A 72,089-nucleotide genomic window follows, 5' to 3' on the forward strand; every position below is an offset into this window, starting at 1 on the left:
CTACCTGCCCCTGGACCAGACACTCTCTGTTCCTCAGTTTGCCCATCTGCACAATAGGAATTAAAGACCCTGTCTAGCCTGGCTCGTAGGATTGCTGTGGAATTTTAATGGAAATATTCATGAAAGGATTTGTAAACTACCCAGCACCTCACGTATGCCTGCCGAGTCACTCAACTAAAACAAGAACTTTTTAAAAATCCCATGAAAGCAACTCAGAAAAGAGGCAATGTGTGGGCCTCCATTTTCCTTTCCTTATTGGAAACTATCTTGGTCACTTCTGAAATCAAGTACTTTCTCTTCCCAAAAAACATTCTTAAAATATTCTACAGCATGCCTATGAAAGACAAGATACTGATGAAGGATTAAATTTTGTGCTTACAAACATACATTGTTTGGCAATTTAGATGTCACTTAAAAGTCAGTGATGGGCAGGAGAGAGAATACAGGGAACATGAATAGCGTCTCCAAGACTTTCTGTGAATAAGACCGGAGGGAAACTGGGGAGAGGTCAGGGAGTTTAAAAAGACAAAGAACAGGGGAAAATGATAGAAAGACTGAGATTGACTTAGACGTATCTATCGTTTCTTCCTTTAAAGTTCTGCTGAAAAATGAGATCAACTATTTTAAATCTGTACTTATGTTTTTCTTAGTATTGTATCCTCAAATAGAAAAGAGCAGCCATGTAAATGAACAATTTTAATAAAATGCGCTAAGTGCAATGACAGAAAAGCACAAAGGAGAGATACTTAACAGAGCTCTTAGGGATCAGGTAAGGCTTCTTCAAGAGGAAATTCCTAATTTAAGCCCTCAGGGAAATAACAATCCTCAAGAAACAATACGCTTTCCAGTTGGAACCAACTCTTATTTTCTCCAATAAGCTTTGTAAAACTATCTTCCACGCTTCATGTAGAACTTTGTCCACACCCAGCACCAAAGAAGAGGCTTAAGGGGCCTCCATCTTGCTTGCCATTGCAAAAAAGTTTATTTTAATAATCCACAGTATCTGGGACAAAAGTCATTTAAAATTCATAAGAGTGTACACCTAGTGCCTTGAGCAGGTCAGAGAAGTTCTGAAATACATATCTAAGCTTCTAGTCTTAAATTGGAGAATGACTAAAACCTTGGTGAAGTTTATTTAAACCTCCATGACTCCATTTATCCCAGAGCAGAATTATCTTAGTACAATAATATGGGATTGATCTGAGAATGAATTAGTGTATTAATGTGTTCTGAAATTCTAGAATAGAAAGTTTTTAAGTAGAATTCTTTTTTTTAATAATCCCTCCTGCCCTCAAAATCTTCTTCAGGTGGTTATTTTCAATTCTGTTCTGTTTACAATCCTTCTACAGGTAAGTAGACCAAAAAATACACATTTGGACATAGCAAGCTCAACTACATGCACACAGTGAATTCAGATTTATTTGCGTCAGTGGATGCTGGAAGAGGAATTGTGAAGAAACAAAAAAGAATTCAGGTCCCTATTCTATATGCAGCCCTGCTGCTTTGCAATGAACTGGGCTACCACTTTCAAATCAGCAATGTAGGTATCTTATTTAAGAAAGGAGTTCATCAGAAACTCATTAGTAAGGCAGTTGATTTGACCGTGGTGCCTGATTATAGTAATTTGTTCCTAGGTACTGTACCATATTCAGAATTTAATGTTTCAAGGACCACAAGAAAATCATCTAGAAAAAAACTGAAATTTGGTTCTGATTTTCCCACTAGTATTCAATTCTTTAGAACATACGTGAGCCTTCTCTGTGTGCTCAGCCTACTAACACATAACAGAGAGCCCAGGGATTGAAATCCTGGCAGCTACTATTAAGGTAAAAATGGGGTCACAGAATTCATTTTCAAAGTTTCTTTCCAGTTTATTTTTTTTAAATTAAATTGGCACTACCAAATTCAATGACATGGCTACCCTGCTGAGTTTTGAGCCCAGAAAGCTATTGTCTCCCTGGTCTATGTATCCTACTCTGCTCTAATGTTTCCTATAATGCGACTAATAACCAACCACCAGCAATAAATGCCTTGTCATCTCATCGTTGCACACAGCAATAGCTGAAGCAGTGATACTGACAAATGAACCTGCGTAATAACTTTGGATTTCTTTGTTACATCTCACAGTGTGAAGATGGCTTCTGCTCAGCACGTCCCCCAAAAAACAAACAAGTGCTATTGCTGTCTTCTCCATCAATCTCTCCTTACTGTGTCATTCAAACCCCTGTGCTGCCCTCACTACCACCCATCTTCTCAGAAAAGTAAAACGTCCCAGATCTTTGAGTTTAGATCTTTGATATCTTTCGCCCATTGTTCCTTTGCCAACTGTATCTCTAAGAAAGAAATGAAAATCCAGAGAGTGAGGGATAGAAAGAATGTGAACTTTCTATACTTTCCAGGCTGTTTTCCTTAGGAAAAAAAAAAGCTCATTAAAATCCAGTTGAGTCTGACACATTCCCTTTTACCTTTTCAATCTTTTTATAGTTTCAAATCATTAACTATCAGCATGAAGCTCAAAGGTAGCTCTCGCCAGCTATGAAATAGTGACACATCTGACAATAAATGCTTTTGAACAGCCTGTCACAGTCTCTCCCCAAACAAGTCTCATTAATGCTCAAACCGTCTTTCTTTTCTCTCTGCTTCTTTTCTCCTGATTTCTCTCTAATTAGCTTGTTTTTTTATGTTCCCTCGTTCCACAGTTTGAGCTTAAAAAAAAGGAGGTGGATGTCATTTCCATGAACCCCAAGGCCAAGTTAATCAGCAGAATTAATGACGCTATTACCCATTAGACTGGGGGCGGTGGCGCTTAACTCCAAGCACCCAGCGTTCACCCTCTACCGTGCATCTTCCTTTCACTCTGACAAATGTAAACTGTTGCTCTCTTGGAGCAAACTCTGAAGTTCAACCTGCTTGTAGAGCATTTCTTTTCCTCTTCAGGATGTGAACTGGGAGGAGAAACGTAGCCACCTGTGTCTACAGTGTCCGTGCTGAGAAAGTATCATGCCGTTACATGAGGATGGATAAAAGGAAGTCTCAGGGAAGACTGGAAAAGAGTCATAACCTAGCATTTCCTGTATGACTCGCCACAATCGATAATTCCACACTATAGAACATCTCATAGGTGCAGCGTCACAGAAAAACGCCTCAGTATTTTTAAAAGTCATACTGTGGAATTAAAAGATACATAGAAATTTAAACCAGCAGAGAGTTGATTTGATAAATTTTAACAAGCATGATTGGAGGGTGAATAATTTTTGAAATTCATTTTCAATGGATAGAGAAGCAAAGACTTCAAATTGTTGTCCCCCCTTTGAACAGGACTGAGGAATAGCATCCTTTTATGCTAAAAGTCAATACTAACACAGAACCAAGTACACATTTTGTATGTATTCAAAATGCTTTATTTTAGAAGCATCTACCTAGAACCTGTCAGAAGAATAGGAAAGTTTCTACCTTTCATAACTCAACAAAAACATCCTCTATTGTTTTGTTTAAATTTTTAATGATATTGTTATCAATATAAAGCTAAAGAAGGCTAACACAGATTTATCTGGGCACTCAAGTAGGCTTCCAAAGGATAAAAACACCAAGACTATTTTGGAGAAGAGACTTGCTTTTATTCTTCTTCAGTTATAACTCCACCCTCATCTAATATAAAAAGCTTTTTGGTGTCATTTGGTGGGTTATCTTCGCCTAAAGAGATCATTAGCGGAAAAACTTCTTTTTAAGTGAAAATCCTGCCCTAGCTGAGTTTGAAGTATCTTGAGCCAAAAAAGAATGCCTGTGCTTATGCCTTCCAGCCTTTCCTTGTCCTTCACCCTCAATTTAGTCTACAAAATATACCTGAAAGGATATTGGCAAGAATGATAATCCTAACATTGACTTTATTCTTTTGCCATATCTATTCATGGAGACAATACCATTCTTGTTAAGTGGTCTTTCTTTCTTTCTTTCTTTTTTTTATCATGAATGGAAATCCTCAGGGCATTAAAAAAAAAACTTTGTCAATAGCCGAACTCAAACTTTCAAGAAACAAAGGATAGGAAAAAAATGACATTTCAATGGTTATAAATGAGAGTTTTGTGTTACAAAAGGGCATTTGCAATACTTAGAAATGAAAAGAAAGATGTCTGCAATGCTTGGGAAATACCACATTTAGCATAGCCATCTTCAAATATCATTGAAAATATAAGCCATCCAACTTCCCTTTGATGTGTAGATAATGAGCAGGTGTAAAATAAAAGAAAGCATATCATAAAAATTAACAATAAAGTTTATTCACATAAAAAGGGGAACCTAAACACTTCATTCTAAGGGTCAATGTAGTGCAGCAAGCTTTGTCCCAAATCTGAAACTCAGGGAATAAGAATTATAGTCCCAAACTTCCAACCTCTCAGAATGATTATGGAAGAGCAGGAGGTGGGGATGGCAGTGCAGATTTTACCATCCTATTTGCCTTATCTCTATACAATGAATAATAATAATAATAGTATAATGTGAAACCATGTTATTGGTAAATGAAAAATAGAACATAAAAACCATTACAAAGATTTCTAGGACATCATTCAAAAATTTACATACACACATACAATGAGAGTTGTATTTGTGTGTGTTTATGTGTGGATCCTTTGTCACAGAGAAATACTCATTTTATCCCATATCTTCTTTCTCTTGCCTCTGTACAGGTAATGCAGGATAATGAACTTTGGGGGATTTCTGAAATGTTTTTATGTTAGGTTCTCCTCCTAAGTATTCTCATAGCATTCCCTAGTTATCTTGTAACATTTATCTCATTTGTCTCTCTCTCTGCCCCATTAGAAAGCAACAAGGCCAAGAACTGTGTTGTTTTCAGTTGTATCCTACGTATCCCATAGAGTGTCTGACCCACAGCTGACATGAACAATTTGTAGAATACACACGTGGGAGAAAACTGAGTTGATCAATTTAAGCCTAAAATAGCAGTTATAAACTTCATGTTTCTTATAGATTCATCTACAATTACCTCCAGATTACCTAAAAACCCAAGACACATCTTAGAATGCATAAAAGTATGGGGTGTTTTTGTGGTAGTTTCAGACGAGTAAAGTTGATGGGAAGAATACAAGCTCCAGTTAGACATATTACTTCATTAGTTACCTTTTTATCCCTGATTTCTTTTAATATTTAAAATGTCAATAATGCAAATAAAAAAAAGAAAATATTCAGGTATCTGTGCTTCCATGTTGATTGCAGCATTATTTACAATAGCTTTACAATAGCCAAGATATGAAAACAACCTAAATGCCCATTTATGGATGAATAAATGAAGAAAATATTATATATATATATTTATAAGAAAATATTTTTATATATATGTATACATATATGTGTACATGTAATACAATTCAGCCTTAAAAAGGAAGGAGATCCAGCATTTGAAACAACATGGATGAACCCGGAGGACATTATACTAAGTGAAATAAACCAGACACAGACAGTAAAAAAACTGCATGATCTCATTTATATGTGCAATCTAACAAAAAAGTCAAATACACGGAAGCAGAGAGAAGAAGAGTATGGGTGAGGAGGAGGGGGGAAATAGGGAGATGTTGGCCAAAGGGTAGAAGTTGCAGTTATATAGGATGAATAAGTATAGAATCTAATGTACAGCATGATGACTAACTTAATAATAGTGTACTGAACACTGGAAATTTGCTAAGACAATAGGTTTCAAGTGTTGTCATCAAAAAAAAAAGATAGTAACTATGTGAGAAAATATGTTAACTTGACTGCTATAATCATTTCCCTATATATGTGTATCAAATCAGCAAGTTGTACACCTTAAATATATACAATTTTGAAAAAGAAAATTAAAAAGGAAAATATTCAACATTTTTAATTAGGATTTTTCCCAATTTCCAAAAGAAAAAAAGAAGTCCATTACCCAAAATCACTTTACCCAACTTGAGAAAAATGTCCTCAACCCTGACTATGCATTAGGACCATTTGGAATATTTTAAGAAATATTGCTGTTTGGGCCTCACCCCAAAGATTCCAATTTTATTGGGGGCTGAGGCATTGCCATTCTAATGTGCAGCCAAGACTGAGAAGAACTGTCCTAGAAAAAGATGATGAACAGGAGTCACCATTAAGAAATAACATCTTTACATTGGGTTCACCCATAAAGACCTCAGATGCTGTGGGGAGCACTTTCTTTCACAGGGGACATTCACCTTTTCTATTTCAACTCTTATGACAAAGACTCCATAGATAATACTCAAGATCACAGTAAGAGGTACTAATGAGTTCACATCCACACATAATTTTTACCACTGGGGACAGTGGCATAAATTTTTCCTTTCCAAAGCTGGCGGGACATCAGAATCACCTGAGGAACTTCTTAGAGATGCAGATTCCAAGGCACCTCAAGTGATTAAATCAATAGTCTCGGGTAAACCCCTGTTATGCATTTTTATCAAATTACCAAGGGATTCTTACATGTTCAGCTTGTTAATAGTTGTTAGACTTGCATAGATAAAGGCATAAGTATATCATAAATATATAAAAACATCTATTTCATTCTGAAACCAAATTCTTTCCATGGTATGGTAGAAAGGCTGTAGTCTTTGGACTCCAACACATCTGCATTAGAATTCTAGCTTCACAGCCGCATAGCACAGGGAGATCAGCTCGGTGCTTTGTGACCACCTCCAGGGGTGGGATAGGGAGGGTGGGAGGGAGATGCAAGAGGGAGGAGATATGGGGATATATGTATATGTATGGCTGATTCACTTTGTTATAAAGCAGAAACTAACACACCATTGTAAAGCAATTATACTCCAATAAAGATGTTTAAATAAAAATTAAAAAAAAGAATTCTAGCTCACCATAACTAAGTCATGTACCCGTGAGTAAATTGCAGCTGAGAAAATGAAGAAAACAAGAATATTCCCCCAAGGGTTGCTGTGAACTGTCAGGCAGCATAGATCACAGTATAGATGACCAATATGTTTGTTCCTTTCTCCCCCTTCCTATCCTATATAATGTGACCAGTAGAAGAAGAATAAAGGAAATAGGTAAAATAGATATGAAGGCTGACATATAAGAAAAATAAACATAGGATATGAAGAACATGTGAATTGTTTCCTTTAAATCTAAATAATTTCCAATAATTAAAGGGTAAGAATCACAACTAAATTTCTCTGGAATTCAAACCACTTACAGATTAAACTATTTTCTGAACTCAGGGCGTAGCCATGTTTAGTTGATTTTGATAAAGGATTTGGAAACACTTCAGAAACTAACTATGACTCATAACAAATTCACGAAGGCAAAAAAAATTTTCCATTTGAAATTGCAGGTGCTGATTATAAAAAAGAAAGATACAGTAAAATCAGGTCTCTCTACCTTCTAGTGCTTTTCATAGTTTGTTCTTCTCAGGGGAAAGGAACTTTATCAATAATATCAAAAGTCAACTTTCCTGTGAAGCCTCTACTAAAAATTCTCTTCTAAACAAGGTGAGTTCAATTCAACCAGTGTTTACTGACCAACCATATGTTCTGGCCACATAAATGCAATAAACATTCACTCTGTACTCCCAGATTACCAGGAAGATGCCTCTACTATTGCACTTTCACATCATTTTGTAAATGTCTGTTTCCTTGTTTCACTCCCTTACTAGATGGCGTGTTTCCCCAAGACAGAAACCAAAGCATATTTGTCTTTAAATTACTCTTGCTCAACACAGTGCCTGACACAAAGTGGTTTTAGAAAAAAAAAAAATTGGAAGAGTGTTAATATTATTGATATCTAACAACAAAGTATTGTGTACTCAAATTATATGTAGGTATGTATCAAGCATTGGACAAAGACCAATCCTATTCATAAAGCAAAAAAAAAAAAATCTAAATAAAACATTAGCAAGTTGAATCTAACAGTACACTGAAAGAATAACTAATGAATCACCACTAAGTGGTGATCATGTCAGGAATACAACAATGGTTCATTATTAGAAAATGTATCATGAAAATTCACCATATTAAAAGACCAATGGAGAAATATAATATTATCTCACCAGATGCTAAGAAGGCATTTGATAGAAAGATACTCCCATAACATGATAAAAATTTAAACTCAAAGTACATGCCAGCTTCAAGGTTAATAGTGAATCAACAGAATCATTCCTATGAAAGTCAGGGACAATAATAAATAGTAATTTCTGTTACTAACTCCATTATTTAGCATTTTAATATACATATACAATTAAACACTTTTTGAGAATATAATTATGGGAAAGGAGGAAGGTAAAATTACCATTGTTTTAAAAAATGATATATTTGTATGCCTGAAAGAAGCAAAAGATTCAACTGAAAAAGATGGGAGAAAAAAGTGTTGACAATATGAAGGAACTGTGAGACAACCTCAATCATTCAAATATACATTTAAATGGAGTTCCAGAAAGATAGGAAAGAGGGAGAAAACAAAAATATTTTTTAAAAATAATGGCCAAATATTCTCCAAATTTGATTAAAACTATAAATTTACAGTTTCAACAGACCCAAGGACAAGGAAGATAAAGAAAATGACACTTAATAAAAAAGAAAAAGACACATTATAATCAAATTATTTCAAAACAGTGAAGAAGAGAAAATCTTAAAAGCATCCAGAGAAAAAATGGTGCATTAATTATGGAGAAAAAAAGTAAGAATGACAGCATACTTATCACAAACAATGCAAGCCAGAACACAGTGGGGCAACAATTGTAAGGTACACAGCTGTCAACCTGGAACCACAGACCCAGAGAAAATGTCCTTCAAAATCAAAGGCAAAATAGAAACACTTGCATATATAAAAAAACATAAAGAATGTATGGCTAGCAGATCAGCATGATACAAAATGATAAAGGAAGTCCTTCAAGCAAGAGGAAAATGATATCCAAAGGAAATTTGGATTTAAGCAGAGGAATGGAGAACACTAGAAATATATAGGTGGATATAAAAGGTATTTTTCTTATTTTTTAAATCAGCTTAAAGGATAATTGCTTAAAGCAAAAATAATAAAATGTACTGAGTTCATTCTATAGGCAGAAGTAAAATGTATGACAAAAATAGCACAAAGTGCCCGGGGAAGTGAGTAACAATACATGGTTAGAAGATTCTTACATAACATGTGAATTGATATAATTCTAGCAGACTTTTGTGTGGAAACTGACATGCTGATTCTAAAATTTATAAGGAAAGGTAAAGGTTTTGGAATAATTTTTAAAAGGAAGAACAAAGAGGACTTATGTTACCTGATTTCAAGACTTATTATAAAGCTACAGTAATCAAGATAGTGTGGTTGCCATAAAGATAGACATATAGATTAATGGAAGAGAATAGAGTTCAAAAACAAAAAAAACTGACACATATATGGTCAATTGATCTTTGACAAAGTTGCAAAGCCATTTAATGGAAAAAAGATTATCTTTTCAACAAATGATACTGAAACAATTAATTAGATAGCTTTGTACAAAAAAGAAATGAAATTTGACAACTCACAACATATATAAAATTAACTCAGATAAGAACATAGAACTAAATGTAAGAGCTAATACTATAAAACTTGTAGAATAAAACATAGACAACATTAGAGACCTTGTGCTTGACAAAGATATTTAAAGTAGGACACCAAAAATCATAATCCATAAAAGGAAAAAATTGATAAACTGGACTTAAAATTAAAGTCTTTTGCTCTTCAAGGAACCATGTAATGAAAATGAAAAGGTAGGGCATGGACCAGGAGAAAATATTTGCAAAATATATACCCCCCAAAAAACTTGTACCTAGAATATATTCTGATGTTGTACAACTCAATAATAAGACAAAAGAATCCAATAAAAACTAGGCAAAATATTTGAACAAACTCTTCACCAAAGAAGATATACAGATGGCAAATAAATACATAAAAAGATGCTTAACATCATTATTCATTAGAGACGAATTAAAGCCACAATGAGATACCCCTATACGCCCATTAGAATGATTGAAATTTAAAGGTCTCACCACACCAGAATAAACTTAATACATTTTTCATCATAAAAACCAAGAAACATTAAACGAAAAGACTGATAAACTGACTACATAAAATAAAACACTTCCTTACAACGGAAAAATAAAAGCACTACAAACATATTTGGAAAACAAAGTCAACCTGAGAAATATTTACAAAACATGACAATGGGTTACTAGACTCAGTATGCAAAGAATCCTTACAGATTATGTTTTTTAAACTCAAGAGGACATAAACTGGCAAGGACTCAAAGAAGAAAGAAAGTGATCAACAGTAATATAAAAAGATGTTCTTTCTCAGTTATTATCAAAGAAATAAAAAAGCAACTAGATACCATATTAGTAAACTGGCATAACGATTAGCAAGCTTGCAACACTCTACTAAAGGACATAAGAGAAAAAAGATGTGAATAAATAAATGAATAAATGTTCTCTTGAATAGAATTGCATTATAAAAACACAAACTTCTCTTAATTGTCATGCATTGAATTCAATTAAAACATTATAGAAATTTATTCAAATGCCCATTCAAAATCCCAATTAAATAACTTGAAAACTTGGCAAAATAGAGTTCAAAAATATTCCCAATTATTCTTCAGTAAAGTCACTGGGCCAGTAAACTGGTCATATGGTAGAAAAATATTGCCAATTGTTTAGGACAAAAAAATATTAATTTGGAGGAGAAAACAATAATGCTGGAACATTACCTCATTTATTTAAAGAGTAAAATTAAGCCATAAAATTGCTAACTGAAATTTAGGAGGGTTTTTTTGTTTGTTTTAAATAATCACACAGTGGGGAAAATCTTTTAGCATATCATAAAAACTCAGAAGCATAGAACAAAAACACTGACAAATTTACCACATAAAACTAAGAACTTCATTATAAGAGGAAAATGAAGCATATTGAACATATTTTTTAAATAAAAATACAAACTGGAAAGTAATATTCATAAAGCATATGACAAAAAAATTATCTTTAATATGCAAAGAGCTCAAAGAAATTCTTTAGAATAAAAAATGTAATATGACAAGAATAGGCAATTGCTCAAAGGAAAAAGTTAAAAAATGGTCAGCAATCATGAAAAGATGTTCTTTTTTATAACCAAAAGAGATGCAAATTAAAGCAACTATATACCATACTAGTAGATTGGCAAAGGTAAAAAAATATCAAAATCTGAATTGAAAAGGGAATAGAATAAGAGGCACTTAGGATTTGTTGATGAAAATTTCAATTAATATGCCCATTCTAGAGACCATTTTGGCTGGCACCTAAGCAGGAAGAAAGGAAAAAAGGAAGAAGGGAGTGAGGGAAAAAAGAAAGAGAAAGGAAAGGGAATGTGTTCTTTCTCTCTTAAACTTTAATTAATTATAGGATAAATAAGGCAATATCCTGCAACCATTAAAAGTAATATAGAATCCTTCTTGTCATGAAAAAAATGCTCAAAATCAGTACAAATATACATTATAGGTAAATATATATATAAAGTACAGTACCTATAGTGTGATCCCAATTATATAAAATGGTGTTCAGGCACATATGTGTGTATGTAGGCATTCGTAAGAGATATCAAAAAGAGTTTTCATCAGTAGATTAACAGTGGTTATCCCTTAGTGAAGTAATCCATGTGGTTATTTTCACATTAATCTTTATACTTTTCTAATAGTTTGAGTTTTTAAAATAACCAGCATGTTTCAGATTTAAAGTAATAAAACTATTTTTTAGATGTGACTCATCCAGTACAATGAGAGGAATTGTTTAAGAGTAATGTGGCAACTGATTCAACTCATCACATATATAAAGTTACCTAAAAACATGTTTTCTCTGAACAATCCTTCTATTAAGTTCAGTTTCTTTAATCCTCTCCCTCTTCAGAGAAGACAGAGGGAAAACAAAAAGCAGGAAGCATTTGATAATACTCCAAATATGAAAGAATATTTCATTTTATTTTTAGTGGTTTTAGTAACTGAATTGTATTTTGGGTCGACATCCCTTTTGATATTTAGGGAGAGACAAAATAGAAGGAAACTTTAGTATGGCATCAACATGTTTCAGGTATCATTTGTGTCCAAGCAAAACAAAGCATTTGTCATAGCATGCAAAGGAAAGGAAAGATGTATCAGAAGGCAAGACAATAAACATTTATCCCCAGTAGGTGGAATGGAAAACCATGAAAGATTCTAAAGGTAGAGGTAAAAACAGAAAACAGTTGAAAAACCAAAGTCACAAACCACAGCACAGGATAGATTTGGAGGAGTAGTCTGAAAGAATAGTTTAAATAAAGTAAAACATTTATGAATCAGTGTTCACAGCCAGCATTCATTCATTCATCCCTTGGTCCAGATCCAATCAGATATTATCTCCAGGTGCAATATTTGGCACTGATACGAATATTAAAATTAAATATTTATTGGTGTCTTAATATTATCACAGCCTGATTCCAACTATGACTCAGGTTTGTGTCTATCAGGAAGTGCTGTATGATACTTAACCCTGATCTCCCTAAAATACAAGAAATGTCATCATAGAGATCTTGTTTTCATTTTTAGGGTCAACTCTAGGAGGCTGGCTGTCTTTTATATATTAGTGTCTAGCGATACCATACTCTTTTTTTTTTTTCTAATAAGCAGTGTTACTAGACACAGCTTTATTACAAGTATGCTTTTACATTTCTTTACACACATTGCCAAACGGGTACCCCTACCGTTCACTTTTTTTTTTTTTTTAATATTTAGGTTAATCTGGATTATTTTCACTTTAAGGTAAATTTAACCAGTATCGCAGATAATGACCCTCCTAAACATCAGACACTTCAAAAATAGATATTCTATATGACCATTCATTTAAAATGCCTAATACTTTCACCCAGCCATTCTAATTCTAGAAATTTCCACTAAGAAAATCATGGTGTAGGTATATAAAGACTTACTTACAATTTCCAGTACAAGATTGCTTTCAACAGGGAGAAAATAAGATATGAAAGCGTGTTAAATGTCCAAACAATAAGAGCCCAGATAAAGAAATTTGGATACAAATATTCTATGCTGCCATTAAACTCCATTGAAGTTATCCTTCTTTAACATGTCAATTTTCAGAACCAACTTGTGTGGTAATAGCTGGAATCACTAGGGTAAAGGAGTTCCACAGCTCCCTTTATGGCTTTGCCTTTGAAATGTTTGATAATCAAAAGCTGACATCCATTCTATGTTACACATAGAGCTGAGTGGTGTGGCTGGTATTTATAACTATAACTTGAGTGCTATCCTCAAATCTACTACGCATGATGGCTTAAGTAATCTTTACCATGGAAGTCCTATTGCCTTGTGCCTCCTTCATTTTGAGTTTTGATCCAAGAATACCTTCCTGGCTCATCTTTCCCAGTTGGTCAAATTGTATAATCAACCATAAAACATCTCAGATTGGCCCATGTTTTAAAGTGAGTTTGGGGGATGTTTGGGCACATATTAATACAGAAAAAACTGTGTGTGTAATTCAAGCTGTCATATTGAGATGCCTGCTTATAAAGGGCACATATATGGAGTGGTCTTGATGTTCTTCCAAAGGCTGTCATCACATTATCTAGGTCACACTATAAGCAATGTACCTAGAAATTGTTCACTCCTAAATTTTGGATACAGAAGATATTTTAATCTGAAATTGATCATAATTGTAAAAAAAGTAAAGTAGAATTACACATGCCACATTATTGGTCATGATCCAAAAGAGATATAATTTTCTCCATCATGGAAAGTAACAAAGAAGCCTTAGCTAAAATTTAATAATTACTTTGTAAGGTCACAGGATGAGCATGTTGATTATGACTGGCTTCTTAAAGAACTAATTCCATCGTAAACCTCTGATGCAAATTTTTGAGCCAATTATTTGGAACACAAATTTCCAGACAATCTAGATTCTGGCAGCAGTTCTGTGTTGACTTAGTTTTGTTCAAGAATTCCATTTTACCCTTGCCACTTCTTCACATCAAACAACTGGTCAAATTACAACAATAGCACAGACTACGTGACATACTTTAGTGAAGTATTGAAAGAAACTTGCCTAGTTCCTCTGTCACTCCATATTCAACAACTGTTAGATTGCTAATGGGAAGCTATTCTAAGTCTTGCCTTGACTGATTCCAGACTTACTTGGGAAAGAACAACATAGAAGCAGAATACGTGGATTTGAATACAACTTACTCCTATGTGGCCCTTGAGACTCAGTTTCCCATCTGAAAATAAGATAAGGCTCCTCTCAGAGAATAGTCATAAGGATTAAATGAGAATGTGCTGAATAAACCATAAAAACTACATTAGTATTCATTATTACTTCCACTTTGTCACATATCTTTGGGTAGGCATGGCATCGATGGTCAAACCTCAGCAGAACTATTAAAAGCATCTCTTCTAGAACCATGTGGTCTAGTTCTGTTGCCTCCATATATCATCATTTCAGCTATCTATTATTGCATAAAAACGACACCAAATTTAGTAACTTAAACAACAACCATTTTATTTGTTCACAATTCTCTGGGTCATTATTTAAAACTAGGCTTAGCTGGGTGATTCTTCTGCTCCATGTAATGTCAGCTGAAATCATTCACTTTGCAGCATTCAGCTGGTGAGTAGCTAGGCTAAAAGTCCAAGAAGTCTTCACTCACATGTCTGGTGCTCCAGTGAACCTCCCTCCGTCTCTCTCTCTCTATATATATATATATAGATAGATATAGATATAGATATAGATATATGAGACTTTGGGAACAGAAACTGTTTTCTCTGTTTTCCCTGAGAATTATGGTCTCAGGGAAATCAGACTTTCTTACATGGCAACTGGCTCTCAAGAGGAAATATTCTAACAGGGAACCGCCAATCTCTAAAGACCCAGGCTCAAATGTTTCACAGAAATCCTTCCTTCATGTTCTGTTAACTAAAATCAATTAAAGGGCTAGCCTAGACTCAAGGAGAGGAGAAATAGACATCACCCCTTGACGAGATGCGCAGCAAATTATTTTCAGCCATCTTTAATCCAACATAGTCAGGTCTGCTAAAGACATTGTAGTGCAATCTTGGTGTTCCTTTTGATTCCACCTCATCATTAGAAGTTATGTGTTAAAGTGATTTGGGGTGGAATTATCCCACAGTGGGTTTTGATCCCCCTACAAAAAAACTTCTAATAGCCTGCTCATTCCTGCTTACAGATACTCGGAACAAAAGTATCTACTTCGCCTGGAGAATATCACTTTCTGAGTTCCAGGCTCCAAAAATAAATGGTAATTCAGAGAGAATAGCCAAGCTCAATAAGAAGACTAGATATGGAGGATGAGGGAAGGTGGCGGAGGTGGGGTGGGGGGTGTGCGTGGTTGTCAAGGTCAAATCCTATGTGTTTTGCCTTATCCAGCAGACATAGCTGATAACTCAGATGATACCTGGGGTCCCAGTTATCTTGAAGATCTGAGTGTGATTGCCTTGGAACTCCAATTCCACAGTCTGTACAAGTCCATTGTCCTCAAAAGACTGCTACAAATCCTAGGAACAATCCATCCTCTGAACTTGTTTTTATTCCCTCTCTTCTCCTGCTGTCTCTGATGTGCTCCTTGTCAACTTGGACATGAAATGCAATTCCTCCACCGGTTTGTACACACACACACACACACACACACACACATATTTATTTACATCCTGTACAAGATTTCACAATGAAGATGAAGAAGAGTTTATATTTTAGGACAAACAGCTTTTATTGAGAACTTCAAACATTTCTTTTCTTAAAATATCCATTGGCCTCTACTCACTGTCCCTTCATCTCAATTTCTCTCATCTTCCTCTCTTCCTTCCTATCTTCCTCTTTTCCTTCCTTCTTTCTTACTTTTGCCTCAATTTCCTCCTCTTCTTTCTCCCCTCCTTTCCCAGGAGAGAAGTAACACAGTAGCTTTCTGTACTGAGAACAAATCAAATTTCTTCCCCTCTGAGGTCTTGGTGCCAGCTGATGCCCAGGTTCCTTGCAGGGACTGGGAAGGTGGAAAGGAGGATAGTCGAGGCTTGCAGCCAAACTAAAACATTGCTGTTCCACAAAGAATCACGGTAAAGAACGCTGTTGTTACTCTGAAACACTGAAACAAAGACCCCAGAGGGAGGATTTAAGGGAAGCAGGAGGTATCATTCGTTCAGTGTCGCCACATTGAGTTTCAGGTGCCCTTAAAACATCCAAGGGGAGAGGCAAATATGGGGGTCTGGAGTTCTAGGTCTGAACACTAGAAATATTTAAAAGTTTATAATATCAAACCCCAAGCAAAGACCACCATCCTATTCTGTGGCTCTTTCTTTTAACTTGGAGGGCACTGTGGGTCCAAAATACAAATACAGTTAACTCTGCTGCAGAAGTAGGTGGGTTCACAAAGGTTACCACGGCATCTACTGTTTGCAGTTTCATGAAAGAACAAAGACTTAGAGGAGAAATGAGGTAGCAGGACATTCTCTCTCTCACCAAGCTCAGAGATGTGAGTCAGTTTCTGTTCCCAAAGTCAGGGGGTCTCTTCTCTCCCATTTACCCACACTCTCACCAAAGGTCTCACTAACGCTCTTAGGTCTCCATGTAGCTCCATGGAACGTGGCGCAGACAATGGCAGACTTGGTGAATTGCCCTTTACTCAGCATCATATTGCAGGAAGAAATTCCATCATTCTCTTGGTGGTGTGCTGTTTAAAGGGTGATTTTAATTAAACTGTAAAATGTCAAACATTAGTATGGAGGAGGGTCAGCCTACAGGGAGAGGAGGTGAGTCAGATTTATTATTCACTGAGCGACAAGCTGGCAGCCCTTCTCGTAGATTATAAAAGAAAGCCAAAAGTTCATATTATATATAAAGCCACTCTCATTTCTCCATTTACCAATCAAAGTAGATCCATCTATACCTCCCTTCAAAGCACACCATAAAATTCCTGGGATCTCACACAGCATTTGTGAAGGGGAAAGCCTGGAGAGGATTTTTCAAGCTCCTGTTTAGAGTCTAACAGTTAATGGTGGTATTCTCTTAAATATCATTTTTCAAGCCTTTAAAACCATTTGTTTTAGAAATGAGGTAGGGTATATATATAAACCATTAAAAGAATAGTTAAATAAGACCATTCCTTGCCCATCAAGATGCTAGTTTCTAGTGGGCTCCTACTTTTAAGACCAGTAGTGAAGGAAAACCAAACCATAATGATTTCTGAATCTTGGTTCAAGAAGATTTTTGTCATATTATTATTGTTTGTCCCTCCCTCTTCTACCTATATTTGCCATAGCTTAGAATCCACTTCCTCCCAGAAACCTTCTGTGCCCCTAGCTGGGTGAGCTGCCCCTTCTATATACTTTTATACCACCCTGTACTTGTGCCCATCAAAGCCCCTGTTATACTCTACTGTAATTACCCATTTATTTATCTGTCTCTCCAACTAAACCACCTCTTCCAAAACAAAGACCATACTTTATGTATCACCGAACCCCCAGCACTTGGCACAGTTTCTAGTGCAGGGCAGTTACGCAATGTTTATTGAATTAATTAATCATCTTTCAGTAGCATAGTCCTATTAGACCTTCACTACTACTTCCTTGTGAAGGAGGTCAGGAAGCTGACACAGTCTAATTCAGTGACCTGTGTCATGACTGAACCATGGCCAGATCTTCTGACCTGTGACCCATTTGTCATTTCTCCACACTATACTACATCAATATCAGTAGCACATAGAGTAATCTAGATTCCATTCTATTCACTTTGTCTTCTGTGCCACGAAAGCACAAAGCTCAGGACTTTCAGAATCACAGACAGTTGGAGTAGAAAGGGCCCTAGAGACTTTCATCGTAGTCCAACCGCAGCCTTTTACACAAATGAAAACAATCCAGAGACTAGTGACTGGCAGCAGATCCTGGGCTAGAACTCAGGTCTACCAGTGCCTCTCCATTTTCTTACCTTTGGCAGAAAGGTACAACAGTACAATACTGGATTGATAAATGCACCTTTTTGCCAAATTTGGGCCTTCATCCCAAGCCTATTAATGATATGCAAACAAGTGAATTTGAAAAAGTACACAATTTTCCATTCATCTTTCTGTTCTGGTCCCACATGCTGCAAATGGAAACCATTTGGTGGGGGCTGCAGAGGTGAGAAGAGATCCACGACGTGCAGTTCTGCATCACTGTGCAGCAGGGTTGTCAATAATATCTTACTTAACACACTGTCATGGAATTTTCCTTCAGTGTCACCTCGGTTGCTACTGTAACACTCCGTAAGAAATAATGCCATCTGTTAAAATACACAAGGCAGGGAAACGCAGCTGCTGTCATCACACAAAGATGGAATTAACCAACACTAAGCAATTACTTTCCTTTTAAATTTCACAATTAGAATTTTAGTCTTGCTTTATTTGTATCACAAAAGTCACCACAACACTGTGCCTGTTGAAGTAACAACACAGCTCTCTTGATGAAAACATGGCGGAGGAGGAGTTTCGTTGGGGATAATGGTAATTGTTACTCTGTTGCCTCTTTGATAAATATTTTTTGAATTCCATTGGGCAGTGTTAATTATAGGTAGCAGTTCTAAGAATAATGGATTTGCACATAGCATTCACATTGAGGCTCTCCTAGTACTCAATTAAAGACAAAAAAATTTGCCAAGTGAGGTTTATAGCTGATGGTATGATCATTATGCTACACATTCAAGATCTTTTTTTCTCTCCTTGGTAGTAGATGATTTTAATGGAGAAGAAAGGGACCCAGCTTATAGGAGACAGGTTTCTAAGCTGAACAAAGATGAAATTCTGCCTCTCAGCTTTTATTCCATTCATCGGAAGGGAGCAGATTGCTGGCTGAGTAACAGAAGGGTGGACCTATCCAGAGCTTAACTGCTGAGCTAACTCTTCAAAAAGCTGTAAGAGATCAACAATTGCCTTGGCCATACTCCATTATGAGGGTGTCAGCAAGCTGGTGTTTCTCTCTTTGATGCATTTTTTTGCCTGGAAATTACATACTATATTTTCTGGGGGCAGAGCAATAGGCAAAACCTGTCTTAACTGGTTTTCTGATGGGCAGGGTTCTCTTATAGGGTAGAGCAAAATCAGTGGATGTAACAAAGGGTTAAATTGTCAGCTTTTCTCCAACTTCTATGACCTGTTTATGAATCGCCCAATGAGACCACATAAAAATGATGTCACCAATGTGGAAATATCTAAATACTTGTTACTTGGTCCTCAAGAGTAAGCCTCAAATATCCACACTTCTCATAATACCTTTAATAACTCTAACTTCCAGTACAGGTTCCATCTACTTGCTTTCAATGATCTTTCACAGTTATCTGGTTCAGAAACAGAATGATCCATATACCAGTTCATAGACAGAAGGGCTCTCAAACCTCCTGGTAGAAACACTTAGTTCCATTTTATATGAAGTTCATTCTAAACTCTACAGTCAAGGTATATGCCTTTTATAGCAAAGCTACTTATTAAATAGCATATACTTGGTACTAAATATCTTATAAAATTAGTTGTTTTTTTAAATCCATATTTGAGCTTGACTTCCCCAAGCCTGCAGCTTCCTTCAGCTAAGACCATGCCTTATCTTTTTGGATGCCCCATCAGACATAACACAGTGTCATCAGTAAGAAATGCTCAATGTTTATGGACTAGCAGCTTCAGACTTTAAAAGCCAAGATATTTCCACTTTGAAATTATATATGTTAGCCAGTAGGTTTCTCAGTTGGGGTAGGATAGGGGAAGAGTACATAACAAAATCATTCTCACAAACAAAATGTGTCTAAATTCATTACTCAAACACATGGATTTTGCTTGGCTCTATTGACCAAAATCTTGACAGATACAGTGGTGTCTGTCATATAATTATATGAAGAAAACAATTTTATCACAGACTGCAAGCCTCCACAGGTCCTTGAATACAAAGGACGCTATTTAGAAATAAATTGCAATCTGTAAATATACTTCACAATCAAGGGTCTCAAAGTCACAAAGCAGCAATGACTACAAGCCCCTAGACCAAGCTTATCTACAGCACAGCCACATGTCCAGACAGTCTTCAGTTCTGAAAGATGCTGTTTCTGTTTGTAGCATGATTTATAAAAAGAGAAAAGATGATGTGCTAGGCATTATACTAATCTTTTCAACTGTAGTACTGTGTATATTTTAGCATTAATAGTATGCATCAATAATGATCTGCTTTGTGTCTTTCCTGGCCAGTACCAGATCCAAAACCAGTGTTCAGTCACTATGTTGAGTTCCTGTATTATATTACCCTTTCTTTTCTGAGCCAAGCTTAAAAGAACATACAGCAATGATGAAAGTGCATAAGCTGAAAAGAAAGCAAAGGTTATTTTTCCCCATGCAATGTATAAGAAGAGATCTTAGGGGTCTCAGAGAGGAAAATATATACACAATCTGTTCAAACCACCCAATTTCTCATTTAATTCCCTACTTGCCCATCTCATACTAGCTCTTCATTTTCAAAATTCCCTTGCCTTTCCTATCTTCTTACTGTTGTTCTCTTTTGGGTCCCATAGACTCATTATATATCCACGCCAAGACTCAAGTTCTCACAGACATTTAGCATAATCATTTCAAATAACATATGAACATTGCTCAAAGTTGCACATGGGGGAGAAGCATATGCAAACCTTTTTCCCCTCGATCCAAAGCAATAATTGGGGAAAACCTCCAAGTGTGAATGAAATAAAATCTTTCCCATGTTAGAGTTTAGACTTCTTCAAATATAACTGCTTTTTTTTTCCATTCCAACTATTTCCCTAAAAATGGACACCTTTATGTAAGTGAAAAAGCAGAAAAGAATACGCTGAAATACAGGTGGAAGAGACGTGGACTTCAGTTGTAATTCTGTCTCTGTACCCAGGTGTGATATGAAGTGGTAAATAAGAAACTACTTAGACTAGCTTAAGACTTTAGTGTTAGCGGGACTCTCACCTACTCCTACACATGAGCACACACCAGACGGTTCCATGGCAGTCAGGAGGCTTGAAATGAAGCTATCATTTAGTCTGCAGCTGGAATACACAGTATTGGCCACTTAAAAAAATGCTCATTTATTCAGATGGATCCCATATAAAAGGATTAGATCTCACAGGACATGCAGCTTGACTTTCTTCAAGTTTCTAAAACATTTTAAACCGAGTGAAAAACACTCTCACCCCATCCCAGCCAATTCACTTTCAAATTTAGATATATTCCATTTGACTATGTGTATGACAATTTCTTTATACTCCATAATATTTATATGGGTTCTTCAGTTAGACTTGGCAATCAATGTGTCATCATGTTTTCGTCTTTCTCCCACATTGTCATAATTACAAGTACAGCAGCCAGTTTGTCAAAGTCTATGTGAAGGTTTTCAAAAATTCCAATCTACCATCAATTGCTCCAGCAGCTTCTCAGTGCTTAAGCAATCTCCTCGCTAACGTTATATCAATTTGGCTTATCCTAAATATTTATTGGGTTTTATCCTGTGTATATGTAATCATAGCCATATCTATGTAATATTTTTTATTAAATTATTCAGCCACTGAAAACTGTTACCCATGTAGTACCATTTATTCCTCTTCAGATTCCTGACAAGGCACAAAGCAAGACAGTAACTTAATTCATACGTGATTCTGCCCAGCTAATTTTCCTATTTGTTTAACATAAAGGAAGCCTTGGAACATAAGTAAAGAAACACCTAAAAATGGAGTATAAAAACGGAGTGTAGGTGGTGGAGAGTTTCCAAATCTTCTAGTCCCACCAATATGTTACTTATTAAACAGTATGCAAATGAATTAATAAGAATACATGCAGGGTTCCTGGAGTAAATAATTTCCTTCTCTGTTACTACCTAGAAACCATCCTAAGTACCCCCTAAATATCCATACCGACCGAAACAGGCAATAAATGGAATTAAAGGGAATCACCTCTCACCCAAAATTCTCTCCTAAAGAATAAAGGGTGAGAAACTCCAGAACTCCACACTCCAGAGGCCCTCCTTTGGATATGCTGCCTCTCCCCTTCCATGCAGGTCCTGAGCCTACGCCCCATCCCACCCTCAACCCCACCCATGCCTAAACTCCACCCCCACCTAAACTCTGCCCCCATAGCCAAGGCTTCCTTTTTTTTTTTCTTTTTTCCTCTTTTAGATTGGGGTTATGTATTACCTTGCTGATTCATTGTTCTGATCCTTTTATATTTTTACTTTCCCTAAAAAATCATTTATTTTTCTAATTTTATTTTATTCTTTATACGTTGTTATGTTCACTCCTTTTGGCTTGTTCCCCCCCCCACCTGCCATTTTTTTTTCTGTTGTGGTTTTATTTTACCTTGTTGCAGTTGTTTCAATTATAGTTTTATTTTTTGTAATATATTTATCTTTCTAATCTTATTTTGTTTTTTATTCTTTGATATTGAACTACTTGTTTTTTTCTTCCTTCCTTCCTTTCTTTCTTTCTTTTTTTTTCTATGCCATGAAGCTCGCAGGATCTTGGTTCCCAGGCCAGAGGTCGGTCTCGAGCTCCAATGGTGGGAGCTCCAAGTCGAAACCACTGGACTAACAGAGAACCTCAGACACCAAGGAATATTAATTGGAGTGAGGCCTCCCAGAGGTCCCCATCTAAGCACCAAGACCTGGCTCTATCCAACTATCTGCAAACTCCAGTGCTGGACGTCTCAGGCCAAACACCCAGTAAGATAGGAATACAGTACCACCCATAAAAAAAATTGAAACGACAAAAACAAATCTTACGACAAGGAGCAAGGTAAAAACATACAAGACCAAATAAACAAAGAGGAAATAGTCAACCTACCTGAAAAAGAATTCAGAGTAATGATAGTAAAGATGATCCAAAAATCTCAGAAACAGAAAAGAGAAAATACAAGAAACATTTAACAAGGCTGTAACAACGGAAACTAGGAACCTGCAGCCTATGAACAGGAGACCCCAAACACAGTAAATTAAGCAAAATGAGAAGACAGAGAAACACACAGCAGATGAAGAAGCAAGGCAAAAACCCACCAGACTTAACAAATGAAGAGGAAATAGGCAATCTACCTGAAAAAGAATTCAGAATAATGATAGTAAAGATGATCCAAAATTTTGGAAATAGAATGGAGAAAATACAAGAAACGTTTCACAAGGATCTAGAAGAACTAAAGAGCAAACAAACAGTGATGAACAACACAATAAATGTAATTAAAAATTCTCTAGAACGGATCAACAGGAGAATAACTGAGGCAGAAGAACGGATAAGTAACCTGGAAGAGCAGAATAAAGAAAAAAGAATGAAAAGAATTGAGGACAGTCTCAGAGACCTCTGGGACAACATTAAATGCACCAACATTCGAATTATAGGAGTCCCAGAAGAAGAATAGAAAAAGAAAAGGACTGAGAAAATATTTGAAGAGATTATAGTTGAAAACTTCCCTAATATGGGAAAAGAAATAGTTAATCAACTCCAGGAAGCACAGAGAGTCCCATACAGGGTAAATCCAAGAGGAAACACTCCAAGACACATATTAATCAAACTATCAAAAATTAAATATAAAGAAAAAATATTAAAAGCAGCAAGGGAAAAACAACAAATAACACATAAGGGAATCCCCATAAGGTTAACAGCTGACCTTTCAGCAGAAACTCTGTAAGCCAGAAGGGAGTGGTAGGACATATTTAAAGTGATGAAGGAGAAAAACTTACAACCAAGATTACTCTACCCAGCAAGGATCTCATTCAGATTTGACAGAGAAATTCAAGGCTTTACAGACAAGCAAAAGCTAAGAGAATTCAGCACCACCAGACCAGCTTTACAACAAATGTTAAAGGAACTTCTCTACACAGGAAACACAAGAGAAGGAAAAGACCTACAATAATAAACCAAAAAAAATTAAGAAAATAGTAATAGGAACATACATATTGATAATTACCTTAAATGTAAATGGATTAAATGCTCCAACCGAAAGACAAAGACTGGCTGAATGGATACACAAACAAGGCCCGTATATATGCTGTGTACAAGAAGCCCACTTCAGACCTAGGAACACATACAGATTGAAAGTGAGGGGATGGAAAAAGATATTCCACGCAAATGGAATTCAAAAGAAAGCTGGAGTAGCAATTCTCATATCAGACAAAATAGACTTTAAAACAAAGACTATTACATGAGACAAAGAAGGACACTACATAATGATCAAGGGATCAATCCAAGAAGAAGATATAACAATTATAAATATTTATGCACCCAACATAGGAGCACCTCAATACATAAGGAAAATACTAACAGTCATAAAAGGGGAAATCGACAGTAACACAATCATAGTAGGGGACTTTAACACCTCACTTTCACCAATGGACAGATCATCCAAAATGAAAATATAAAGGAAACACAAGCTTTAAATGATACATTATACAAGATGGACTTAATTGATACTTATAGGACATTACATCTAAAAACAACAGAATACACATTCTTCTCATGTGCTCATGAAACATTCTCCAGGATAGATCATATCTTGGGTTGCAAATCAAGCCTTGGTAAATTTAAGAAAATTGAAATTGTATCAAGTATCTTTTCCGACCACAATGCTATGAGACTAGATACCAATTACAGGAAAAAATCTATAAGAAATACAAACACATGGAGGCTAAACAACACACTACTTAATAACCAAGAGATCACTGAAGAAATCAAAGAGGAAATCAAAAAATACCTAGAAACAAATGACAATGAAAACACAATGACGCAAAACCTATCAGATGCCGGAAAAGTAGTTCTAAGAGGGAAGTTTATAGGAATACAATCCTACCTTAAGAAACAAGAAACACCTCAAATAAACAACCTAACCTTACACCTAAAGCAATTAGAGAAAGAAGAACAAAAAAACCCCAAAGTTAGCAGAAGGAAAGAAATCATAAAATCAGATCAGAGATAAATGAAAAAGAAATGAAGGAAATGATAGCAATGATCAATAAAACTAAAAGCTGGTTCTTTGAGAAGATAAACAAAATTGATAAACCATTAGCCAGACTCATCAAGAAAAAAAAGGGAGAAGACTCAAATCAATAGAATTAGAAATGAAAAAGGAGAAGTAACAACTGACACTGCAGAAATACAAAAGATCATGAGAGATTACTACAAGCAACTATATGCCAATAAAATGGACAGCCTGGAAGAAATGGACAAATTCTTAGAAATGCACAACCTTCCAAGACTGAACCAGGAAGATATAGAACATATGAACAGACCAATCACAAGCACTGAAGTTGAAACTGTGATTAAAAATCTTCCAACAAACAAAGGCCCAGGACCAGATGGCTTCACAGGTGAATTCTATCAAACATTTAGAGAAGAGCTAACACCTATCCTTCTCAAACTCTTCCAAAATATAGCAGAGGGAGGAACACTCCCAAACTCATTCTACAAGGCCACCATCACCCTGATACCAAAACCAGACAAAGATGTCACAAAGAAAGAAAACTAAAGGCCAATATCACTGATGAACCTAGATGCAAACATCCTCAACAAAATACTAGCAAACAGAGTCCAACAGCACATTAAAAGGATCATACACTATGATCAAGTGGGGTTTATCCAGGAATGCAAGGATTCTTCAATATACGCAAATCAATCGATGTGATACACCATATTAACAAATTGAAGGAGAAAAACCATATGATCATCTCAATAGATGCAGAGAAAGCTTTTGACAAAATTCAGCACCCATTTATGATAAAAACCCTCCAGAAAGTAGGCATGGAGTGAACTTTCCTCAACACAATAAAGGCCATATATGACAAACCCACAGACAACATCATCCTCATTGGTGAAAAACTGAAACCATTTCCACTAAATCACAAACAAGACAAGGTTGCCCACTCTCACCACTATTATTCAATATAGTTTTGGAAGTTTTAGCAACAGCGATTAGAGAAGAAAAAGAAATAAAAGGAATCCATCTAGGATACAAAATTAATGCACAGAAATCTCTTGCATTCCTATACACTAATGATGAAAAATCTGAAAGAGAAATTAAGGAAACACTACCGTTTCCCACCACTGCAGCAACAAGAATAAAATACCTAGGAATAAACCTACCTAAGGAGACAAAAGACCTCTATGTAGAAAACTATAAGACACTGATGAAAGAAATTAAAGACGATACAAACAGATGGAGATATATAGCATATTCTTGGATTGGAAGAATCAACGTTGTGAAAATGACTCTACTACCCAAAGCAATCTACAGATTCAATGCAATCCTTATCAAACTATCAATGGCATATTTCACAGAACTAGAACAAAAATTTTCACAATTTGTATGGAAACACAAAAGACCTCGAAAAGCCAAAGCAATCTTGAGAAAGAAAAATGGAGCTGGAGGAATCAGGCTCCCTGACTTCAGAATATACTACAAAGCTACAGTAATCAAGACATTATGGTATTGGCACAAAAAGAGAAATATAGATCCAAGGAACAGGATAGAAAGGTTAGACATAAACCCACGCACATATGGTCACCTTATCTTTGATAAAGGAGGCAAGAATAGACAGTGGAGAAAAGACAGCCTCTTCAATAAGTGGTGCTGGGAAAACTGGACAGCCACATGTAGAAGAATCAAATTAGAACACTACCTAACACCATACACAAATATAAACTCAAAATGGATTAAAGACCTAAATGTAAGGCCAAGCACTATAAAACTCTTAGAGGAAAACATAAGCAGAACACTCTATAACATAAATCACAGCAAGATCCTTTTTGATCCACCTCCTAGAGAAATGGATATAAAAACATAAAAAAAAAATGGGACCTAATGAAACTTAGAAGCTTTTGCACAGCAAAGGAAACCATAAACAAGATGAAAAGACAACCCTCAGAATGGGGGAAAGTATTTGCAAGTGAAGCAACTGACAAAGGATTAATCTCCAAATTTTACAAGCAGCTCATGCAGCTCAATATCAAAAAACTAAACATCCCAATCCAAAAATGGGCAGAAGACCTAAATAGACATTTCTCCAAAGAAGATATACAGATTTCCAACAAACACATGAAAGGATGCTCCACATCACTAATCATTAGAGAAATGCAAATCAAAACTACAATGAGGTATCACCTCACACCGGTCAGAATGGCCATCATCAAAAAATCTACAAACAATAAATGCTGGAGAGGGTGTGGAGAAAATGGAACCCTCTTGCACTGTTGGTGGGAATGTAAACTGATACAGCCACTATGGAAAACAGTATGGAGGTTCCTTAAAAAACTAAAAATAGAACTACCTTATGACTCAGCATATGGCATATAGGCATATATGGCATATGGGCATATACCCTGAGAAAACCATAATTCAAAAAGAGACATGTCCCAAAATGTTCATTGCAGCTCTATTTACTATAGCCAGGACATGGAAGCAACCTAAGTGTCCATCGACAAAGGAATGGATAAAGAAGATGTGGCACATATATACAGTGGAATATTACTCAGCCATAAAAAGAAACGAAATTGAACTATTTGCAGTGAAGTGGATGGACCTAGAATCTGTCATACAGAGTGAAGTAAGTCAGAAAGAGAAAAACAAATACCGTATGCTAACACATATATACGGAATCAAAAAAAAAAAAAAAAGGGCCTCCCTGGTGGCGCAGTGGTTGAGAGTCCGCCTGCTGATGCAGGGGATACGGGTTCGTGCCCCGGTCTGGGAGGATCCCATATGCCGCGGAGCGGCTGGGCCCGTGAGCCATGGCCGCTGAGCCTGCGCATCCAGAGCCTGTGCTCCGCAACGGGAGAGGCCACAACAGTGAGAGGCCCGCGTACCGCAAAAAAAAAAAAAAAAAGGTTCTGAAGAACCTAGGGGCAGGACAAGAATAAAGACGCAGATGTACAGAATGGACTTGAAGACACGCGGAAGGGGAAGGGTAAGCTGGGACGAAGTGAGAGAGTGGCATGGACATATATACACCACCAAATGTAAATTAGATATCTAGTGGGAAACAGCCACATAGCACAGGGAGATCAGCTCGGTGCTTTGTGACCTCCTAAAGGGGTGGGATAGGGAGGGTGGGAGAGAGACACAAGAGGGAGGGCATATGGGGATATATGTATACATATAGCAGATTAACTTTGGTATAAGGCAGAAACTAACACACCATTGTAAAGCAATTATACTCCAATAAAGATGTTAAAAAAAAATTTGTTCCTGGGCAGAATTGCACAAATCCATTATAGTTTAAGCAACTAAATGAAAGTGCTTTTCTCCTCACCCTTTTCTATGGACTGAAGTGTCTCCCCAAAATTCATTATGTTGAAGCCCCAATGTGACTATATTTGGAGATAGGGCCCCTAGGGAGGTAACTAAGATTAATTAAGGTCATAAGGGTGGGAACCTATTCCAATTCAATAGGACTAGTCCATAGAAGAAGAGGAAGAGAGACCAGAGAGCTCTCTCCATGTGTGCACTGTAAGGACACAGTGACAAAGTGGCCATCTACAAGCCAGGAGGACAGCTTTCACCAGAAACCAATGTTGATGGCACACTTAATTTTTAATTTTTTTGACATACAAAAAGCTGTACATAATTAATGTCTACAACTTGAGGAGTTTGGAGATAAGTATATAGCCATGAAACCATCACCACAACCTGTACCATAAACCTACCCATTACCTCCAAAAGTATCCTTCCACCCTCCTATTTATTTTTTGTGTGTGTGATAGAACATTTAACAGAAGATCTACCATCTTAGCAACTTTTAAAGTATGCGATACAGTAATATTAAATATAGGTATTGTGCCATACAGCAGATCCCTATGGCTTATTTATCCTGAATAACTGAAAGTCTGAGCCCTTTAACTAATATCCTCCCATTTCCTCCTCCCCACTCAGCCCCTGGCAATCACCACTCTACTCTCTACTTCAGTGAATTTATTATTTTAGATACATCATATAAGTGGTATCATGTAGTATTTGTCCCTCTGTGTTTGGCACATTTCTCTTATGCCCTCAAGTTTCACCCAAGTTGTCACAAACAGCAGGATTTCCTTCTTTCTCATGGCTAAATAATATTCCATTGTGTATATATATGACACATGTTTTTTATTGAACATTTAGGTCATTTCCATATCTTGGCTATTGTGAATAATGTTGCAATGAACATGTGAATGCAGATACTTCTTTGAGATCCTGATTTCGATTTCTTTGGATATATATGCACAGAAGTGGAATTGCTGAACCATATGATAGTTCTATTTTTAGTTTTTCAGGAGCCTCCATACTGTTTCTATTAGTAGCTGCAAAAATTTACATTCCCACCAACACTGTACAAAGATTCCCTCTTCTCCACATCCTCACCAACAGTTACAATTTTTGGCTTTTTTTAATAAAGGCCATCCTAACAGATGTGAGGTGATATCTCACTGTGGTTCTGATTTATATTTCTCTGATAATTAGTTATGTTGAGCACCTTTTCATACAGATAGGAAACATCTGTTGGTCTTTTGTTATGTCTTATTTGGGAAAATGTCTATTCAATTCCATTGCCCATTTTTTAACCAAGTTATTTGTTTTGTGTGTTTGTTTGTTACTGTGTCATAAGAGTTCCTTATATATTTTGGATATTAACCCATCATCATACATATGGTTTGGAGATAGTTTCTCCCATTCCATAAGTTTCCTTTTCATTTTGTTGACTGTTTGCTGTGCACAAACTTTTTAGTTTGATTTAGTTTAGTCCCACTTGTCTATTTTTTCTTTAGTTGCCTGTGCTTTTGGTGTCATATCCAGGAAATCACTGCCAAGGCCAATACTGACAGAATCTTAATCTTGGACTTCTAGCCTCCAAAACTGTGAGAAAAAAGTTTCGTGTTTTAATCCACCCAGTCTGTGGTATTTGTTATGGCAACCCATACAGACTAATATGTCTTTGTTAAATTACACTTGAATTTTGTAAAATTATTGAAACAAGTTTCTTAGATAGAAGCCACCAGGCTTTATCAGGTTTACAAAAGGAAACGGGAAACTAGCCACTAAAGTGAAAGATCCACATGGGCACAGACCTTATTTATACAAAAAAAATTTATTGAGTGCTTTGAATATGTTAAACGCTGTTCTTGGCATTAAGGATACAATAATGAACAGAATAGAGAAAGTACCTGCTCTCATAGAGATTGCATTCTAGTTGAAGAGAAAAATAATAAGTGTTTAAACAAATAAATGAATTAAATAATTTTGATTAACAATAGTGCCATGAGAAAAATAAAACAATGCAACGTGATAGAGATGGAGACTAAGCAGGGAGGGGGACAAGTGATGGAAGGCCTCTCTAGGTAGTTGGCCTCTGAGCTAAGACAAGATGAAGTGATAAAGCCAGCCATAAAGATGAGAGACAAGATCATTCTGGGTAGAAGAAAAATCAAAGGCAAAGACCCTGAGGCAGGCACAAGCTTGAAACAGCATGAATGTCCCCTGGGAAATGGTGTATTAGAAGGTGGGCGGGGGGCACAGTGTGTAAGGCCAATGGAAGGAATTAGGAGTGATACAAAACAATGGAGGGTTAAAAAATGGGGGAAATTATATGATCTGATTTATATTTTTAAAGATCACTTTAGCTATTAGAAGATGAAGGATAAGGAAGGCCATAGGTGATACTGGGAGACAAGTTAGGTGGAAATTGTACTAGATGAGGTGAAAGGTGGTGATGCCTTGGGTTAGAGCAGCTGAGTATAATAGTTGATTTGGTATAACAGATCCAGGTTACATATTTTGGAGGTAGAGTCAACAAGCTTTCTGATGGCGATATGAGTTGAGGAAAAAAAGAATTAAGAATGACTTTTTTGGTTCTAGGTTTAAGAGACTAAGTAGATGGTGACTGACTTGTATGTCTTATTCAGTCCTGTATCTCCATAGCACCGTACTTGGCTCAGAGAAGGCACTCAAAAGATATTTGTGAACCGAGGAGGCAGGGGAAGGGAGAGGAGAGGAGAGGAGAAAGGAGGAGAGGAGAGGGGACGGGAGGAAAGGACTGCCTTCACTATACCTTCATCCAAAGGAAAACATCACCATCTTTTGCAAATACCCAACTATTTAAATATAATGACACCCAAGTTTTTAAATATATACTCCATATACACTCAGTATACCTTCCATAAAAGTCAATATAATAAGTATTGTACCTAATAATAACTGTAAAGTATTTCAAAATTCAAAAGCTTTCTAAATAAAAGAAAGATTACATTCTCTTCAATATCGATTTAGTCAAGTATATATTATTTCCTCCTATGCAAAATAATACTATCCATGCTACATGGTCCTTTCTAGGGTCAATTTTGTTTAACCCAAATATCCTTTCTCTGACCATGTCTTAGAATAGTTAGTTTATTGTATCACTAAATTTGGAGACAGATTATTTTGAAGACTCAGTCTTCAAATTTATCACTTTAGAACTCAGGTAATAGCCAGAAATTTTTACTTTAATATAAACTTTTTTTTCAGCCTATATTTGGAATAACCACATTCAATATTTCCTTACTAGAAACTGCTGGAATAACCACTAACTCAAACTTTTGTCTTTTTCTTTTAATTATGCATAAAAGTATAAATGCAAAAATTTGCAGGAGTTGCCATAGCCAAAAGATATCCTACACAGGGAAGTTTAAATTAACATCAGGACTTAAATATGACATATTTATATGCCTACATTTTAAATGGCAAAATGAATAATGGGTTCACATTGTACATAATAAAGAGGATTAAACAACAGGTAGAGTGAATCTGGAAAGTCAAGCCAGTCTTGATCATCAAGTCAACAGGCAAAACATTGTCTGGAAGGTAAAGGGTGGAAGAGGAGGGAGCCGAGGTAGCTGCCCTGGAGTTTCAAAACCCTGGGAGAGCAGGACAGGGGTATTATAGCCTGGCCCACATTAAATGTAATCGTGCTGAATAATGCTAGTCAGAGATATAAAGACTTATCTAATACAGAAGTCCATGAAAGTTTGCCATATCTGGTAGTAGATATTTAATTTCTTGGTTCCTTGGCAGCAAATTTATTTTTAATTTTGCCAAGCCTTAAGAAGACACTTAAATATTAGTATCTAATTCAGGGTGATTATAGAAGAGTAAAATTTGGAAGAGTCACGGCAGAGAGAAATGATCAAGGTGTCCTCTGTCCACAAGCACATTGTGCCTGGACACACCGTGTTTGCCAATCTATCTCCCACTGTCTCTACCAGCCAGAGAACAATTCAGCCTAGAGAAATGGGCATGAGTGCACTTCTCAGGAGACCTCTGGGAAAAAAAACACAGCATCTTTTTTTCCTTTGTCACCATTTTCCTCATAAAATGATCTTTAAAAATCAAACCTTTTAAACATCCAGATGATCAGGGGAGTTAAGCTATAACCTCAGACATATGGCTTACTTCCAAGAGCTCAAGAGAACCACCTCTCATTCGCTCCCTATATTTCTTCAGACTCTAAAACCAGACATGACGCAAGATGTTCCAATGGCGAGCTCCAGTGTGACATGGGACAAACTCATGCTAGGCCCTGAGGCTCCTAGTCTTCCAGGTCCTTTTTTACAGTAGACAGAACTGACAGCTTTGAAAGAATTTTCAGGTTCTCTCCTCCTATGAAAAATTGAGGGAAGCTCTCTTTCCAGAAGTTCCAGTAGGAAAATGCAAGGTAAATCAAACCAGCAAGAACACTGCACAGCCTGTGTATAAACAAAGCCTCACAAAACAGCTTTAGAAACCTTCTCAACAACGAAAAGAAAAAATCAATTTCTTGAGCATCTTTGTATACTTACTGTCTTAATTTGCCTCTACTTTTCACCAACATGTTAAAGTACCTACATCACCTTATCAGCAATTGATTTTATAACTTATTCTATACAAGTCCACTTTCTGGACTTCTCTGGATAGAATGAAGCAGGTGTTTCATGAAATAGTGTGCAATATAGTAGGTACCTTGAAGTACATTTTTTTAAACGCAGCAAAATAAATACACTATACAATTACTTTCCTTCATACCATGAAGACTGAGTTTATTTTCAGTTGACTGATATATGTCCATTTTAGGTACCTATTTTTTTCCAATTGGCATAAGAAGAAATGTTGGAAAATCTATGACTTTGGTTAATGCATATTTTGTTCATGGTTATCGATTACCAGGATGGGGAAACGTCTGTTGAGATTGGTGGATACATTTAGTCCTCCAAAGTATAGGAGTGGAGACAGCAAAAAACCACAGCAAAGAATCTCAAGGAATATGACTTTCTTTTGCAGCATAGCAAGATTAACCTGTCTCACACAATAGCCCTGGCTAGGGAGAGGAACACAATTGTTGCCTGCCTTTAGGAAAATACATGAAAAATATAGGCTTATAAAAGCGAGCAGTCTGGACATTTGGAGCTGATTGTTATAAGAAATATTTCATATATTTAATTCAGCAGCAAAAGTAACATGAGTGGCGATTAGAATTTTAGACCGCAAGAATGCCAAAAAGAAAGAGAAATAGTAGAAGGAGGTGTAAGAAAAGCAGTTTTAATAAAGTAAAAAATAGGGAGAGGGAATTGAGAAGGGGTAGCTTCCTCTCAACCTCACCTTCTATCACTTTCCAGAGACAGAGTAAGTCAATTATGTACCACAGCATCACCTAATGCAACTCTATTCCCTGGCCGACCTTCTCTGAACACAATTCCCTGCAAGATGTCTTGACGAGTTGCCCTACACATCAGCAGAAAAAACTTTTGCTACCTGTAGATCCAGAGAAGCTCATTAAAAACACACCAAGTGTGGCACAGGGCTGTAAATTACTTTAAAATTCTCAGATCTTTCTCTTCTCTCTCAACGTGTACAGATCAATTATTAACATTTGCCACAGGAAAGTAGATCATAATATCTGTTACTATATCACAGCTTTATCAAGTTGCCAGTCATTATACACCACAAAGAAAACAAGTTTACAACCACGCTAAATCAACTGTCATCTTGGAAGGAAGGAGGAGGGTGGGGGGAAGGGAAGGAGACAGGAAAGGAAAAAAAGAGATAAAAACTATTTACTGGGTAAATAAAAAAAAGTTTAACAATAATTAAGAAGCCAACATTTATTACACTAATTAGTATCTACTAGAGGGATATAAATGTGCTTATACCAATTAAAGACTGTCTGATATGACAAGAAAATAGCCACATATCGAACATCAAAAGTATGTCTTTCTTCTTTCTCTTCTTCCCTTACTGTAGTGAGCACATGATGAGCACATGACGGAAGGTAGAATAATTCATTATTTTGTCTCCCACAGCTTTGTATCTTCAACTTTCTTTTTGAATAAATACAAAGTCATAAATTAGCTTGTGGCAAAACAGAATTAATTGAATGTCTTAAGTAAGACCATCAAACCAAGGTTTGAGTCAATTTATCTGCCTAAGATTTTGCTAATGTAGTTTCAGCTCATTAGGGTGAGAGTTGATGCTAAGGATGGGATATTATTAGACATAGAAAGGGAAAACATAAGATCAGGAAAATCTGACTTGCTATGTTTTCACAAGATAATTCCTTGAAGGTTATCTGACGTGTGCTACAAATCATAAAACAGCTCCCCTTCAAACAGTAATCCATGATTGAAAACATGAAGATGCTTTCATAGAATCTGAAGATATTTACACATATACTGACACTGAGAAGGCTCTGCTCTTCATTCTCTCAAAAGCCCTTGCCAGAAAATGTCTTAGAAATACTGCGTGGAACAATTGTGTGTGTATGTGTGTGTGTGGTGTGTGTGTGTATAACAGCAACACACACATATATATAACAAAATATATTTAAGGAAAAGCAAAATACACTCTATGTATGTGTATTATACATAGAGAGGGAGACCTTATTCTGATTGTTTCCTTAAAAAATAAATTTTTCAGGCATCCAAGTGAAACAAGAGTAATCGTACACAGTAAGAAAGCCACAACAGCAAAGTTGTGGGGGAGGGAGATTTTCCCTGCATTTCTAGTAACAGAATAAATACTAGTCCGTGATTCTTCCAGCAAAAAGGCTTCCCCACAGGAGAACTTAAGACAGTCACTGAACATCCTGCCTGACCCAGGTCGGGCAACAGTTGCACAAATGCCTGGTTCCGCTCCATCCCCACATTTCATCAATGTAAGCCCTCTCCTCACAGACAAGATAACACGATCTTGCCACTCCTAGAACAACTACTTGTAATAAGTCACAATAAATTGAGGAAAATCAAAATGTTAGACTAAGGCTTAAGTAATATTAGTTGGGCCCAAAGACACCAGGCTTATGAGTAGATTTTTCATTTGGTTGATCCAAATATTAAAGAATCCAGATAAATGGAGCAAAATATCATCAAGGCTGCATAGATGGAATAAAATGTCCAGAAGTAGTAAAAAGTCTGGCTTGGTAGACAAATGAAGTTACTTACCAGATCTGACCATGGTCCAGTTATGCAATCTCTCAGCTTCATCCTCATCACAGTGTCCCCATCATCCAGAGAACAGCATCCATAATACATGTAAGTTCGTGTGAGGATTAGAATAGGTGATGTAATCAAAGCACGTAGCACAATGCACATAATAAGCACTTGATACATGTCAGCTACACTATTTTTATTATTTACTAGATAAATTCTCATTTCTCATTTCACTTAGCCTTTTCGTATACCCTATGATGGTGTAATAGAGCACTTGTTAAATACTCCCTGTAACTTTGAACACAACAACGACAATACCTAGCCTTCATCATGATTTATAAAACTTAATTGGTTTTAAAAGTCAGGTTTAAAAAACCTAACTTGATAGACTTTTTATTTCTTTTCTGCTGGTGCTGAAAAACCAATGGCCGAAGCAGCTCCATATACCAGCAAGATCTGTGACATGTCCAACTTCATGATACATATACTCTGCACAGCCTCAGATTTTCATAGGTTAAGCATGTTGAATTTTGCAATAACAAAAATAAAATATCCAAAATAAAAATATACATTTATATATGTATAATCATATATGCATATGTATGTAAAAATTCCTGTCATTTGAAAGGCTTTATATAATCTCTAAGTATGGAATGTTTTATACAACTACCACTTTGTATTTCACACCCCTTTAAAACTTTCATATTTCCAGTTGAGTTGAAATTGTAATTAGTGCGAATTTCTAAAATTTATACTCCGGTAGGGAAAGAGTGTCACAATTTGTCAGAATTAGAGATGACCTTGCCCAAACTGGGGAAACAAAAGATTGTTTATTTGGGGTGAATTTATATTTATGGCCAGCAAAATATTTCTCTGGTGCTTCAGACTCTCCTCTCTGGTACTGTGAGAAGGCAACTTTGGTTAGTTGCTCCCACTCACATCTGAGCAGAGCTGCAATAACAGCAAATGGTCCTTGGAAATCACAATCACATTAGGCTGCTGTTCAAATAGCTTTTAGGGTTGCGATAATAGGAGACATTCCTAATAACTGGTGACTCTGTGAGACCCTGCCCAGAAGGCCTCCAAATGGCAGCACACAATTTAAATTTTAATCTGGAAACAGTGGAAATGATGAGATTCCAGCTGGGGACCTTCTGGTCTGAGGGCCAGTGTTCAGCCTCCCCGTTAGATGCCCCAAAGGTTCATTGAGTTGATGAGTGAATGCCCTTACGCTTTTTACTCTTTCCCGCTTCATGCCCATCTCCCACCTGACTCCCCAGACAGAAGCAAGCTGCATTTCGTTGCTTCCACAGAAGCTTTATTGGAGCTGATGAAGCATTCCCACATTGCTGTGACCCAACAAATGCATTTGCTTGAGATAAGTGGCATATTTTCATCTTTCTGACAAGTGATAACTTTCTGAACTTTTTTCCTTCCATGTGCTTCCATGGGCTTTGGGACATATGTATCCACTTAAAGCTTCAAATGAAAGCTGGCAGATTCATGCCATGGGCAGGAGGAAAGCACTTTACTTTTTCCTACAATAAGCAATAACCTTTAGTATAATAACTCAACACAAGTTAAATAGCTAAAGGGAACATCAGTGGGACCCTGTCAGCATAGCAAAGAACAGCTGGCCATGTTAGTGCATGCATCACTGCATGTCATTACTTGGGAAGTCCACTCCTAATTCTACTACCAACTTGTATTTCCTGAGTGTTTAGGCAGTATCACACGACAGATGAGAAAGTATCATAATAGGACATTGGAGGCAAAAGTCTAGATGTTGGTAATTGGCAATGTCAGATTTGGTTTCCAATGAACAGAAAGGCAAAGTATCTTACTAACTGAAATAAAGTTGGGAAGAAAATTTTGAAGACTCCTGAAATAATATCTCTCTCATATCTCTGTCTAAATCATTTTTAATAGGAAATTTTTTATCCCTGATGTATAACAATGACTCCCAAGAATGGTGATTTGTCTCTCAGACTAGGAGTGTGAATCTAACGAAAGGATGAACATTAATATCTGGATGCCTGGAATACTCAAGAGTGAAACTCAGCTGCTTCCACTGGGCTCCATTAGGAAATCTATTCCAGTACCCCACTACCCTCGGCAGCAGAACTAGAAAGTTGTTTTGATTTTTTTAAACCACACACAGGAGCAAATTTCTACAAGGTGGAAATGGGAATAAAAACCAGTGTTTTGGAATTTTTTCTTTGCAGATAGTCATCAAATGAGGTACAATATTTGCTAACAGAGAGTAATTTGAATTATCCACGGATAGCTCAAAAACACAAAGAGTTCATTACCCAGATATCTGTCTTTAAAATAGAGTTGCTTTTGTTCATCAGTGCAGTGGCTGGGAAATGGCAAAGTGCCAGAATGAAACTGCTCCTAATTTTCAGAGGAGGCCACCAGCTAATTACACAGACTGCAGGTGTGAAGAGAGAAGCTCAAAGTAATCAATAGCAGTAATTAATCTGCTAGACTGGAGCTAAAGAGCTAACAGCTGGACATCAGAAACGGACACATGCAACAAGATCAGCAATAATTACCTCTTTAAATATTGAATTTCCATAGCAACAATTAGGCTTATAAATAAAGGCTGGAAACCAAGGCTTTGAGGCACGACACTGCATGGCAAACGCAACATTCCCCAAATCAACCCTTTTAATAAAACACCAACAATACGCTTGGGTCAGGTTGACCAGTTTCCAGGGTGGGAAGAAGCTGAATGTAGCTCCTCCAGCCTTACCTTTCTTGGCAGCTGGCCACTGGCTATCAGACCTGAGTCACAAAGATGGCCCTAGAAGTTTGCTTTGGGCAAGAAAGAGAGCAATGCCCTTCCATGTCACCTAGCACCACAGAGCTACCAACTACAAGACAGGTTTCTCATTTGTGAAATGTGTTCTTTTTAAAAATCACAAAACCTGTAAGCAAGCTGTTTAACTAAGGTGCTGGACCCATCACTCTTGAAGAAAGCAGGGTTTTTTCAAGACCAATATGACAAACAAGAGACCCAGATACTGAGGCCTCTGTGACAATCTTTTGTTTTGTGGAAAGAATAAAGAAAACTTTTTCTTAGTGGGTTTTGTATTATTTGTGAGTCAATGGAAAAGAGGAGGCTAGTTGTTATTACTGTGAACTAAATGCCTGACACTAAGATCTTCATTAATTTGAGCCTATTATCATTTTGTTTGATGAAGCAAAAGAGGCATAGAGAGGCAAAGACTTGCCAGGACCCCACAGCCAATAGATAGGAGGTGGGAGGGCCATAGTTTGAACTCAGCCCTGGGAGTGTTTAAGATATTTCAGCAAAGCACTCAGACATCTTCGGGACGGAGATATGTTCTCTAAAACACTGCAAATTATTGTTATGATTTGAAATGCAATTTAAAGCACGTTGTTTATGTTCCTATCACCGCCACAAAAAAAAATCAGTGATAGTTTGATTACTCAATAAATATCTGTTCAATTTTCTTTCATGCTGTTTCGTTTTGATGTTAGTTCACAACTTCCATAGCCCTTCTGCAAGCAAAGAAGCATTCTGCAGAAAAACAGGATGAACAATAATCACCAATCATTTATTTAACCAGAATCAAATAACAGAATAACTCTGCAGTATGGAGTTAGCCAGCACATTTCATCTTAATCATTATCAAAATACAGCAGTCTTTATTGAGATCCTATCCTGTGCAAAGCACTTTTCATGCATTATCTCATTTAATTCTCATGATAATACTATAAACTATATAATATAATTAACACCCATTCACACTTGAGAAAAATGAGGCTCAGAGAGATTAAGCAATACTCCCACGGATACATCTATCAGTACAAGCTTCCTTGAGTTAGAAATTATAGTCCATCTATACTTGATCCACTTCTATGCTACGCCCCCCTGTATTGTCCCTTTTTTACTGATTATGATGACCTTGTACTTTGGATCTGGATTTGCTACACCTTTCTTTACAGTTAGATGCCAACTGCTTAAGAAATAATACATGAAACAGATACGAAGACGAGCATTTTAAGAGGTGCAATAGATTGGTCATATGGTTAAGAGCTTAGAACTTGAAATTAAACTCGGAGTTTGAATTCCAGCTCCAACAGTTGGTAGCTCTGTAATTATGGTTACTCAACCTCCCTGTAAAATGGGCATAATAACAGAACCTTCACAGTGTTGTTAAGGACTGAGAGAGTTTAGGCAATTAGCACAGACCTGGCATACCAAAGAAGCTCCTTTACCAGTAAAGTGTTACCATTGCTGTTTTTCTAATCTCTGCGATCTCATCCCCCAACTCTTTATTCCAATCACTCCTTTTTATTTCCACCATCATTAATCCAGGTCAAGGCCCTTACTCCTCTAATCATGCCTTCTTCATCTCCTTGTCCCTGGCACCTCTAGCACATTGCCTACACGGACAAGGAAAGTGCTGATTCTTACTATTGCATAAGTGTGGGAATGAAGGAAGCACATCAGTACCTGTACTTAAGCACACGAATTTGTGAAGGCTAAGACTCACTCAGATGGCCTCAATATTACCACAGATATGTCCCTCAGTGACACAAGTTCTAAAACAACAGCCAACTCTTGGAAGACTATCCAAGATTGTATAACAGTGTCCCACTCCAGAATCTGTCAGTGGAACTGAAGTGAAACTTAGGAACATGATAAGGCTAGGTACACAAACTTAACTTGTACAACACATGGAGATGTATGTAAACTTTGACTGCTCTCAAGCTAAACTGCTTTGCAACTGCATGTTCAGTATACAACACACACACATACATACACACACACACACACACACTCCTTCTTACATTAATTCCTTACTCCCACCATTAATTGTGGGAATCTGAGGTGTGTAAGCAATAGCAACAAATATAGGAAAAGGGACTACACTCTAACAGAGCAAAAAAATAAAAATAAGAACTTACCAATTCAATCAGTATACTTCTTTCAGTATTAATCTGTTCCCTAAATAATAAATGTATTATTTTACCAAGCTAATTGAAACATGCTATTTTTTTATTAGTTATCTATTTTATACATATTAGTATATATATATGTCAATCCCAATCTCCCAATTCATCCCATCACCACCACCACCACCCCGCTTTCCCCCCTTGGTGTCCATACTTTTGTTCTCTACATCTGTCTCTCTATTTCTGCCTTGCAAACCAGTTCATCTGTACCATTTTTCTAGATTCCATATATATGCGTTAATATACAATATTTGTTTTTCTCTTTCTGACTTACTTCACTCTGTATGACAGTCTCTAGAAAAATGACCCAATTTCATTCCTTTTTATGGCTGAGTAATATCTCATTGTATATATGTACCACATCTTCTTTATCGATTCATCTGTCAATGGGCATTTAGGTTGCTTCTATGACCTGGCTATTGTAAATAGTGCTGCAATGAACATTGGTGTGCATGTGTCTTTTTGAATTATGGTTTTCTCTAGGTATATGCCCAGTAGTGGGATTGCTGGGTCACAAGATAATTCTATTTTTAGTTTTTTAAGGACCCTCCATACTGTTCTCCATAGTGGTTGTATCAATTTACATTCCCACCAACAGTGCAAGAGGGTTCCCATTTCTCCACACCCTCTCCAGCATTTGTTCTTTGTAGATTTTCTGATGATGCCCATTCTAACTGGTGTGAGGTGATATCTCATTGTAGTTTGGATTTGCATTTCTCTAATAATTAGTGATGGTGAGCAGCTTTTCATGTGCTTCTTGGCCATCTATATATCTTCTTGGGAGAAATGTCTATTTAGGTCTTCTGCCCATTTTCGGATTGGGTTGTTTGTTTTTTTAACATTGAGCTGCATGAGCTGTTTATATATTTTGGAGATTAATCCCTTGTCCGTTGATTCATTTGCAAATATTTTCTCCCATTCTGAGGGTTGTCTTTTTGTTCTGTTTATAGTTTCCTTTGCTGTGCAAAAGCTTTTAGGGAACATGTAATTTTTTGACTTCTCTCAGATGTTGGGTCAGAAAACTGAGGGAACAAAGGATGCTGTTCTGAATAAGGGAACGAGTTTTACATCTTTTCACTCTTATGTCAGTCTTTAAAGTATAAAATTTTGCTGTATTGAAGAAATTTCTATGGATTAAAACAGCCATGATCGCCTCATGTTAAATATCATTCCAGTTTTATATATAAAAACAGTGGGTGATTCCTTTATAAGTAATAAAACCATATTAATTTGTACAAGTTCACTCATTCCAAATTCGTTAATTGAATAGGCACTTTGTTAAAGTTTGATATTTAGACTATCATTGGGGAAAGATAAGTAAATCAATAGCATTTGGAGAAGAATACTTACCGCCAAACTCCTCATGTCTCCATAGAAGGCAGAGATAGACTTCCATGCTACTGTTCAACAAGGAATAGTTTGGGAGGAACACTTCCAGCCTCTCTGTCTGTATGAGAAGAGAAGCAATTTAACTGACAGAAAAATCAAGGGCAAAGGACACATAGACAAAGAGAGAAATAAACAGTGAAGGCATGCAATGCATTTGGAACGTTTCCTCCTGGAAAACTTTATCTAGTATTTAGTGGCAGATGGATTTTGGAAGATGAAAGTAGATCATAACAATACAGTATGTAATTTTATCTGATATGACACTAAGAGAAACTTGTTTTCCATAGAAGTTGGCAAAGATTGTGTAACAATGTTAAACACCAGAGATTCTCATTTTTGAAAAAAAAAAATTCAAATCAAAGAAAAGTGAAGGTTTGGTTGCCATACTAAATCCAAAAGGAAATAAACTATTACTGGTGATTCCCTACGCTGGCTAACCATTAGACCAAGGGCTGGTAAACTATAACCATGAGTCAAATCCGTGTCTTCTGCCATTTGTTCTTTATTTTTTGTTTTTGTTTTTCTGCTCCTTAATTATGTTTTTAATCTACTTTTATTATAGTAAAATATACATAACAAATATCCACCATTTAAGCTTCCTCAGTACAATTCAATGGCATTAAGCACATTCACATTGTTATGCAATCATCACAACCATCTATCTCCAGAATTTTTCATCATCCCAAACCAAAATTTTGTACCTGTTAGACAATAACTCCCCATTTCTCCCCTCCCCAGCCCCTGGTAACCATGATTCTACTTTCTTTCTCTATGAATTTGACTACTCTAGGTATTTCATATAAGTGGAATCATACAATGTTTGTCCTTTTGTGTCAGGCTTATTTCACTTCCATAATGTTCTCAAAGTCACCCATGTTGTAGCATGTGTCAGAATTGCATTCCTTTTTAAGGCTGAATATGTTCCATTGTATGTATATATCACATTTTACTTATCTGTTTATTTACTGATAAAAGCTTGTGCTGCTTCCACCTTTTGGCAATTGTGAATAATGCTGCTTCGAACATGGGTGTACAAGTATCTGTTCAAGTCCCTGCTTTTGATGTTTTGGGTACATGTCTAGGATGAAATTTCTAGATCATATGGTATTTCTATGTTTAATTGTTTGAGGAACCCACTGCCTCTTGTATATAAAGTTTTATTGGAACACAGCCATGCTCATTTGTCTACGTGTTGCCTATGGTTACTTTCAGGCTACAATGGTAGAGTTGAGTGGTTATAACAGAGAGCACATGGCCCACAAAGTCTGAAATACTTACCTTCTTGCCCTTTACAGAAAAATTTTGCCAACACCTGCATTATATCTCCAGGCACTTATAAAAATACAGATGCCTGGGCACTCTCAGACACTTTGAATCAGAATCTCCGGGGGAGGGAACTACAAAGCTATATCTTATATATTCCTTCAAAATGATTCTGACATAGCTAGTCTCTGAGTCAGCACTTGGGGACCCCTGAACTAAAAGGACCTCCAGAAACTGGTAAAAAAAAAAAAATCCAATTGCCTTAAATGTTAGCAACTATAGTATTCACTGAATCTCAGTATTTAATAAACTCCTAATGCATACCTAATCCTTGAAAGCGTGTATATTGAGGATTCAGCACAAGCTAAGCTTGATTTAAAACTTGTGTCTGGGGCTTCCCTGGTGGCGCAGTGGTTAAGAATCCGCCTGCCAATGCAGGGGAAACGGGTTTGAGCCCTGGTCTGGGAAGATCCCACATGCCTCAGAGCAACTAAGCCCTGTGCCACAACTACTGAGCCTGAGCTCTAGAGCCCACGAGCCACAACTACCGAGCCCACGTGCCATAGCTACTGAAGCCCGCGCACCTAGAGCCCATGCTCCACAGCAAGAGAAGCCACTGCAATGAGAAGCCCTCACACTGCAACGAAGAATAGCCCCGGCTCGCCGCAACTAGAGAAAGCCCGTGCACAGCAACGGAGACCCAATGCAGTCAAAAATAAAATAAATAAAAAAAAAATTTTTTAATCTAAAATAAAGGGAAACTTTATTAAAAAAAAAAAAAACTTGTGTCTTAAAGATGAACAGTCTGGACATTGAAGGGAGCCTGATTTTAGACAGATGTATTATAACACATTCAAGAGGACGTATTTTAATGGCCTCCGTCTTATTGATCCATGTAATCAGTGAGCAGAATTTCTTCGTCTCAGTAGTCTGTCATATCTCTTTAACTCAGCATCTCTAAACCTCTGACCTATTGACAGCTTTTCTACTTTTTAGTCTGTGCTGTTTTGTTTTGCTCTGCATTTTCTGAGTCAGCTCATTGATTTCACTCTCCTTTCTGGGGATCTCGTGTCTCTCTGTCCATCTTAACATTGGTGTGTGTTCATTTTTGAGATCAAAGAGGTGAAGCCCTATCTATGCTTTTCTCTCCTTTCAGATGTTCTTTTTCAATTCTTTGCATGAGTCCACAGAAAACATTCACACTATTGTGGCCTTGTGAGCCAAATCACACTCAAACCAGATATCACAGTTATAGCACACACCATATCCCACTGAAGCAAATATAATTTAATGATAATCTCTTTGGATTATAAAAGTAAATATTCTAGCACGATCAAAGTCACTCTTATCTCAGGCAATATTCATTATGAATTAATAGTATGAACTAAGAATTTAGATTTTCTTAAGATATCATTAAATAAATGGACTGGAGCTATAATTGATTAGGGCTAAAATCTTGGTGGCAGCATATAACCAAAACCAGTAACAATTATATGAAAAATGTACTTTAATATGCATTTAGTCAAGTTAACAAATCCCTATTAGGCACTGAAGAAGCAGAAACGAACAAAGCATAGTTCAGTGATCCTCAGCCTTATTGAGAACAATTAGAATGTTAGGATTTTTGACAACATACTAAAGGAGCTGAAGCTCATCCACCACACACGTGGTCATCCTTCATAATTATGTAGATGTTTGAGTAGATCTATGAACTTCCCTGACCGTGACTTCTTTTATTATCCTACAGAAATACATGCTCCAGAAATCAAGCCATCTATCTTGATTTCCACTTGGTGTTGTATTCTATTACCTAATACACCCAGCTGCACCCACTCTGCACTGATTTATATCAGCTAAATCCTCACCCATCAGACTGTACTAAACAGTATGGATCCTCAAAGACAGCAAATATTTTATATCCTTATTAAATGTTGATGGTACAGTTATAAACGGTTTAAATATTTAATAGAAAAAAAGCAAAGTCAATGTTTAAACTTTTTTTCCCTTCATGACTGAGGCTCATTTTCTTGAACTTCATTTACTATTCTAAAACCCTCAAATGCTTCTCTAGTACTATAGACTGTTTCCAGTGACCCTGATTTCCTGCACTTTTAAAAATCTTCTCATTCATTCTCAGGTTAGCTGCTATCTGTCTTTCTTTTCGGATACAGTGATATACTGGAAAATCCATGGGCTTTGAGGTCAACAGACCTGGTTCCAAACTGAGCTCACCACTAATTAATTGTATAATCCTGTGCAACTTTATTAAATTCTCTGAGCCTCAGTTTCCTCACCCATAAAATGTGGGTATTAAAACGTCATTTGAGGGCTTCCCTGGTGGCACAGTGGTTGAGAGTCTGCCTGCCAATGCAGGGGACACGGGTTCGTGCCCCAGTCCGGGAAGATCCCACATGCCGCAGAGCGGCTGGGCCCGTGAGCCATGGCCACTGAGCCTGCACGTCCGGAGCCTGTGCTCCGCAACGGGAGAGGCCACAACAGTGAGAGGCCCGCGTACCGCCAAAAAAAAAAAAAAAAAAACTTCATTTGAGAGGGGTTTTTTTAAGATTTAAAAATTAGAATTTAAGGTGTAAAATGCAGCGTTATGCATAAGGACGTCCTCAAAAAAAGCAACTATTACCATTCTTTTTACTAGTCTTGCTCAAATTACATTAGTCTCCCCTCTAATCTTTCTATTCATATCCTGCTCCCTTCTGCATGTAACCCTATTTCAAACCATTATCAACACTGCTGCAGGTGTGGCTTTTCTACAATATGATTCTGCTTCATTTCCTACCCTGCTGAAAGTCATTCAATGGCTCACTAACACTTTATCACAAACGTAACTCCATTTGGAGTTCCGACTGTATTAGCTTCCTACTGCTGCTGTAACAAATTACCAAGAATTTAGTAGCTTGAAAAACACAGATTTATTATCTCATAGTTATGAAGGTCAGAAGCCTAAAATCAAAGTGTTGGTAGGGCTTCATTCCTTCTGGTGGTTCTTTGGGAAAATCTGGTATCTTGCCTTTTTGAGCTTCTCAAGTCTATCTGCATTCCGTGGCTCCTGGCCCCTTTCTCCAGCTTCAAAGCCAGCAGTGTAGCATTTTCATATCTCTCTCTGACTCTGACCTCCTTTCTGTCTCCCTCTCCCACTTTAAAGACTCCTTGTGATTTATCAGATTTATCTGATATACAGATTTATCTGTATAATCCAAGAAAATCTCCTTATTTTAAAGTCAGCTGACTAGTAAACTTAATTTCACCTGCAACTTTAGTTTCCCCATGCTATGCAATATAACATGTCCACAAGCTCCAGGGGTTGAGATGTGGACACCTTTGGGAGTTGGGGGAGGACATTATTCTGCCTACAAGGGCCATGTTTTTCCTTGCCCCTATGCCTTCACACATGCTGTTCCATCATATTATTAATGCTCTTCCCCTGCTTTTCCATCTGAGTCAATCTCCTTTCATTGAGACTCAAATCAAGTATCAACTCATTCCATAGGCTCTCATAACCCTAGCCCTATCTGTATTATACTCCTCATTTCTATGCTTATCTAACACTCTATATATTACTCAATAATAGCTCTACTATTGAAGTTATAACTATTGATTTATTTACATCAAAATTCTGTATGGTCAGGACCTGGGCCATTGTTTCTGAATACCAGTCCTTAGCAGGGTGTGAAAATTAAAATAGGTGCACATAAAGTGTCTGATGAAAGAGTAAATGCACCTTTGGGAGAATAAAAAGTATATAGTTGTTGCTGTTATTTTTTTAATTTATTTATTTTGGCTGCATTGGGTCTTCGTGGTCTTTCTCTAGTTGTGGTGAGCAGGGGCTACTCTGCATTGCAGTGAGTGGGCTTCTCATTGCAGTGGCTTCCCTTGTTGCGGAGCACAGGCTCTAGGTGCGTGGGCTTCAGTAGTTGTGGCACAGGGGCTCAGTAGTTGTGGCTCATGGGCTCTAGAGCGCAGGCTCAGTAGTTCTGGTGCACGGGCTTAGTTGTTCCGTGGCATGAGGGATCTTCCCGGACCAGGGCTCGAACCCGTGTCCCCTGCTTTAGCAGGCAGTTCTTAACCATTGCACCAGCAGGAAAGTCCTGCTGCTGTTATTTTGTCCTTTGGTTTTATTAGTTTCTTTGTGTGTTTTTGCTTAGTTCCTGAGTTTTACCTGAATTACATTTTAGTTCAAGACATCAAATGTGTGACTACAGTGAAAGTGTGAGTCTAAAATAGAAATTAAAGTCCCTATAATTCTCAACACTAGCTTCATCTTGGAAATCACCTGAGAAGCTTCAAAAATAACTGATGACTTCAACCTAGCCCCAGAGGTTCTTACATAATTCTGTAGTAAGACCTGGGATTGGGATTTTTAAATCTCTCAGGAGGTTCCATCATGCAGCTAAGGCATGAAGATTTGTAGCAACCCTGTGTCAGGCAAGTCTATTGGTACCATTTTTCCAACAGCATTTGCTCATTTCATGTCTGTGTCACATTTTGGTAATTCTCACAAGAGTTCAAACTTTTTCATTTTTATTGTATTTGTTATGGTGATCTGTGATCAGCAATCTTTGATGTTACTATTGCAAAAAGATTACAACTCATTGAAAGTTCAAATGAAACTTAGCATTTTTTAGCAATAAAGTAGTATTTAATTAATGTATGTATTTTTTTAGATATAATGCTATTGCACACTTAATAGACTACAGTATAGTGTAAACATAACTTTTATATGCACTGGAAGACCAAAAAATTCATATGACTCACCTTATTGTGATATTCGCTTTACTGTGGTGATCTGAAACTGAACCTGCAGTTTTTCCAAGGTATGCCTGTATTCATTGATATGCTATTTGAAAAGAAGAAACACTCTGTGAATTTGAGTTGTACTCTCTTTTCTGATAAATTCTGTACGTTCTCTTGAAGAAAAAAAAGAAGCAAAGTTTTATGTGTTCCTATTGAGTGGCTTTGTGCTGTGAAGTAGAAATCATCTCAGACTCCGAGGAGCTAGATCTCCTGTTGTTGCATGACTGGCTCATTAAACTTTAGTACTTGGGCCCCGGCTTCCTATCCCTGGGCTTAACCCGGGAGAATATTGGGACTCACCAAAAAGAAAGGCAAGTTTCCGCCTGTGGAAACTCTTTGAGGCTGTACAAGGGCAATACCTAATTCATGAGGCCTCCAGAGCCCAGACTTTTGCCAATCATCTATTTTTTTGCCAATCTGTCTGTTACCAAACTAAAAGCATCTATAATGATTTCTGGGAGAAAAAATACTAAATAAAACTCAAAATGGTTGAATGCACTATATCTTGCTGAAAGGAAGTTGTCATATTCAATCAGTGTATCACTCATCAATGAACATTTCATAATGTCTCCTTTCCCTTCCAACCCCAAATGTTAGGGTAGCAGACTACACACATGGGGTAGAAAACTGTTTTTAAAATTCACACCTGCTTTGTACATTTAAAGGCTTAGAGCAGGTTTAAGAGCATAGTACTTTAGATGTGGTTTATAATATTTGCTAAGATACTATTACTGCCTTCTTTGTTTCTTATACTAAAAAGAAAGTAACTTGAAAAAATATATATATATATATATTTTTGCGGTACGCGGGCCTCTAACTGTTGTGGCCTCTCCCGTTGCGGAGCGCAGGCTCCAGATGCGCAGGCTCAGCGGCCATGGCTCACGGGCCCAGCCGCTCCGTGGCATGTGGGATCTTCCCAGACCGGGGCACGAACCCGCGTCCCCTGCATCGGCAGGCGGACTCTCAACCACTGCGCCACCAGGGAAGCCCGAAAATATTTTTAAATATAGAATACAAACCTATTTTTCCAATTATAAATATGTATATAGCAAATTGCATAAAATATCTACTTTATTATATAAATTATCTATTTCTGGGTAACAAATTTCTGCAAACTTAGAGACTTAAAACAATACGTATCATTTTGTCATATGTTCTGTGGATCACAAGTCCAAGCACAACTTAACTGGGTCCTCAGCTCTGGGCCCCAGAAGGTTGTAATCAAGGTGTCAGCTGGAGCTATGGTCTCATCTGGAAGCTGGACTGGGGAAGAATCCACTTCCAAGCTGACTCAGGCTGTTGGCAGAATTCATTTCCTTACAAAAGGACCAAGGGCCCAGGATTCTAATTGGTTGTCAACTGGAAGTCACCCTCAGCTCCTAAAAGCTTCCCCCAGCTTCTTGCTACATGGACCGCCCCCCAGTATGGCTGACCACTTCTTTAAATCCAGTGAGAAAGAGAGAGTCTCAAGAGCTGGTCTACCAGCAAGGCAGTCTTTTATACTATAATATAATCACAGGAGTGACATCTATTACCTTTGCCATATTCTATCAGTTAGAAGCAAGTCACAGCTTCCACTCACACTCAAGGGAAGTTGATTACACAAGGATGTGATCATTAGGTGGTCATCCAAGTGTGTGTCTGCTACCCTCCTTTTGCCACAGCATGACCTGTGGTAGTATGCAATGAAGATTAAGCTAACTATTCTACCTATCCAAGATAATGATTCTAAGTAGAGCTTCTCATACCAAGGTTTCCTGAGACTGGGGACATTTCTAAGACTTTTATGGGAACTAAGGGGGTGTAACTAGAGGGTAGACTTAGAATTCTGTTTGCCCTTTGCTAATAAAGGTAAAAACAGTACATTAGTTATGAAATATCTGGACATGCTTCAGTAAACTCTTTTTGCATAGTCCCAAGCTAAGTGGGATATTTTGGGGTCTTATTTTCTTTAAGAATTCAGTAAAAACATTTGCACAGTATTCAAGATGGCTAATTAACTCAAAGACCACCTGGCAGGATAAAACCTTGACATAAGGTAGAGCTCTGATTTCAGCTATGTTGTCTTAAACAGGCCAGGCATTCTGTGAATACACACTGATTTCAAATGAATCAAGACACTGCATTAGGGTCCCATGGGGGATGAGTGACTTGCACACAGTCACACTGTTAGTAGCTTAGGGTTTTATCTTCACATATTATATGGCAAGAACATTGCCTTTCTGTCATAGCTCTTTCCCTCCTCAATTCCTTACATTGATATATAGATATATACACACATATACCCCATTTGATCTTAAAAATAAACTTTCAGCTCCATTTGAGATATGGCGAAACTGAACTTCATGAAGGTGAAATAATATTCCAAACACTATAAACTGTACCTGATGAAGCCTAAATACAGATTCAAATTTGTCAGATTTAAGCACTGACTTAAAGTAGTGCTCTCTCCATTACACCAAGCAAACTTCCCATTTCTAGTAAGGCTTCAGTAGTGACTCTAAACGGGGAAGAGGTACAACAAGCTACTTCAAAATTGTCTCTCCAAACATCCATAAAAACTGTTGTAAACATAAAAACAATTACTGTCATTTTCAAGCTTTCTACTGCCAGAGTGAAAGAGAGTATTGGCATGTAGCAGTCCTTGGATACTATGGGTATCTTAAACATGCAGTCACGTACCAGATACCAGCACCACTTCACAAAGAAAATGATCTAATGCAATGCCCCAACACAGAGAGCTGGAAAATTTCACTGGCTAATTACAGACAAAAAGAGGAAGTTAGAAGAAACCATACATTTGTCAAGTATTCCATAGCCAGTTTCTTTAGGGACTTTAAGTTATTATTCAGGTTATGAGATGAATGTGTGTGACCCCAAAATTCATGTGTTAAAATCCTAACTTCCAAAGTGATGGCATTGGGAGGCAGGGTCTTTGGGAAGTAATTAGGTTTAGGTTCAGATGAGGTCATGAGGGTAAGATCCTCATGATGGGATTAGTGCCCTTAAAAGAAGAGACTGGAGAGCTCTCTCTCAATCTCTCTTCCCTCTCCCTCTCTTCTCTGTGAGGATGCAGCAAGAAGTCAGTCATCTGAAAGCCAGGAAGAGAACCCTCACTAGAACTTGACCATGCTGCCCCCTGATCTTGGACGTCCCAGCCTCCAGAACTGTGAGAAATAAATGTTGTTTAAGCCACACAATCTATGCTATTTTTTTATAGCAGCCTGAATTAACTAAGACAATTCCTTTTTCCATACAATATTCCTGAGAAGCAGGTGGTTTTCTTCCATTTACCAGTGAGGAAACTAAAGGCCAGAAGAGTTTAAAAATTTTTATAAGTAATGAGCTGTAGAGATGGATTCCAACCGAAGTCTATGTGACACCAAGATCTGTGTATATTCTACCATACCAGGTTGTCTTCTTTCTACTTTACTACTAACAGTGTGACTATTGGCAAATCACTTGCCTGCCATGAAACTCTAGTTAGACAATCCCTTAGCTCCCTTTCCTTGAATTGTGAGCTTCCATGATTCTGACTCACAGTAACTAGTTAAAAGCATCATAGTGAGTGATGTCACCAAGATGGTGGAGTAAGAGACCCCAGCCTACAATTCCCCACAAGGATCAACATTTAGACAGATATTTACAAACAAAACATACTTGGAGAGCTCTGGAGTCTACTTAAGACACTTCAAAAACATATTGAAACAAAAAACTTGAGACTAACCGCACAAAAAGGGAAGGAAAATAGTTTCATTTTTACCTGCATCATCCCATCCCCCAACCTGGCCTTGCTCAGTGCCAAGAAGAAACTCCCTAGCTACAAAGAGTTCCCCTCACAGGGAAAGAAAGAGTAGGGTGAACAATCAGCTTCCCCAGCTTTTTGGGGCAACCCATGAAGATCCTGCTTTGGGATCAAACAAAAACGAAACCACAACATACCAAAACTTATGGGTTGCAGCAAAAGCAGTGCTGAGAGGCACATTTATAGGGATAAATGCCTACACTAAGATAAAAGAAAGATCTCAAATAAACAACCTCACTTTATACCTTAAGGCACTAGAAAAATAAGAACAAACTGAGCTGAAAGTTAGCAGAAGGAAGGAGATAACAAAAATCAGAGCAGAAATAAATGAAACAAAGAATAGAAAAATAATAGAAAAGATCAATGAAACTAAGAGTTGGGTTTTTGAAAAGATAAACAAAACTGACAAAACTTTAGTTGCACTTACCAAGAAAAAGAGAGCAACAACTCAAACAAATAAAATTACAAATGAAAAAGGAAACATTACAACTGATACAACAGAAATAGAAAGGATCATAAGAGACTACTATGAACAATTACATACCAACAAATTGGACAACCTTGAAGAAATAGATAAATTCCTAGAAACATAACCTACCAAGTCTTAATCATGAAAAAATAGAAAATCTGATCAGACCAATAACAAGTAAGGATATTGAATCAGTAACCAAAACTTCTCAACAAACAAAAGCCCAGGACCAAAAGGCTTCACAGATAAATTCTACGAAACTCTTCCCCAAAAAATTGAAGAGAAAGTAACACTTCCAAAGTCATTTTATGAGGCCAGCATTACCCTGATACCAAAGCCAGATACGGATGCTACAAGAAAAGGAAACTACAGGCCAACATCCCTGATAAATACAGATGCAAAAATTCTCAACAAAATACTAGGAAACCAAATTCAAGAGCTCATCAAAAGGATAATACAGCACAATCAACTGGGATTTATCCCTGGGAGGCAAAGATGTTTCAGTATACGCAAATCAGTAAATGTAATACACCATATTAGTAGAATGAGAGACAAAAATCATATGACCACCTGAATAGATGCAGAAAAAGCATTTGACAAAATTCAACATCATTTCATGATAAATATTCTCAACAAATTGGGTATAGAAGGAATGTACCTCAACATAATAAAGACCATATACAAAAAACCCATAGCTAACATCATACTCAATGGTGAAAAGTTGAACACTTTCCCTCTAAGATCAGGAACAAAACAAGGCTGCCCATGCTAACCACTTCTATTCAATATAATACTGAAAGTCCTAGCCAGAACAATCAAGCAAGAAAAAGAAATAAAAGGCATCCAAATCAAAAAGAAAGGATTAAAATTATCTGTTTGTTGATTACATAATCTTGTATAAAGAAAATTCTAAAGACTCCACAAAATAAACAAAACAAAACAAAACAAAAACTGTCATACCTAATAAACGTCGTAAAGTTTCAGGATACAAAATGAACATACAAAAATCAATGGATTCTATACACTGACAATGAATTATCTGAAAAGAAATAAAGTAAATAATCCCATTTTACAACAGCATCAAAAATAATAAAATGCTTAGGAATAAATTTAAACATGGAAATGTAAGATCTATACACAGGAAACAATAAGACGTTGAAGAAAGAAACTGAAGAAGACAAAAACACATTGAAAGATAGCTCATATTCATGGATTGGAAGAGTTAATATCGTTTAAATGTCCATACTACCCAAAGTAATCTATAGATTACATACAACTTCTATCAAAATTCCAATGCCGTATTTCACAGAAATAGAAAAAAAAAAAAGCTAAAATTCACATGGAACAAAAAAGACCCCAAATGGCTAAAGCAATCTTGAGAAAGAACAAAGCTGGAAGCATCACACTTTCTGATTTCAAGCTGAAGTACAAAGCAATATTAATCAAAACAGTATCGTACTGGCCTCAAAATAGACATATAGACCAATGGAACAGAATTGAGAGCCCAGAAATAAATACATGCATATATGTTCAACCAATATTTGACAAGGTATCCAAGAATAATACTCAATAAGGAAAGAAGAGTTTCTTCAACAAATGGTGCTGAGAAAACTGGATATCCACATTCAAAACAATGAAATTGGACCCTTCTCTTACACCACTCACAAAAATTAACTTGAAATGGATTAAGGATGTAAAACTCCTAGAAGAAACATAAGATAAAAAGCTCCTCGACATCGTTCTTAGTAATGATTTTTTTGGATATGACACCAAAAACACAAGCAATAAAAGCGAAAATTAACAAGTGGGACTACATCAAACTCAGAAGCTCCTGTACATCAAAGAGCAATCAACAAAATGAAAAGCCAAGCTGAAAAATGGCAGAAAATATTTGCACGCCATATATACATCTGATAAAGGGCTAAGATCCAAAATATAAGGAATTCATACAACTCAGTAGCAAACAACAACAAAGAAAAAAAAACCTGCTTTAAAAAATGAGCAGAGGACTTGAACAGACATTTTTCCAAAGAAGACATACAAATGGCCAACAAGCACATGAAAAGGTACATGATTAACCATCAGGGAAATGCAAATCAAAACCAGTGAGATACACCTCATACCTGTTAGATTGGCTATTATCAAAAAGACAAGTGGTGGGCTTCCCTGGTGGCGCAGTGGTTGAGAGTCCGCCTGACGATGCAGGGGAGGCGGGTTCGTGCCCCAGTCCGGGAAGATCCCACATGCCGTGGAGCGGCTGGGCCCGTGAGCCATGGCCACTGGGCCTGCGCGTCCAGAGCCTGTGCTCCGCAGCGGGAGAGGCCACAGCAGTGAGAGGCCCACGTACCGCAAAAAAAAAAAAAAAAAAGACAAGTGGTAACAAATGCTGGCTAGGATGAGGAGAAAATGAAATCCTGGTGCACTGTTGGTAGGAGTGTAAATTGGTACAGACACTGTGGAAAACATTATGGAATTTCCTCAAAAAATTAAAAATAGAACTACCATGTGATCCAGCAATCCCACTTTGGGTATATATCCAAAGAAGATGAAATCAGGATTTCTAAGAGATATCTGCACTCCCATTTTCACTGCAGTATTATTTACAATAGCTAAGACATGGAAACAACCTGTGTCCTTTGATAGATGAATGGATAAGGACGATGTGATACATACACACACACACACACACACACACACACACACACAGGAATATTATTCAGCAATAAAATGAAGGAAATCCTGCCATTTGCAACAACATGGATGGACCTTGAGAGCATTATGCTACGTGAGATAAGTCAGACAGAGAAAGACAAATATTGTATGATCTCAGTTATAAATAGAACGTAAAAACATTAAACACACGGAAACAAAGAGTAGAATGATGGTTGCCAGGTGTTTAGGGATGAGGGAAATGGGAAATGTTGGTCAAAGGGTACAAACTTTCAGTTATAAGATGAATAAGCTCTGGGGATCTAATACACAGCATGGTGACTATAGTTAACAAAACTGTATTGTGTACTTGAAAGTTGCTATGAGAGTACAGCTTTAATGTTCTCACCATAACAACAAAGTTGTAATTATATGAGGTAAAGGATGCATTAACTAAGTTTATTGTGATAAACATTCACAAAATATACAAGTCTCAAATCATCACATTGTACACCTTAAACTTACACAATGTTATATGTCAATTTTATCTCAATGAAGCCTAAAATATAATAAAAGTGTCATAGTAATTGAAGCAAGAAAAAAGAACCTCTTTTTCTCTTTCTTTTTAAACTAGAAAAAAAAACTACAGAACTTTCAAAATATATAAAAAGAAAGGTAAATTAGTTTCCTAGGGCTTCTATAACAAATTAACACAAATTGGGTCACTCAAGAAAACAGAAATTTATTCTCTCATCTCTTGAAGCTAGAGGTCCAAAACCAAGGTGTTGGCCAGGTTCACTCCTTCTAGAGGCCGTAAAGGTAGATATGTCTGTGCCTCTGCATAGCTTCTAGTGGTTGCTGGCAATCCTTGGCATTCTTTGGCTTATAGATGCATCACTCCAATCTCTGCCTCTGTCTTTATGTTGTTCTTCCTGTGTGTCTGTGTCCGAATTTCCCCCTGCTTGTAAGGACATCAGTCATTGGACTAGGGCCCATCCTAATCCAGTATGACCTCATTTTAACTTGCTGACATCCACACAAAGATGATTTAGAAATAAGGTCACATTCACAAGTACTGGGATTAGGACTTGAACATATCTTCTGGGGCAACAGAATTCAACCCATAACAGGGAGAAACTACTTACTATGTACTCCTGAACCCTAAAGCAAGAGTTAAGTGAGTCAGAGTCAGGTGAAAGGTTAAGGTAGGACACCATTAGGGATGTAGGGTGGTGCAGAGATCCTGGGAGAGAATGATGAGTCAGCATAGGGAATCATGAGTGGTTGCAGAGCATGCTTTCCAAGGCAAGAGTTTTTAATTTTAGGTAAAACTGGGTTGGTTCCCTACCTCCTAAGAAGAGGATAAGGAACTAGAGGTAACAGAAAAAGGAGAGAGAGGTAGAGGAAGGCAGTTATATTAAGGTAACAAAAATTAAAGTTAGACTGATGATTTAAAGGAAATAGAGGCCAAAGCTTCATAAGCATTAAATATAAATATTCAAAGCAAATATAAGTCAATAATGCTATGCCAAACAGTTCACAGAGAAAATCAAAACTGTACCGCTTAGTAAAAATGTGAATGTAGTTTTAATGAGTCACTGAATAAATACATTCTCACGAATTACTCCCATTTTTGAGCATACTATTTGCTGGAAAATCAGTCTCAAGATAATTGTACACAAACAGAAGGGGCCAAGGAAAAACCCCAGGCACTAACTCTCTAAAATTGTGGAAACTATAAATGAGTAAAACTTTGTTCTTGGGATTACTTATACTTGTAATGACTGCTTTATTCAGTCTTTGGTCTCCTTTCATTTCCCTTTGATGTCTCCACAAATCAGTGACAGCTACAGCATTTCTGCTGAGGCAGCACTTTTCCCCCAAGTGATCTCATAATATCTGCGAGAATATTTGGAACTTCATACACTCCTTGATATGCAAAAAAAGACCTTATTTTCAAGTGCCTCAAGCCAAGACAATGATTGCATAAATCATGTGACACAGAATAGAGATGACAAATAAAATACTCTATAGGATTAAAGTTTAAAAATTTGTGCCGGAAAATATTACCATTGATCTTTGGAATCTTGAGAACAAAGATTTAACCGTATATTTACTTGAATCCTTGACACTGTATTTTCTACACTAAGTAAAGCAGGATGAAAGAAAACCATCAGCAATAGCAGAATAAAAGGAAAGGCAAAGAGGGAAATGGACATTTGCTCCCTTCACAATGAAAATAAAAAGTAGAGACTTGCTAAATGAATTCAGAATGTGCAATTTTCTGTTCCATTAAATTCTTTATTATCTTCTCTTCCTCTTTCCTTCTGACCAAAAGTCTTTACACCGTCTTTACAACTGGTTCTGTGAGACAATGGATCTGAGGAGTACAAAGTAGACTGTAAACGAAGTAAACGAAGTATAGTAAATGAAGTATAGTAAACGAAGTATAGTAAACGAAGGATAGAGGCTTTTGTGGATGCTTTCAAATGGCATTTGGACTCATAATCGGTTTCTTTTCTAAATATAGGAATATAATCATTCCTCTATCTTGTAAGACAACTATTATCGCACTGATCACAAAACTGAAACTAGTTACCACTTTGAAAAACCTTGAAATGGGCCAAAATAAGGTAGAAGGCAATGGGGTAGCTTTTTCGAAGACATATCACACATAAATTGCTGTACTATTAAAAAATCACGGTGACACTTTTTCCTCCTCAATTAAAAAAAAAGTTTCTTTGTCTACTAGAGAGAATATACAATATGCACTCTACTTGTAAGATTTTCAGATCCCTAAAAATACTACTCATTAGAGCAAAGCATTTTTCCCATTATGTCAGGAGTTCAGGCTCACATCAATAGACAAATTTGTGTTGTTTTACCTGGATACTTGAATAGCTCCAAGCAAAAGCAACCATCATACTGGTACATTACTCTCCCCCCGACTAAAATTTAGCTGTGAATAAGATGCTTCAGAACTTCTATCAGGACATTCCATGATACAGTCTTAAAATGAACAAATTTTTGCAATAACATGAATAACTTTTGTAAACAAGAGGGCAGCAAGCCTGGGGAAATGAGTGAACCTAATTGCTTGGCTGCAATCTCATTTTCCATCACACTTTATTTAACTTTTCTTTACTTATATCACATAAATTAACTCAGCAGCCATGCAGAATAATTTTGCTTCATTTAGACCTAAATTAATGAGCGTGATCACAAAGCCATGTGTACAACTTCAATGAAGATACACTATAATTATTCTATTGTATGGGTTAGCATTTCAGCCGTGTATTAATATATTTTGAATGCATAATATATGATGCTTTTGTGGTCTTCTACCATAACACTCTACTGAAAAATGTCCTCCAGTTAAGAAATGCTAAAATAAATTATTAAACACAAAGGAAGGAAAAAGAAAGGGGGAAAAATCGGGAAGAAAAAAGAAATGACAAAGGGAAAAGTACGCTCCCAGGAATTCATTTCCTCATATAAATTTTATTTCCAGATCGCTTCATTAAGTAATGCATTAAGTTGTGCAACAATAGATCATATTTTTTTCCTCGGCATTTAAGTGAGGGGCTTTGCAGATAGGGAACTCTGGGCATTTGAGCATATGTAAGAAATGGAGAACAGAAATCACAAAAGAACACAGGTAGTTATGTCTGCAGTCAGTCATGAGTTATGCCAGTATCAGCTTGAGACCATGAATTATTTTTGCCCAGGCCATACAGTTCATGGAGCCGTACTCAGGAAACATTACACCCTTAGGGCAGGCAATTATATGTTTTTAGGATTAATCCCAAACAAGACAATGTTTCAGAAGTAGACATGTTCTCTTTTGAAGAGAACTTTTAGTTATAAAAAGTCATTTTTTCTTCCCGACCCTTAACACCTTCTAATCCCCCTCCTTTTCCCCTACTCTATAAAAGGTATAAAATACTGCATCCACCTGCTAACACTCACAGACCAATAACTTTAATTTTTGGCACTTATTTACAGGCTGAATAGACCCATCCACACCTGCTTTCCCCTTAATTAGCTGGCTATCTAAAGGCTGCAGATTGGAGGCTGCCAGCTTCCTTAACTAGAGGAAGATCATTTAGTGGCTGATGTAAGAGAACTGGGGGTGGGGAAAGGAGGAAAACGGATCTTTCTTTTTTTTTTTTTTTAACATCTTTATTGGAGTATAATTGCTTTACAACGGTGTGCTAGTTTCTGCTTTATAACAAAGTGCATCAGTTATACATACACATATATTCCCACATCTCCTCCCTCTTGCGTCTCCCTCCCACCCTCCCTATCCCACCCCTCTAGGTGGTCACAAAACACCAAGCTGATCTCCCTGTGCTATGTGGCTGCTTCCCACTAGCTATCTATTTTACGTTTGGTAGTGTATATATGTCCATGCCACTCTCTCACTTTGTCCCAGCTTACTGTTCCCCCTCCCAGTATCCTCAAGTCCATTTGTTAGTAGGTCTGTGTCTTTATTCCTGTCTTGCCCCTAGGTTCTTCACGACAATTTTTTTTTTTTAGATTCTATATATATGTGTTAGCATACAGTATTTGTTTTTCTCTTTCTGACTTACTTCACTCCATATGATAGACTCTAAGTCCATCCACCTCATTACAAATAACTCAATTTCGTTTCTTTTTATGGCTGAGTAATATTCCATTGTATATATGTGCGAGAGCTTCTTTATCAATTCATCTGTTGATGGACACTTAGGTTGCTTCCATGTCCTGGCTATTGTAAATACAGCTGCAATGAACATTTTGGTACATGACTCTTTTTGAATTATCATTTTCTCACGGTATATGCCCAGTAGTGAGATTGCTGGGTCGTATGTTAGTTCTATTTTTAGATTTTTAAAAAACCTCCATACTGTTCTCAATAGTGCCTGTATGAATTTATATTCCCACCAACAGTGCAAGAGGGTTCCCTTTTCTCCACACCCTCTCCAGCATTTATTGTTTGTAGATGTTTTGATGATGGCCATTCTGACTGGTGTGAGATGATATCTCATTGTAGTTTTGATTTGCATTTCTCTAATGATTAATGATGTTGAGCATTCTTTCATGTGTTTGTTGGCAATCTGTATTTCTTCTTTGGAGAAATGTCTATTTAGGTCTTCTGCCCATTTTTGGATTGGGTTGTTTGTTTCTTTGATATTGGGCTGCATGAGACGCTTATAAATTTTTGAGATTAATCCTTTGTCAGTTGCTTCATTTGCAAATATTTTCTCCCATTCTGAGGGTTGTCTTTTCCTCTTGTTTATGGTTTCCTTTGCTGTGCAAAAGCTTTTAAGTTTCATTAGGTCCCATTTGTTTATTTTTGTTTTTATTTCCATTTCTCTAGGAGGTGGGTCAAAAAGGATCTTGCTGTGATTTATGCCATAGAGTGTTCTGCCTATGTTTTCCTCTAAGAGTTTGATAGTGTCTGGCCTTACATTTAGGTCTTTAATCCATTTTGAGTTTATTTTTGTGTATGGTGTTAGGCAGTGTTCTAATTTCATTCTTTTACATGTAGCTGTCCAGTTTTCTCAGCACCACTTATTGAAGAGGCTGTCTTTTCTCCACTGTATATTCCTGCCTCCTTTATCAAAGAAAAGGTGACCATATGTGCGTGGTTTATCTCTGGGCTTTCTATACTGTTCCACTGATCTATATTTCTGTTTTTGTGCCACTACCATACTGTCTTGATTACTGTAGCTTTGTAGTATAGTCTGAAGTCAGAGAGCCTGATTCCTCCAGCTCCATTTTTCTTTATCAAGATTGCTTTGGCTATTCGAGGTATTTTGTGTTTCCAGAAAAATTGTGAATTTTTTTGCTCTAGTTCTGTGAAAAATGTCACTGGTAGTTTCATAGGGATTGCATTGAATCTGTAGATTGCTTTGGGTAGTATAGTCATATTCACAATGTTGATTCTTGCAATCCAAGAACATGGTATATCTCTCCATCTGTTTGTGTCATCTTTAATTTCTTTCATCAGTGTCTTATAATTTTCTGCAAACAGGTCTTTTGTCTCCTTAGGTAGGTTTATTCCTAGATATTTTATTCTTTTTATTGCAATGGTAAATGGGACTGTTTTCTTAATTTCATTTTCAGATTTTTCATCATTAGTGTATAGGAATGCAAGAGATTTCTGTGCATTAATTTTGTATCCTGCTACTTTACCAAATTCATTGGTTAGCTCTAGTAGTTTTCTGGTAGCATCTTTAGGATTCTCTATGTATAGTATCATGTCATCTGCAAACAGTGACAGTTTTACTTCTTCTTTTCCGATTTGGATTCCTTTTATTTCTTTTTCTTCTATGATTGCTGTGGCTAAAACTTCCAAAACTATGTTGAATAATACTGGTGAGAGTGGACAACCTTGTCTTCTTCCTGATCTTAGTTGAAATGGTTTCAGTTTTTCACCATTGAAAACGATGTTGGCTGTGGGTTTGTCACACATGGCCTTTATTGTGTTACAGAAAGTTCACTCTATGCCTACATTCTGGAGGGTTTTTATCATAAATGGGTGTTGGATTTTGTCAAACGTTTTCTCTGCATCTATTGAGAAGATCACATGGTTTTTCCCCTTCAATTTGTTAATATGGTGTATCACACTGATTTGCCTATATTGAAGGATCCTTGCATTCCTGGGATAAACCCCACTTGATCTTGGTGTATGATCCGTTTAATCTGCTGTTGGATTCCATTTGCTAGTATTGTGTTGAGGATTTTTGCATCTATGTTCATCAGTGATACTGGCCTGTAGTTTTCTTTCTTTGTGACATCTTTCTCTGGTTTTGGTATCAGGTGATGGTGGCCTTGTATAATGAGTTTGGGAGTGTTCCTCCCTCTGCTATATTCGGGAAGAGCTTGAGAAGGATAGGTGTTAGTTCTTCTCTGAATGTTCGATAGAATTCACCTGTGAAGCCATCTGTTGCTGGACTTTTCTTTGCTGGAAGATTTTTAATCATAGTTTCAATTTCAGTGCTTGTGATTGGTCTGTTCATATTTTCTCTTTCTTCCTGGTTCAGTCTCGGAAACTTGTGCCTTTCTAAGAATTTGTCCCTTTCTTCCAGGTTGTCCATTTTATTGGCATATAGTTGCTTGTAGTAATCTCTCATGATCCTTTGTATTTCTGCAGTGTCAGTTGTTACTTCTGCTTTTTCATTTCTAATTCTATTGATTTGAGTCTTCTCCTTTTTTTTCTTGATGAGTCTGGTTAGTGGTTTATTAATTTTGTTTATCTTCTCAAAGAACCAGCTTTTAGTTTTATTGATCTTTGTTATTGTTTCCTTCATTTCTCTTTCATTTATTTCTGATCTGATCTTTATGATTTCTTTCCTTGTGCTACCTTTGGGGGTTTTTTGTTCTTCTTTCTCTAATTGCTTTAGGTGTAAGGTTAGGATCTTTATTTGAGATGTTTCTTATTTCTTAAGGTAGGATTGTATTGCTATAAACTTCCCTCTTAGAACTGCTTTTGCTGCATCCAATAGGTTTGGGTCGTTGCATTTTCATTGTCATTTGTTTCTAGGTATTTTTTTTGATTTCCTCTTTGATTTCTTCAGTTATCTCTTGGTTATGAAGTAGTGTATTGTTTAGCCTCCATGTGTTTGTATTTTTTACAGATTTTTTCCTGCAATAGATATCTAGTCTCATAGCTCTGTGGTTGGAAAAGATACTTGACAGGATTCAATTTTCTTAAATGTACCAAGGCTTGATTTGTGACCCAAGATATGATCTATCCTGGAGAATGTTCCATGAGCACTTGAGAAGAATGTGTATTCTGTGGTTTTTGGATGGAATGTCCTACAAATATCAATTAAGTCCATCTTGTTTAATGTATCATTTAAAGCTTGTGTTTCCTTATTTATTTTCATTTTGGATGATCTGTCCATTGGTGAAAGTGTGGTGTTAAAGTCCCCTACTATGATTGTGTTACTGTCAATTTCCCCTTTTATGACTGTTAGTATTTTCCTTATGTATTGACGTGCTCCTATGTTGGGTGCATAACTATTTACAACTGTTATATCTTCTTCTTGGATTGATCCCTTGATCATTATGTAATGTCCTTCTTTGTCTCATGTAATAGTCTTTGTTTTAAAGTCATTTTGGCAGATAGCACTCTCCAGCTTTCTTCTGATTTCCATTTGCATGGAATATCGTTTTCCATCCCCGCACTTTCAGTCTGTATGTGTCCCTAGGTCTGAAGTAGGTGTTCTGTAGACAGCATATATATGGGTCTTGTTTTTGTATCCATTCGGCCAGTCTATGTCTTTTGGTGGGAGCATTTAATCCATTTACATTTAAGGTAATTATCGATATGCATGTTCCTATTATCATTTTCTTAATTGTTTCGCGTTTGTTATTGTACGTCCTTTCCTTCTCTTGTGTTTCCTGCCTAGAGAAGTTCCTTTAGCATTTGTCGTAAAGCTGGTTTGGTGGTGCTGAATTCTCTTAGCTTTTGCTTGTCTGTAAGGTTTTTAATTTCTCCGTCAAATCTGAATGAGATCCTTGCTGGGTAGAATAATCTTGGTTGTAGGTTTTTCTCCTTCATCACTTTAAATATGCCCTGCCACTCCCTTCTGGCTTGCAGAGTTTCTGCTGAAAGGTCAGCTGTTAACCTTATGGGGATTCCCTTATGTGTTATTTGTTGTTTTTCCCTTGCTGCTTTTAATATTTTTTTTTATTTAATTTTTGATAGTTTGATTAATATGTGTCTTGGCATGTTTCCTCTTGGATTTACCCTGTATGGGACTCTCTGTGCTTCCTGGACTTGATTAACTATTTCCTTTCCCATATTAGGGAAGTTTTCAACTATAATCTCTTCAAATATTTTCTCAGTCCCTTTCTTTTTCTCTTCTTCTTCTGGGACTCCTATAATTCAAATGTTGGTATGTTTAATGTTGTCCCAGAAGTCTCTGAGACTGTCCTCAATTCTTTTCATTCTTTTTTCTTTATTCTGCTCTGCAGTGGTTAATTCCACTGTTTTATCTTCCAGGTCACTTATCCATTCTTCTGCCTCAGTTATTCTGCTATTGATCCCTTTTACAGAATTTTGAATTTCATTTATTGTGTTGTTCATCACTGTTTTTTTGCTCTTAGTTCTTCTAGGTCTTTGTTAAACGTTTCTTGTATTTTCTCCTTTCTATTTCCAAGATTTTGCATCATCTTTACTATCACTATTCTGAATTCTTTTTCAGGTAAACTGCCTATTTCCTCCTCATTTGTTAGGTCTGGTGGGTTTTTGCCTTGCTCCTTCATCTGCTGTGTGTTTCTCTGTCTTCTCATTTTGCTTAATTTACTGTGTTTGTAAACAGAAAAGGGGTCTCCTTTTCGCAGGCTGCAGGTTCGTAGCTCCCATTGTTTTTGGTGTCTGTCCCCAGTGGCTAAGGTTGGTTCAGTGGTTTGTGTACGCTTCCTGGTGGAGGGTACTAGTGCCTGTGTTCTGATGGATGAGGCTGGATCTTGTCTTTCTGGTGTGCAGGTCCACATCTGGTGGTGTGTTTTGGGGTGTCTGTGGCCTTATTATGATTTTAGGCAGCCTCTCTGCTAATGGATGGGGTTGTGTTTCTGTCTTGCTAGTTATTTGGCATAGGGTGTCCAGCACTGTATCTTGCTGGTCGTTGAGTGGAGCTGGGTCTTGGCATTGAGATGGAGATCTCTGGGAGATTTTTGCCGTTTGATATTATGTGGAGCTGGGAGGCGTCTTGTGGACCAGTGTCCTGAACTTGGCATTCCCACCTCGGACGCACAGCCCTGATGCCTGGTTGGAGCACCAAGAGCCTGTCATCCACACGGCTTTCTCACTCCGACGGCCAGTCACCCTTCGGACCATGTCCACACCGCTACCCAGTGCCCCTTCCCCCAGCCCGTGACACCTGGGGGAAACTTTCCCCTTGCCCCTCAGTGCAAACTCGGCTGCTCCCCCAGCACCCACAAACCGTCCTAAGGATCTTTCTTTTAGAGAAACCAGAGAGGGAAACATTAGTGCAAAAGGAGGAATCATTCATGAAGAATAAGGGAGCAAATATATATATATATTATTACACATATTATTATATATACAGAATAGATATTATGATATATATGTATTTTTATTTTATTTTTTTTTTTTTGCGGTACGCGGGCCTCTCACCGTTGTGGCCTCTCCCGTTGCGGAGCACAGGCTCCGGACGCGCAGGCTCAGCGCCCATGGCCCATGGGCCCAGCCGCTCCGCGGCACGTGGGATCCTCCCAGACCGGGGCATGAACCCATGTCCCCTGCATCGGCAGGCGGACTCTCAACCACCGCGCCACCAGGGAAGCCCTATATGTATATTTTTTAAGCAACTCAAAGCCAGAAAAATAAACAGCAGCCCTTACTTAGCAGTGATACAGTCACTTCTACTTAAGAACATCTGAGATCTTCCATGTTATCGAACTTTCTTCCAAATTTATTGCCTAAGACAGCACCCTATATATCCTGGAAGAGGTGAAGAAAGTGACCCCTAATAGAGGAAAAAGAACTGAGTTGCGGTGAGAAAGCCTCAGGGCTCTAGACTTCACTCTGCCACTGACCCATCACTAGAATTTGGATAAGACGCATAACTAGGTTGCCTCAGAGTCCTCATGTGTAACGTGTGGGAATGAATATGATGGTCTCTATTCTTCCTTGACTTGAATATCCTGCTATTATTTCAGCCCCTCTCTTCAACAGGAACTACCACTGAAGCTACCCAGAGAGGCAGGGGAAAAACATAAAATAATAGTGTATTGTAAAACTTCATCACTTTTCACATGACTGGAATGTTTGAAAACTTTCAAACCAAAACAGGTGAATTTTTAGAGCTTAGAGGAAAATTTAATGATGAACTACTTCAACTTTCTCACAGTACAGATAAGAAAAACAAGGCCTACAGTGATTTCTCCCAGCATCACAGAGCACAGTCAAGACTAGAAATCAAGTTCATCTGCCTACCTGCACAAATAACTGGTGATGTGGTAGTGAAAAAAAATCCGACCGTACACATGTGTCCTTAAGTTTGCACCAAAATAAAACTGCAGTCATTAGAAAAGAAGAGCACGCTGCATGCTAAAATTTAGGTACAAGTTTATCTTTCCATCACATAGTTTATAACCCTTTATATATGCAGTGGGTGCTCAATATAAATTTGGTGTAAATAAAAATATACTCTCCAAAGGCCCTTCAAGATTCGTACTAGACCAGCATACCTGTATGCTCCAGATATTCTGCAAGCATGCTAGTATTTCTCTGCTTAAATCACATCAATAGGTTCCATTTCCCTCAAGTTAATTATCAAACTCCTCACAGTGACCTAGAAGGCCTTGTTGAGCTGACCACTGCCTCACTTCTGCAGCTGTATCTCTACCTGTTGCTCACCCCCAGAAAACTGTATCTTTCAATCATATTGACCTATTTGCAGTTTCACAGGCACAGCCCATTCTCTCTCATTTCTCCACTTCCCCTCACATTTTCACCTGCACTCATTTCCTATTCATCTTTCAAGTTCTGTATTTTACATCACTTCTTCCAAAAAGCCTTATATTTGACCCTCCTATGACCAAGTTAGTTGACACTACCAAGTTAGTGGATGCTGGTGCTTACTTCCACCTAGTAATTACTTCACTATATTATACTTGCATTTCATTCATCTGTCTCTCCCACCACACAGTAAGCTTAAGAGAAGGAATTTTCTTCTTCTCCTTCAAATGCCCCACAATGCTTAGCACTGTGATAGATGCTCAAAAAATATTTGTCAAATAAATTAATATCAAGACAGCTGAAATTATTATTATATTACTATGAATTCCTTTGTTCGTGGGTATTTAAAGAACTGAACATGTGTCCTTACAATTTCCATAACAAAGTGTTAAAAGTCTTTTCCTTTATACTCATTGACCCGTTGACTTTCCCAGGATCCTTTGAGCATCCTCAAATTTATGAGATTTACTAACTGAGGTATGAATGCAGGGCTGTTGGCTAGGATCACTCAACCACTGAATATTTTCTATTGCACTCCAGTCTTGTATACTAGTCGGTTCTAATTTTCCCCGGAGTCTACTGAAGAGAGTGCTTAGGAGCTAAATTCTGGAGCCCGACTACCTGAATTGAGTCTGTGCTGTGCCACTTAATGTAACCTCAAGCAAGTTGCTTCACCTCTCACTATGTCTCAATTTCCTCATCTGTAAAATAAGATAATAATATCAGTATCTACTTCACAGAGCCACTGGTGTTAAATTAGTTAATATTTGTAAAAATCTTACCAGAAGAGGAATTGTTCAAATGCTTTCTTAACATTTTTGTGATGATAATGATCATCATAATCGTTAACCCTAAGCATTTTATACAAGTTACCTCATTTAATCTTCACAACAATTCAATGAAGGAGTTATCATCTCCATTACAAATTAATACATGAAAATTTGTAAAGTCTGAACTATTGGATGTTGCAAAATTTGTATCTGTAAACGTCAAGATTCTACTATATATCCTTTCCCCACCTCACCTCTACCCTCTAAAGATAACTGCTCCTCAAACATCTTTATTCTATTAAAGTTAATATGATTCTCTGAGTTACCCACAAACACAAAGCCTTGGAATTATCTTCAATTTACCTCTCAGCCCGACATGCAGCCAATTCTCTTCTTTAATATCTCTTGCATCCCTCTCACCTTTTCATCCCTACTTCTGCCCTCTTCACTCAGGTCCTCATCATCTCAAAATTAGATGGCTGCACATTTAATAACTCTTCGTTTTAATTTTAAAAGCACATCAATTTCATAGAAATAGAGCTCTACCTTCAGGTATGAAATTAAAAAAAATTAATCCAATAAAAGTCAACCACAAACTTCTCCTGATTTTGCATCTCCTCTGCAAACCCAATCCAAAAAAGTAAAATAAACCAGAAAAAAAAAAAACTCCATTCCAATGATTCCTACATCAACCATATCACACAGAAAGAGCTTCTGAAATAACCCAATCTGTCTGATTGGGAATGTAAACTCCACATCAAGTTGACTTCACACTTTCCTAGTGACTTATTTGTGCTTCGTTTTTTAGGATAGTTAAGCAAGAGGAGATGCTTACTTAGTGAAACGAATTAGCTTCTCTTCTACAATTTGGTTTCCACTGTACTGATAGCTTTTTTAAGACCAATTATGCTCTGAGATATCAATAAACCTCTTTTCTCTGCAGCTCTTATAAATAAACAAATGAAAAGGAAGATCTATCTCAAGTCTCATTAAGGGTTTGTCAGTCTTCAGTTGGCTATGACTAACCTCCAGTTAGATTTTTCTGATTCTTGTGACCTTTTGGTCATGATAAAATAAGAAAGGAAAACAGTTCTATGGCTCGTAAGGTGGAGAGGGTTCTGAAGAGCAATCCAGGGACTAATCTCTGTGAGCTCACAACTCTAGGGCAGCCACAAAGTTTAAATTACCATCATAGCCTGACTGGATGTCCAATCTAGTAGACCAAATCCTATTTTATCTTCTTGGGAAGCACCTCAGAGCCAGAGATGTATTTCTATACTGTTCCCTGTATCAAAAAGTACATCTCATGCACAAAGAACATACCCAACGTCTGCAGGCACTCAGTCTACAATTCAAACAGTACCTGTTTACTTTGTTAATTGTAAAATAAAGTGCACATTTTTAGAGATGAGTGTCTCACTGAGGGTCTTTCTTGGGCCAACCCCCACCATGGCTGAATTTAGAGAATAATGATTCCTTTAGATAAGAATGACAACTTGAATCCACATAACTTCTCTCCACTCTAGACTCAGGATACTTTTTTACAGATACAGTGTTATTTATTCTCAGAATATATCTGTGATCCAAGAGTAAACTGTGAAAACTTTGAAACCATGGAGTTAATCAAAACCATTTTCCCCAGATTTGAGCTTTAGGGTAAAGGAGAGAAAAGGAATAGAAATTTGAGAGGAAATAAAAATGGACATATCTTAGTATTTAAGGAAATCCTTTAAAATACATAAAGATATTTTATTTGAAGATATATGTTTCCTATAAAATTACTGCATTTGGTACAGTGACATATTAAAATTTTAAGATAGTAGAATCACATAATAATTATAAAGTGATTATTGAAATTACTCAGCCTTTCTAAGTTAAGCCAATATTTAAGACATAGAGAAAATCCTACCAGAAGAAATTAATTGCCTAATTTTAAGGAAAGAGAGAGAAGAAAAGTGAAAAAGAGTAAGATGTTTGGTTTTCTGGACTTAGTGTTAATCACTTTAAAATGTTTCATTTTCATTAAATTTCCTGAGGAAAAAAAAAAAGACAGGGAATCTTCCTGAATACTCCTTTTTGCCATGGATGGTCTTTAAAATCATCTCTTATTCTGAACTGTCACCCTCAGAGGTCTCTGAGTTTTCTAGTGTTCTCTTCTTTACATCTCCACAGTCTTTTGAAAACCGTCTGATGATTCTAAGACAAGAGTCTTTCAAAGTGTCCCAATATGTGATATTTCTAAATACAGACAAATTGCTTTCATGTTGCAAAAGATGAAATAAAAACCAGATGCAAGCAAGCAGGAGACTCTAGACTGGGTCGTGCGGAGCACTTGTTGCAGAAAGCCCTGTGGCTTGATAAACTCTCAGGCAACCCCTTGACTAAAGGCCTGAATGCGTGTTTTATTCTGTAACAAGACAATGAAACCTTTTGTTTCAAATCTAGTCAAATATGGTAGCAACCTATTTCTCCACTTCTACTTTTGAAAAGGATACTACTACAGACTGTTCGGATCTCTTCTGTTAGCCCTATCTGAATCCACTGTGCACTTTCCTCCACTGTGTGTCCTGGGAGGCTGACCTGGACGGACCACTCCATCAGCAAGCTTCTCACACTCTGGCAGCTAGTTGGGTTCTCTGGGGAGAACCCATTAGAGTAGACAGGAAATCAGAGGGTAGACAGAAATCAATGTAGACTATTCCATCAGCAAGCTTCTTACACTTTCTAACAGGAGAACCCATTAGTGTAGACAGGAAATCAGAAAGAGGAAAAGCTGAAGGTCAGGTACTCATTCACCCAGCTCTCTCTCTGCTGTCACCACAGGATGGATTAGTCCCTAGACTGAAGGTCACAGCTCCTGTCAAGCAGCCCTCTCCACCTATTTCTCTCCCTTTCAGGGCTCTGAGAACCCCTCTAGTCATTCTGGACTGTACCTTGTGGTTTGTCTACAATCTGAACACACTGTTGTAAATCATCCCCTTATTAAACTCTATTCAAATTACCCAATTTCCTGCCAGGACCTTAACTGACACAGATTGTATTCAACTCCCACTCTGAGAACAAATCAAAAGGATGAAGCCATAGCTACAGATCTAAAGTCAAGAAAAGGAAATCCACATAGAAGGCACAGCATCCTAGCTTGAGAAAAATAGTGCTGATCTCTGAAAGCTAGAAAGTGTCCAGTTCATCTTTAAATGCTGTACTGAACTGTCTGCCTTTAAAATAGAATAAACATATAATGTTTCCTAACAAATAAAGCACAAAATAATTCTAAAAAAATGTCTTTAAAAGTAATTTAGTAGGATTTAAATTCTAGGTAGCAAAATATAAAATACTTGTCCTAATAATGGTTTTTATAATTCTAGAGTATTTTTCCCATCGAGTACTATAGTACTTTAAAATATTTCGAGGGGAAACAGAAGAGAAATCTTGAAGTTTTTCCTCCCTCCTTGCCCATTAGTTTTTTTAAAGCCTCCCTGTTTCTAAATAGGTAGACATTTTTAACCTCATTCGGGAACTGGGAAAGCTGAGGCATGGAGAGATGGCACAGCTCACCAGTATTGGGAATAAACTTCCATCAAAGGTCATCCAACTCATCCTAGAATTCATAACTCTCAGCCTACCTGCTGAAAACATATGAATATCATGACTCAAAGATAATATCAAGTAATTCCTGGTAGAAGTAATCCTCTGACCCACAGAGCTGATACACTTATTTCACACACACATTTTAATAGTCCATTTGGTCCCAATCCAAGACACAGCCCAGAGCTATAGCCCTAAATGAATTCCCCTACACTTTTCATTTCTTCTAGGGAATTGGACTAATTACAGTGACTACTTTGGAGAGAGCAATAGTTTGAAAACATTGCCTGAGGGATACAAAAGTTGTTTTATTTCATAATTAGGCATTTCTGTTCCAGGGGCATTTTATAGTCATGGTTTGAAATAACAGCCATTATTTTATTACAATTTTCTATTTTTTGCACATAAAAATATTTAGAACATGTTTTTAGCTGAGTTTTATTAGTCATAATGCCAGGAAGAGCCTGGTGTTATGGATGACGGAATTATGTTTGAGGGCTTCCCTTTAGGGTTATTTCTTCCTTACAGTCTCAGTGTTTGGTACTAGAACTGAAATTTAAAGTGGAAATTGAATACTCTATCTGCTTGGGGAAGTGACCTGTACATGAGGATAAAGTGAACCCCACCCCTCTGTCTTTCCAATTCCTTAACCTTAATCAGCACTGTATCTTCTTTGCCACAGGTACAGCTACTTATGCCTTGGGTAATGTTATATTAAGAAGAACTAGAAACATGGAATTGATTCAGTAGGCACAGAAGTAGCAATTTAAAAACAATTGACATTAAATAATGCCCTCATCAGGCAACTGGATTAAATTTCCCTCTTGGGAGATCTAATAAACACAAGGTTGTGTGCATGTACTGGCACACACATATATGTAGAAAACAGAATAATGAAGTCATGGAAACAGAAAGGATTGTCTAATATATCTAGGTAATTCTTTAATACAAAACAGGAGTCACCTCTATAATATCCATCAAGTTTTTGCAGAAATTCTTCTAGGGACAAGGCATAAGTTACCTTATAACACACACCATACTCGTACTCTATGAGAATATTATTCTTTATGGAAAAACAAAATCTTGTTCCCCCTTCACTTCTGTACACTGATACCAGTTCTTCCCTTTGGGGATAAATAGCAAAATCCTAATCTTTCTAATACATTATAGCCTTACAAATGTCTGAAAACTAATTATCAAGTCCTTTATAGTGAAGAATATCATCTTTTGCTAACCAGTACCCATCCTTCTTCTTACCCTTCTTCCGGCAACAGCATCTAGTTTTTCTTTAGTGCCACACCTTCCTCACTCTTAATCCATGTGGTTCTTTGCAGGGGTTGGAGCTACACACTTCTGGAATGGGCAAAAAACATATACAAATTTCCTGTCCCAATGGTCAGTTTATAACTGGGCATTTGAC

The sequence above is a fragment of the Hyperoodon ampullatus genome (assembly GCF_949752795.1).
Source record: "Hyperoodon ampullatus genome assembly, chromosome: 10".
NCBI lineage: Eukaryota > Metazoa > Chordata > Mammalia > Artiodactyla > Ziphiidae > Hyperoodon > Hyperoodon ampullatus.